Source organism: Hypanus sabinus, chromosome 26, assembly GCF_030144855.1.
Source record: "Hypanus sabinus isolate sHypSab1 chromosome 26, sHypSab1.hap1, whole genome shotgun sequence".
Lineage (NCBI taxonomy): Eukaryota > Metazoa > Chordata > Chondrichthyes > Myliobatiformes > Dasyatidae > Hypanus > Hypanus sabinus.
In genome coordinates, this window is record NC_082731.1 from 17,089,005 (window position 1) to 17,160,931 (window position 71,927).

Consider the following 71,927-nt stretch of genomic DNA (forward strand, 5'->3'; position numbering starts at 1 on the left):
GTCCATCTGAGATGAGCTCAGGCCCATAGAACTCGCCGGCATTTCTGCATAGAGTTGATGTATGGCTTCCTCCTTGCGTAATACAGTTTCAAGTTGCAGTTCTGGACGTGTTAAGTGACAATGGTTTTCTGAAGTACTCCCGAGCCCAGGTGGCTATAATTGTCACAGTAGCATGACGGTTTCTTAGGCAGTGCCACCTGAGGGCTCTATTCTTTGTACTTTTGTCAGTTAAATAAAGGTTCACGTGAATTAACATATCACAGATTTTTGTTTTTATTGCATTTTAGAAAATATCCCAACTTTTCTGGAAATGAGGTTTGTAAATTCCAACGAGTACAGGCCCTGTGCATCAAACACTCCTCATACATTCACCCTTTCATTCCTGGAATCACTCTCGTGAACCTCCTCTGGATGCTGCTAGCAGATCTTTTCTCAAACCAGGGGCTCAGGTCTGCTCACAATACTCCAAATGCAGTCTGAGCAAAGCCTCAGCAATACATCCTTGCCGTTATACTCCAGACCTCTTTAAATGAATGCTAACACGGCATTTGTCTTCCTTCGTACTGGAGGAACCTGCAGGTTAACTTCAGGGATTGATGCAGGACTCTCAAGTCCTTGCATCACTGATTTTTCAATTTTCTCCCTGCTGGAAATTAGTCTACACGTTTATTCCTTCTACCGAGGTGCATGACCATGCACTTCCCTACATTATATTCCATTTACAGGCCAGTCTGAAAAACCTCACTAAGCAACTGCCATCAAAAGATCACTTGCAATACCAAAGGAAACAATACACTGGACCATTGCTACACCACCATCAAGAATGCCTACCGTGCTATTCCACACCCTCACTTCGGGAAGTCTGATCTCCTGGCTGTACTTCTACTCCCTGAGTACAGGCAGCGACTGAAGACTACAGCACAAGCAGTGAGGACCAAGAAGGTACAGACAGGGGAAGCAAAGGAATGTACAGGACTGCTTTGAGTCTGTAGACTGGACTGTATTCAGGGATTCATCTTCAAACCTGGATGAGTCTGCTGCAGTTGTTACCAACTTCATTAAAACCTGTGTGGATGAGTGTGTGCCTACCAAGACTTACTGTACCTTCCCAAACCAAAAGCCGTGGATGGACCAGGAGGTACGTCATCTGCTGAAGTCTAGATCTGCGGCATTCAAGTCCGGCAACCCAGGCCTGTACCAGAAAAGCAGGTATGATTTGCAGAGGGCTACTTCAAGGGTGAGAGACAACTTTGAAAAAGGTTGGAGGTGACATTGGATTCAAGACACTACTTCCTGCAAAGCAAAACCCAATAGCATGAATGTCAGTGATGCTTCACTACCAGATGAACTACACGCTTTGAAAGGGAGAACACAACTACAGCTGTGAAGATCCCTGCTGCACCTGATGACCCTGTGATCTCCGTCTCAGAGGCTGATGTTAGGCTGTCTTTAAAGAGAGTGAACCCTCGCAAGGCGGAAGGTCCCAATAGTGTACCTGGTAAGGCTCTGAAAACTTGTGCCAACCAACTAGCAGGAGTGTTCAAGAACATTTTCAACCTTTCACTGCTATGGGCAGAAGTTCCCACTTGCTTCAAAAAGGCAACAAGTGCCTAAGAAGAATAATGTGAGCTGCATTAATGATGATCACCCGGTAGCACTCACACTGACAGTGAAGAAATGCTTTGAGAGGTTGGTCATGACGAGACTGAACTCCAGCCTCAGCAGGGACCTGGACCCATTGCAATTTGCCTATTGCCACAGTAGGTCAATGGCAGATGCAATCTCAATGGCTCTCTACACGGCTTTAGACCACCTTGACAACATAAACACCAACTTCAGGATGTGGTTCAACTACTATAGCTCAGCATTTAATACCATCATTCCCACAATCCTGATAGAGAAGTTGTACAGCATGGGTCTCTGTACCTCCCTCTGCAATTAGATCCTCGACTTCCTAACGGGAAGACCGCAAACTGTGTGGATTGGTGATAGCATATCCTCCTCACTGATGATCAACACTGGCGCACCTCAGGTGTGTGTGCTTAGTCCACTGCTCCACTCTGTATATATTCACATGACTGTGTGGCTAGCCACAGCTCAAATACCATCTATAAACTTGCTGACGATACAACCATTGTTGGTAGAATCTCAGGTGGTGACGAGAGGGCGTACAGAAGTGAGATATGCCAACTAGTGGAGTGGTGCCACAGCAACAACCTGGCACTCAACGTCAATAAGATAAAAGAGCTGATTGTGGACTTCAGAAAGGGTAAGACAAAGGAGCACATACCAATACTCATAGAGGGATTAGAAGTGGAGAGAGAGAAAAGCTTCAGCTTCCTGACTGCCAAGATCTCTGAGGATCTAACCTGGTCCCAACATATCGATCTAGTTATAAAGAAGGCAAGACAGCAACTATACTTTACTAGGAGTTTGAAGAGATTTGGCATTCAACAAATACACTCAAAGACTTCTGTATTTGTACCATGGAGAGCATTCTGTCAGGCTGCATCACTGTCTGGTACGGAGAGGCTACTGCACAGGACTGAAAGAACCTGCAGAAGGTTGTAAATCTAGACAGCTCCATTTTGGGTACTGGCCTAACCCAGGACATCTTTAGGGAGCGGTTTCTCAGAAAGGCAGCATCGGTTATTAAGGACATCCAGCACCCAGGGCATGCCCTTCGGGTAGGAGGTACAGAAGCCTGAAGGCACACACTCAGTGATTCAGGAACAGATTCTTCCCCTCTGCCATCCGACTTCTAAATGGACATTGAATCTTTGGACACTACCACACTTTATAAAAAAAAATACAGTATTTCTGTTTTTGCATGTTTTAAAAAAATCTATTCAATATACGTAACTGATCTACTTGTTTTCTTTTGTGTTGAACTGCTGCTACTAACAAATGTCATGTCAATTGCCAGTGATAATAAACCTGATTCTGCTCTGCCACTTCTTTGCCCATTCTCCTGTGTCTAAATCCTTCTGAAAACCTACCCAGTCCTGCAACTATCTTCGCATCATCGGAAAACTTGGCCACAAAGCCTTCAATTCCGCTATCCAAGTTACTGACGTTACGTGAATAGACAAGGACCCAACACCAACTCCTGCAGAACACTAGTCTCCGGTAGCAAACCAGAAACGCCCCCTAATTCCCACTCTTTCTGTTTTTCTGCTTGACCAGCTGTGTTACTGTGTGAGTATCACTCTGGATTTCCAGCATCTGCAGAGTACCTTGTGTATGATGTTGAAAAGAGCAACGAATAGGGAGGTTAACAACCAATGCCACTCCTCCTTAGCGCAGAGGTTTGAGGGATGAATAACTGCATTGAGCTTGTCTTCAGTCCGCAGAAAGTCATGCAGGAAATTGAAGGGGAACCTTTTCATCCACAACTGGTGACTATTTGGAACCTATCACCACGGGGAGAGTAAGAGGTGAAAAATAGGGATGGATTTGGAAGGACATTCGTGGAACAAGAAACAATGGCAGTGATCATCTTGACTGCTGGGTCCTAACTGTACACTGGGTGTCTTGTAGATTAACTAAATACCTGACACACTGTTTAAAATAGAATTCATTTATTTGTCACAGATCCAGAAAATTAAACTCCATTCCCATTAAATATGAACATCAGTTTAGGAAACACCTCCCATCCCCGTGACTAGGGTGCAGACTTGGTTTAAAGAGAGCAGCAGTAATTATAGTCTGACACCAACAGTCACTTTTGAACGTGTCTCTGGATTCAGAAGCTGTGAGGGTTAAATATCCAGCAGGCTGCTTATTTAAACACTTTCCCGAGTGTGAACTCGGTAGTGCTTCACTAGGTGGGATGACTGAGTGAATCCCTTCCCACATTCAGAGCAGGTGAATGGTCTCTCCCCGGTATGAATTCGCTGGTGCGCCAGAAGATGAGATGAAAGAGTAAATCCCTTTCCACATTCTGAACAGGTGAACGGCCTCTCCCCAGTGTGAACTCGCTGGTGTATCTGTAAGTGGGATGACCGGGTAAATCCCTTCCCACATTGAGAGCAGGTGAATGGCCTCTCCCCAGTGTGAACTCGCTGGTGTCTCATCAAATGAGTTGACCGAGTGAACCCCTTCCCACATTCAGAGCAGGTGAACGGTCTCTCCCCAGTGTGAATTCGCTGGTGTACTAGAAGCATCGTTGACCGAGTAAATCCCTTCCCACACTCAGTGCAAACGAACGGTCTCTCCCCACTGTGAACATGCTGGTGTGTCAGCAGGTTAGAAGACTGAGTGAATCCCTTCCCACATTCAGAGCAAGTGAACGGTCTCTCCCCAGTGTGAACTCGTTGGTGTACCAGCAAGTTAGACGACTCAGTAAATCCCTTCCCACATTCAGAGCAGGTGAACGGCTTCTCCCTGGTGTGAACACGCTGGTGTGCTAGTAGTTTAGATGGCCGATTAAATCCCTTCCCACATTCAGAGCAGGTGAACGGTTTCTCCCCAGTGTGAACTCGCTGGTGTCTCATCATGTGGGATGAATTAGAGAATCCCTCTCCACACACAAAATGTTAGAACAGTCTCTCTCCCTTGTGAACTCACTGATACATCCGCAAATGGGCTGAGTGAGTGAATTTCCTCCCACAAGGAGCAGGTGAACAGCCTCTCACTGGTGTGGATTTTATTTGGAGATACAGCATGGAACAAGCCTCTTCAGCCCAATGAGCTGCTCCATCTAGCAGTCCACCTGTTAACCCGGCTTTATCCGGGACAATTTACAATGACCAATTAACCTATTAACCGATATGTCCTTGGACTGTGAGAGGAAACTAGAGCCCCTGGAGGAAACTCATGTGGTCACAGCAAAGATGTACAAACTCCTTCCAGACAGTGTCTGAACTGAAATCCAAACTCTGACACCCCAGTCTGTAATCTTCAGTTTGGATGACTGAATTCTGCAGAACAGGCGAACCGCCTCACTATAGTGTGAACTTGCTGACGTATCTTCAGGCTGGATGAGTGAGTATATCCCCTCCCAACAAGCAGATCATTGGCCTCTCCCCAGTGTGACCTGACTGGTTTTTCTGCTGTTTGACTGAGTGGGAGAATTCGTTCCCACCCTGACAGAGCAGGTGAATGATATCTCCCTGCTATCAATTGTCCGCCAATTCACCAAGTCCGATGTTAGTCATAGTGAATCCGTGTCAAATCATTGCAGTTGAAAACCTGATCTCTGGTGAACAAATGCTGGTGTGTTCTCAGCACCCCGGTTCCAGGGGATTTCACCGAGTTAAAACAGAATGTTTCCTTTCAGACACAAAACACAGGTCCAGCTGGGATGAGATACATCTTCATCTCCAAGGATCGACAACTGATCGATCGGTGCTACAAAGGAAATATCTGGTCACTCCTTTGATAATTTGAAGATAATTGAAAGCTTTATCTCCATGTGAGTTCACCCAAATCTCACCCCGACACTGAACACGTGTTCAGATTCTGCTTGCTGTGAGTGCTGTGCTGTCTTCTCAAACATCTCCTCCTCTACAGTCAGAGACTGATTGTTTTCAAGTGCTGGTGAGCTGACAAAGACAGCAGAATTGATGTGTTTTTGTTTTCACGATTCCCAGATATTCTTTTCTGTTTCTAATCTGTAAAAGAGATTTACAAAACTCATCAATGAGTGAAGGACAAATCAGCTCATTTCACTCTCAATGTGAGCTCTAACATTACACTGTTCCAGCGAGCTTCAGCACAAGTTGGAGGAACAACTCCTCAGTCTCTCGCTGGGCTCTGTCCAGGAATCTGGACTGACTAGTTCTCTGTCTTTCAGCCTGTACCAGAATGGACATGTCTGCCCATCATCAACCTGTGTCTTGGCTCAGTTTGTCTCTCCCGGTCAGTATTATTTCAGGTTCTGGGCACGTCCCACAGAGCTACAAAGAGCACATGATATGACACGGCTGCTCTGGAGGCTTTCTAAGAACTTTAACCCTCCTCCCCTACCAGTGTGATTGCTGCTGGTCACTGGTTACCCCAGATAAAGGTGTCTGATATCAGTCTGTTCCCAGAGAGAATGGGACTAAACATGTTCTCGCAGGTAGAAAGATCCAGAAACAGGAGAGGTAGAAAATTGGTGATTTGCTGAACAACAAAGTGAATGTAAGGGTTTTGTTTTCTATTCCATTCAGCACTAACTGACATTTTAATTGAATGGAACGGAGAAACACTACCTTGTTTTTAAGACCCAGTCTCAGTTAAACAGATTATTAACCAAAAAGGCGACTCTTGTAGGAGCTCCAATGAAAGTCATATATTCCCATTTTAGACTGCTACAGCTGAAAACTGCAGCTTCATCGATGGACCATACAGTTAGAAAAATCATTTTAATGTAATTTTTAAAAATCAACTGTCGTCACTGGTGTGGTCACCCTTTAAGACAGTAGTAAAGAGGAGGTGACTCTAGTTTGAAAGCTCGTTTAAGGAAATGTGGCTTTTGCCTACCAATACAGACTATTCTGCTAGTAGATGTACAGTATCAGGTAAATAAAACTAGATAACAGTGCAAGATTGCTATTCTAAAGGTACATTAAAAACTGTTGGTGTTTTTATTTTACATTCCGGACACAGCGATACAGCTCGATGGCTTCACAATTCACTGCCAAGATAGGACTGCTGAGTTTTTCAAAGGCAGAAGAGGTGGAGTATGCTTTATGATCAGCTCTTTGTGACGTGCAGTTGTGGTGGTGCCCTCCCAGTCCCCGAACCTTGAACATCTAGTGATCAAGTGCCCTCCCTTTTAACCAGGCCAGCTTAAAAAAGTCCCTAAATAACTATTACTAACAGATCACTACCAGAGCAACCAACACACTGGACCATTGTTACAGGACCATCAGGAGTGCTTACCACGTCATCACACGCCCACACTTTGGAAAATCTGATCTCCGGGCTGGACTTCTACTCCCTGACTGCAGACAGGGACTGAAGACTGAGGACTACAGCACCAAGTTGAGGACCAAGAATGTACGGCACAGGACCGTTTACAGGTCTGCTCCGAGCCGGTGGACTGGACTGTGTTCAGGGATTCATCTGCGAGTCTGAGTAAGTACGTCACAGCTGTCACTGACTTCTTTAGAACCTGTGTGGATGAGTGTTTGCCTACAAGAACACACTGTGCACTCCAGAATAAAAAGCCACGGATGAACTGGAAGCTCGTCGTCTGCTGAGGGCTAGATCGGTGGCATTGAAATCTGGTGACCCAGGACTGTACAAGACGGCCAGATGGGAATTATGGAGGGGTATCTGAAGAGCAAAGGAACAATTCCAAACGAGGTTGGAGCTGGAAATGTATGTACGTCAGCTCTGACAGTGAGGCTTCTCTCCCAGATAAGCTCAATGCCTTTTGTACACACTTTGAAAGGGAGAATAAACGACAGCAATGAGGACCCCAGCAGGACCCGGTGACCCCGTGATCTCTGTCTTGGAGACCAACGTTAGAGCGTCTTTCAAATGGGCGAACCCTTGTACGGTGAGAGGCCCCTGATGGAGTATCTGGTATGGCTCTGAAAACCTGTGCCAACCAATCAATCTCTCACCTGTTCAGAGACGTTTTCAGTCTCTCACTGCTACAGTTGGAATTTTGTTCAGGGTGCTGACTACAGCTCAGCGTTGATAAAACAATCATTCCCACACCTCTGGGCCTCTGTCTGCAACTGAACCATCGACTTCCTAACTGGAAGAACTCAATCTGTGTGGATTGGAAATAACATCTCCAACTCAATGACAATCAAAACCTCAGGGATGTGTGTTTCACCCACTGCTTTTCTCTCTCTACACCCACGACTATGTGGCTGGGAACAGCTCAAATGCTGTCTATAAATTTCATGAAGACACAACTATCATTGGCAGATTTCAGATGGCACCGAGAGGTCGTACAGCAGTGAAATATACCAGCTGGTTGAGGGGTGTCGCAGCAACAACCCGGCACTCGACGTCAGGAAGACCGAAGAACTGATCGTGGACTTTAAAACGGGTAAGATAAGGGAACACAAACCAATCCTCAGAAAGGGATCAGAAGTGGAGAGGGTGAGCAGCTTCAAGATCCTGAGTGTCGACATCTCTGAGGATCAAACCTGGGCCCAGTATATCAACGCAGCTACAAAGAAGGCAAAACAGTGGCTATAGTTTGAGGAGATTTTGTTTGTCACCAAATACATTTGCAAATTTCTACGAATGTACAGTGGAAAGAATTCTAACTGGCTGCATCACCGTCTAGTATGGGAGGGGAAGAAGTTAATGTACAAGATTGAAAGAAGCTGCAGACATTGTGAACTCAGCTCCATTATGGGCACTAGGCTCTGTAGCATTCAGTATATCTTTGAGGATTGATGCCTGAGAAAGGGAGGCATCTATCACTAAGGATCCCCATCACCCACGACATGCCATCTTCTCATTGCTACCGTTAGGAAGGAGGTACAGGAGCTGAACTCAATGATTCAGGAACAGTTTCTTCCCTTCTACTACCAGGTTTCTGAATGGACATTGAACTCATGTACCCTACCTCACTACTTTTTTTTACACTACATATTTAATTTTCTGTTAAACATTTTAACTGTAATTGGCTATTTTTATGATTATATATTGCACTGTACTTCTGCCGCAAAGACAACACATTTCCCGACATGTGCCGGTGATATTAGACCAGAATCTGAACTGGAAACTCTTGTTCCAGATCCTTGGATTCCGACAGCTGAGGCTCGGCTGTGTCTGGGAGATGAACCGGCTGCCAGTCCCTCAGCCTGCGGACTGAGGGGAAAGCCTTGGCAGCATCAGCTATTGCTGCCTCCGGACGAGACATTTTCACGAACCCCGGACCCGTCACGGGCCCCGCGATACGCATGCGCCGCAAGATGGCGTCGGCAGCACCCATCATCAGTGGAAAATTCCCCGGGGTTCGGGTGTGAAGCGTGGAGCTGAGAGGGGGGGGAAAGACGCGGGACCTTCCCGGGGTCCGCAGTGTGTCCGGCGCCCGGGGTAACTGTCCCTCAGTCCGGCTGCGGACGCCGGGCTGATGAAAACCCGCCGGAACCCCGCTCCTACCTGCTCCCGGTGCCCCAGAGCCGCTTGCCTACTGGGCGCATGCGCGAATTTGGCTCCTCCAGACGAGTGACCTCCAGCGCATGTGCATTTGTTCGACAGTGGACCGGCGCTGATTTCTGAAGCGCTGTGCTTTCTGGGTATGCACGGTGCCATTTCAACGTTCAAGGTTTAAAGTTCATTTTATTATCAAAGTAGAGATATGTCACCATATAGAATCCTGAGATTCATTTTCTTGTGGGCATACTCAGTAACTCTATAAAATAATAATTATGACAGGATTGCTGAAGACAGAAAGCTGTGCAACTCCAAATATAAATAAACAGCCAGAACATGAAATAATGAGATAAAGAGCCCTTTAAAATGAGATAATTAGTTGTGAGAACATTTCATTGATGGGGCAAGTGAAGTTGAGTACAGTGCAGTTATCCCTTTTTTGTATTGGAGCTAATGTCTGAGGGGTAGTAACTGTTCATAGACCTGGTTATGCGAGTCCTGTGGCTCTTGTACCTTCGACCTGGTGTCAGCAGTGAGAAAAGAGCATGTCCTGGGTAGTGGGGATCTGTGATGATTGCTGCTGCTTTCATACAACAATATTTCATGTAGATGTGTTCAAAGGTAGGGAGGGATTTACCTGTGATGAGGGCCAAATCCACTACCTATTGGAAGACTTTCTGTTCAACGGCATTGGTGTTTCCATATCTGGCTGTGATGCAGCCAGTCAATATATTCCTCACTGCACCTCTATAGAAGTTTATCAAAGTTTTAGATGTCATGCCAAATCTCCACAAACTCTAAAGGAAGTACAGGCACTGTGGTGCTTTCTTCATAATTGCCTGGTCTTCAGAGCAAAACCTATGAACTTAAGGCTGCTGACTCTCTCAGTCTCTGATCTTATGTGAACCTGTGGTTTCCTTCTCCTGAAGTCTATAATTGTTGTTTGGTCTTGCTGACATTGAGTGAGAGGTTGTTTTTATTACACCACTCAGCCGTATTTTCAATCTTTGATTCATTAGTACTTCGAATGAGCCCACGATAGCAATGACACCATCAGCAAACTTGAATATGGCATTGGAGCTGTGCTTCAGCACAAGTCATAAGTGTAAAGCAATTAGAGCACACTGCTCTGTGGTGCATCTGTGCTGATGGTGAACAGGGAGGAGATGTTGTTGCAAATTGAACTGACTGGGGTGAGCAATTGCTCAAGGAGGTACTGTGGCAGAGGTCTCAATGCTTACTGATCAGTTTTGAAGGGATGATGGTATTGAATGCTGAGCTGTAATCCATAAAGAACATCCTGATGAATGCACCTGTCAAGGGGTTCCAAAATTAAGAGAAGAGCTAATGAAGTGGCAATTGCTGTGGACCTGTTACTCTGGTAGGCAAATTGGAGCAGATCCAAGTCGCCGCTCAGGCAGGAGTTGATGTTTCATCACCAACTCCTCAAAGCTCTTCATCACTGTGGTTGTCAGTACAACTGGGTAATAGTCATTGAGGGGGGTAACCGTGCTTTTCTAGGGCACCAGTGTAAATGAAGCCTGCTTGAAGCGGGTGGGTACCACACACTGCCAGAGAGAGAGGTTAAAAATCTCAGTGAGTGCTCCAGCCAGCTGATTAGCACAGGTCTCTATTGTGCGTCCAGGTATCCGGTCACCCTCCTGAAGGCAGCCCTCACATCAGTTTCAGAGACTATCAGGGGATGTGGGATTTTGTGATAGTTCCTCTACGTTGAGATGATCAAAGCAAGCAGAGAAAGCATTGAGCTAATCTGAAAGTGAAACCGTCACTTGATTTAACTTTTAAGGTGTCCGCAAGCTCCGGTTCCCTTCTGCCAGAAGCCTCAAATCCAGTCAATGTTTTTATGTGGAGAAATCAACAGCTACTTTAACACAGCAAGCTCCCACAGACCGTATACTCGATATCAACCTGCTTCAAAACCAAAGCCTGCACTCAAATGCAGATAGAAACCAAAAACACAAGAGATTCTGCAGATGCTGAAAATATAGAAGACACACAAAATGAGGAATTAAGCTGGTCAGTTACCATCTATGCTGAGGAATAAACGGCCGAGGCCTCGGGCTGAAAACATTCTCCAGTCCTGAAATACTGGCTGTTAATTCCACTCCACTGATGCTGTTTTACTGCTGAGTTCCTCCTGCGTTTTGCAGGAATAAACAACTTTTTTAACCTCTCTCTCTGGCAGTACATGGTACTCACTGCTTCAATCAGTTTCTAAATGTAGCTGATCTTTCATTTGTAGCCACGTCCTCCTGGTCTGATTCTTTCCTCTCCTCTGTAGACTCTAGCCCCCATCGGTTTCTGGGGCCCCACAGCCCAGCCTGCCTCCTGTTTGGTTTCTGATCAGTTACTTACCATTTCCTTCATGATGCACACTGAGAACCACCTGAACTTAGATTAAACTCAATGGCTCCAGGTAAGATCACAGGAAAGCCCGGTCCCCAGGGCTCAGGGCAGCACCTCCCTCCCCAATGCTGGCACTTGACAGCCCAGGAAGTATTGGGGAACTTGAGACAGTGCAAGTCAGAGAGAGAGAGGGAGATGAGGAGAGAGTTTCTCCCCATTTAGACAATGGTCTGCACTGCTGTTTCTTTTATCAAAATGCATTATCATACATTTCCCAACACAGTCTCCCATCTGCCACTTTTTTGCCCATTCTTCCAATTTGTCTAATCCTGCTGCAATCACATTTCTTCCTCAGTGCTACCTACCCTCTACCTAACTTCATATCATCCACAAACTTAGCCAAAAAGCTATCAATACCACTATCTAAATCACTGACAAACGTGAAAACTAGTGGTCCTAATACTGACCCCTGAGGAACACCACTAGTCACCGGCAGCCCCTTTCATTCCCACTCGCTGCCTCCTGACAGTCAGCCATTCCGCTATCCATGACAGTATCCTTACTTTTTAAAATCTTGTTAAGCAGCCTCATGTGTGGCACCTTATCAAACACCTTCTGAAAGTCCAGGTGACATCCACTATGTCTCCTTTGTCTTGTTACTTCCTCGAAGAACTCTAACAGATTTGTCAGGTAAGATTTCCCTTTACAGAAACCATGCTGACTTTGACTTATTTTATCATTAGTCTCCAAGTACCTCAAAACCTCATCCTTAACAATGGTTGGCAGTGTTTTCCTGTGATATGCTATTTTTTGAAGGATTTTCCATTCAGTGGCATTTCCACACCAATGTACTCTTCACAACACATCTGTACAAGATTGTCAAAGTTTTAGATGCCAAATTTCCACAAACTCCTCAGGAAGTACAGGTCCTCTGAAATAGTAACCCGGGAATTTAAAGCTGCTGACCCTCTCCATCTCTGATCGTCCGATGAGGACCTGGCTCATAGGCCCCGCTTTCCCTCTGCTGAGGTCTATAATCAGTGCTTTGGTCTTGCTGACATTGAGTGAGAGATTGACGTTATGACACCACCAGGCATATTTTCAATCTGCCTCCTGTATGCTGACTCATCACCACCTTTGATTTGGCCCCAGACAGTGCAGACTTTGTAGGTGTTTACAAATAAAATGAAATGCGGCGTTTTATGTTCAATGAAACTCATAACACATTTTATTGAACTTCCAAAAATAGACACAGAAGCAACGAAAACTGTAAAAACATAAGAACACCATCACATCAGGCCAGCCTGTTAAAGCGAAACCCTTGCTCAATGACGGTGGTTGTGAATTATGTACATTTATTCCAAATACATTACCCTACAACATCAGTAAACTTCAATAAGGCATTGGAGCTGTGCTTAGCCATGTCTTCCTGGTCTGATTCCCTCCTCCTCCCCACTAATTCTTCCCACCCTGCCCCACCACTTCCTGGCACCTCAAAGCAATGCCCTGTGGGTTCTGACCTTTCTCCATCAGTTTGTAAAGGAGAATAGTGGATTTCAAGACACTGTACTTTGGAAACACAGAAAATGACTGTGAACTTCGAAAAGAGCAGCGAAGGTGGAGCTTAACAACCCATGACATTCTTTGACCGTGAACCCCAGGAACGGGGAATCTCTGTGATAAAACACCACTGAGTTCGTCCCACTCTCCTTGTAGAAAGTCATGCCAAATGAATGCCTCACCCAGAGTGATGACCATTTGGAACACATCCCAAAGGGGAGCGAGAGCTGAACATCAGTGATGGATTTTAAAAGACTATCGTGGAACAGAAACGGGGCAGGCACCAGCTGGGTTGAGGGGCCTCAGTATTTCACACTGGGTGTGTGGCAGAGACAGCTAAGCACCAGAGACACAGGAGCTGAAACAGAACTGATTTATTTGTCACAGATCTATAATATTAAACACCAGTCTAATTTAACACTAACATCAGCAGAACAAACCCTTCAGACACTATGACGGTTAAACATTTAACATACAGCATATGGGAACTTCCTTCCTGATGTGAAGTTTCAGCAGGCGGGATGATTAAATAAATCTCTGTGCTCACTCTGGACATAAGTGCAGCCTCTCCTTAGTGTGAACACTCAAGATGGTTTGAATGAATGAAGGCCTTCCCCACACAGGTGTACGACCACCAGCCCCTGCCCCCACCTGTAAACTCACTGGTGTTTCAGTAGCTCAGGTGATCGAATGAATCCCCTCCCACACCTGGACCAGTTGAATGGTCTCTCTCCCGTGTGAGCTCTCTGGTGTTTCCATAGCCGCAATGACCTAATCAATCCCCTCCCACACCGAGAGCAATTGAACAGCCTCTTCCCATTGCAAACTCACTGATGTGATTGCAGATGGGATGACTGAGTGAACCCTTCCCCCAGTCTTTCTGCAGATCGGGAAAATTCCTTCCCGGTGTGAACTCACTGGTGTGATGGCCAAGAGAATCTCTTCCAAACTGAGAGCCCGTGAATGAGCAAACACGAGGAAATCTGCAGATGCTGGAACTTCAAACAACACACACAAAATTCTGGCAAAACACAGCAGGCCAGGCAGCATCTATAAGGAGAAGCACTGTTGACGTTTCGGGCCGAGACCCTTCGTCCTGCTGTGTTCCACCAGCATTTTGTGTGTGTTGCCCGTGAATGAGATCTGACTGCTATCATCTCTGTGGCTATTTATCAAGTTAGTGAATATAACCTTAGTAAAGCAGTTTAACATCTGATCTTGAATGAAGAAATGTGTCCTCAGTACCTTGGTCCAAAAATGTTATATATATGAATATGAGGAAATATCTATTAATTTCTTCAATAATCTGAAGCAATTTACAAGAGCTATCTTCATATTGATTAATCCAAATCTCATCGCTACACTGAAAACAGCTCTTGCTGTGACTGGTGTCTGAGGTTCTCAAGCACCTTGGAGATAATATTCATAGATCAATGGTACTGAAGAGCTGGTGAACTGTCACTCACAGCACAACTGATGCGTTTGAGATTGGCATACACAAATCCTTCACCTTTTCTGCCCTGTAAAAATTTACAAAAGACATCGATGTGTGGAGAACAGCATTTCAAATGAGACTCCACACAAGTTAAGGGAACAATTCCTCATCATCTGCCTGGACATGGTTCAGGAATCTGGTCTCTGCATCAAATTCCCCAACGGCCTACCTGCCTGTAACATAATCGGTCAATCCTGCCAAGGAGTTGGGTCCTGACTGTACACTGGGTGGGTTGTAGACTAACTAAGCACCAGAGTGTGTTTAAAATAGAACTTACTTATTTATCACAGATCCAGAATATTAAACTCCAATCCCACTACATCGGCATAAGAAACACTTCCCATCCCGATCACTAGGGTGGAGAACTGGGTGTGATGAGAGCAACAATGATGACCGTCTGACACCACTTTTGAATTTGTTTCTGGATTCAGCAACCATGATGGTTAAATACCCAGCAGGCAACTTCTTTATACACTTTCCCGAGTGTGAACTCGGTAGTGAGTCACAAGGTGGGATGACTGAGTGAATCCCTTCCCACATTCAGAGCAGGTGAACGGTCTCTCCCCAGTGTGAACTCGCTGGTGTGCTTGTAGGTTAGATGAATCAGTAAATCTCTTTCCAGGTGCAGAACTGGTAAACGGTCTCTCCCCAGTGTGTACTGACTGGTGCATCAGAAAGTGAGATGACTGAGAAAATCCCTTACCACATTCAGAGCAGGAAAATGGCCTCTCGCTAGTGAGAACTGACTGCTGTGTCATGAGCTGAGATGACTGAGAGTATCCCCTCTCCCACACGGAACAGCTGAATGCTCTCTCTCTGGAGTGAACTCGCTGGTGTGTGAGTAATTTAGATGACTGAGTAAATCCCTTCCCACATTCAGAGCAGGTGAACGGTCTCTCTCCAGTGTGAACTCGCTGGTGTACCAGTAGGTGGGATGACCGAGAAAATCCCTTACCACATTCAGAGCAGGAAAATGGCCTCTCGCTAGTGAGAACTGACTGCTGTGTCATGAGCTGAGATGACTGAGAGAATCCCTTCTCCCACACGGAACAGCTGAATGCTCTCTCTCTGGTGTGAACTCGCTGGTGTACCAGTAGGTGGGATGACCGAGTAAATCCCTTCCCACATTCAGAGCAAATGAACGGCCTCTCCCCAGTCTGAACTCGCTGGTGACTCATCAGCTGATTTGACCAAGAGACTTACTTCCTCCACACGGAAGAGGAGAACGGCCTCTCCCTGGAGTGAATGCGCTGGTGTGCAAATAGTTTAGATGATTGAGTAAATCTGTTCCCACATTCACAGCAGGTGAACGATGGAAAGGATCGACAACTGGTATATTGGTGCTACAAGGGAAATATCTGTTCACTCCTTCGATAACTTGAAGACAATTTACAAGCTTTATCTCCAGGTGGGTCCATCCAGCAGAGAGAGCGCGGAATTGATGTGGTTTTGCTTTCAAAATTCCGGTACAGAAATTCTTTGTTGTTTCTAACCTGCAAGAAAATTTAGTAAAGACATGAATGGGTGAAGGACATCATTTTAAATCAACTACTGTTACTCTGTATGGGGGGGGGGGGGGTCTAACGTCACACTGTTACAGCAAGGTTCACTCCAAGCTGAAGGAACAACCCCTGATTGAAATGGGCAGGGCTCAGGAATCTGGATTGACAACTAAATTCTCTGTCTTTCTGCTTGTATCAGAATTTCTGCCGTTATCAATCTGTGATGGCACAATTCTTTGGATACTGCTGGGGAGATGGGGGAATGACCCCTCGGGGCACAGCAGCAGCCAGGCTAGTGGCTCTGAGGCTCAGCAGGAAAGGATAGGGTCAGGCAGTGTGGTAGCGATAAGGGATGGAATAGTTTGGGAGACAGACAGGAGATTCTGTGGCCGCAAAAGAGACACCAGGATGGTGTGTTGCCTCTCGGGTGCCAGGGTTCAGGATGTATCGATGTAACTACAGGGTATTCTCAAGGAGGAGGCTGTGGAGTATATTGACACCAATGATAAAGGAAAGAGGTCCTTCACAGTGAGTAGAGAGAGTTAGGGAAGAGGTTGCAGAGAAGGATCTCCAAGAAATACTCCCAATGTCACGGGATAGTGTAGGTAGGAATGGGGTCATAGCACAGATGAGTGAGTGGCTGAGGAGATGGGAACAAAAGGTCTGTGTTGGAGGAACTGTATTGGCATCTGTACTGATGATGCCCCATCAATGGCTGGTTCCATGAAAGGTTTAGTTTATATTTTAAAAAAATGAAAATCCTGACATAGTCACAACACACGGCCTTCTTCACAGAGAAGTGCAGATGTCAAAACCTCTTGGAGATGAAATGAAAGAAGATCTGGATGATGATGCAAAATAGTTAACTTTATTACACAAAGACCAGTTCACTCAAGAATGTTTTAAAAAAACTGTGTGAAAACCTGGACAAAGAGCACACCATTCTCCTACTTCATACAGAAATCTGGTGATTTAGCAGGGGAACAGTTCTCAGTATATTTAAGGTGAAAGATGAATTGCAGGAGTACTTTCAAGCAAATAGTAGGCCAGATTTTGCTGAAGGCTTTGAAGGTGAAAATTGGCTGCAGGAACTAGCCTGCTTAGCAGAAATTTGTCATCATATGAACCAGTTGAACAAGTCTATGCAAGACCCTGGAGAAAATGTTTTGACTTCAAGTGCCAAGATTCTTGGATTTAAAAGGAAACTGAATCTTTGGAAAAATCGTGTTACAAAAGAAAACTTTGAAATGTTTCCACTGTTGCTTGGGCTTGAGGGTTGGTCATGAACAGACTGAACTCCAGCCTCAGCAAGGACCTGGACCATTGTAATTTGCCTATCGCACAATAGGTCAACGGCAGATGGAATCTCAATGGCTCTCCACATGGCCTTAGACCACCTGGACAACACAAACACCTATGTCAGGATGCTGTTCATCGACGAGAGATCAGCACTTAATACTATCATTCCCACAACCCTGATTGAGAAGTTGCAGAAACTGGGCCTCTGTACCTCCGTCTGCAATTGGATCCTCAACTTCCTAACCAGAAGACCACAAACTGCACAGATTGGTGACAACATCCTCCTCACTGACGATCAACACTGGTGCACCTCAGGGGTGTGTGCTTCGCCTACTGCTCGTCTCTCTACATACACATAACTGTGTGGCTAGGCATAGCTGAAATACCATCTATAAATGTGCTGACAATACAATTTTTGGTAGAATCTCAGGTGGTGACGAGAGGGCATACAGGAGTGAGATATGCCAACTAATGGGGTGGTGCCGCGGCAACAACCTGGCACACAAAGTCAGTAAGAAGAACGAAATGATTGTGGACTTCAGGAAGGGTAAGGTGAAGGAACACATACCAATCCTCATTGAGGGATCAAAAGTGGGGAGAGAGAGAGAGCGCAGCTTTAAGTTCCTGGGTATCAAGATCTCTGAGGATCTAACCTGGTCCCAACATAGCAATGTAGTTATAAAGAAGGGAAGACAGCGGCTATACTTTATTAGTAGTTTGAAGAGATTTGGCATGTCAACAAATACACTCAGATAATTCTATAGTTGTACTGTGGAGAGCATTCTGACAGGCTGCATCACTGTCTGGTACGGAGGGGCTACTGCACAGGACCAAAAGAACCTGCAGAAGGTTGTAAATCTAGTCAGCTCCATTTTGGGTTCTGGCCTAACCCAGGACATCTTCAGGGAACGGTTTCTCAGAAAGGCAGCATCCATTATTAAGAACCTCCAGCACCCAGGGCATGCCCTTTTCTCACTGTTACCATCAGGTAGGAGATACAGAAGCCTGAAGGTACACACACTCAGTGATTCAGGAACAGCTTCTTCCCCTCTGCCAACCTATTCCTAAATGGACTTTGAATCTTTGGAGACTACCACACTTTTTAAAAAAATATACATTATTTCTGTTTTTGCATGTTTTTAAAAAATCTATTCAATATACGTAACTGAGCTACTTGTTTATATTTTTTGTGTTGAACTGCTGCTACTAACAAATGTCATGTCAATTGCCAGTGATAATAAACCTGATTCTGCTCTGCCACTTCTTTGCCCATTCTCCTGTGTCTAAATCCTTCTGAAAACCTACCCAGTCCTGCAAATATCTTCGCATCATCGGAAAACTTGGCCACAAAGCCTTCAATTCTGCTATCCAAGTTACTGACGTTACGTGAATAGACAAGGACCCAACACCAACTCCTGCAGAACACTAGTCTCTGGTAGCAAACCAGAAACGCCCCCTAATTCCCACTCTTTCTGTTTTTCTGCTTGACCAGCTGTGTTACTGTGTGAGTATCACTCTGGATTTCCAGCATCTGCAGAGTCCCTCATGTATGATGTTGAAAAGAGCAACGAATAGGGAGGTTAACAACCAATGCCACTCCTCCTTAGCGCAGAGGTTTGAGGGATGAAGAACATGTCAGACATTTGGCAGTGAGCTTGTCTTCAGTCCACAGAAAGTCATTCAGGAAATTCAAGGGGAACCTTTTCACCCACAGAGTGGTGACTACTTCGCACCCATCACCACGGGGAGAGTGAGAGATGAAACGCAGGGATGGATTTGGAAGGACATTCGTGGAACAAGAAACAATGGCAGTGATCATCTTGACTGCTGGATCCTAATTTACACTGGGAGTCTTGTAGAGCAAGTGTTGAGACAGTGTTTAAAATAGAGTACATTTACAGGTTTCCCCTGTTATCTGAAGGTGGAGCATTCCTATGAAATGGTTCATTAGCTGGAATGTCGTAAGGTGAATAAGCAATTACCGTTTATTAATGTGCGAAAAATTTGAGTCTTGCCAGACCCAATAAAACCTACAAAATCATGCCAAATAACACATAAAACCTAAAATAACAGTAACATATAGTAAAAGCAGGAATGATCTGATAGATACACAGCCTATATAAAGCAGAAATACTTTTCTGCAATCATTGCAGCACTGTCTAGCGTAGCAAAAATCTTACTAGGTAGCATATTATCTTACTATGTAGCACTACCAACATGGCGGAAGCACTCTCTCTGGTAACCTTTAAGCTATGAAGCTGCCAAATCATACCAAATAACATGTAAAAATACACAGCGTATATCAAACAGAAATAAAGTATGTACAGTGTAGTTTCACTTACCAGAATTGGGAAGACAGTGAGCACACTGATGATGGTGTGTTAGGCTGAGTCGTCGGAGGTTGGGGAGCTCAGCAATTTTTTCCAAAAAATTGCAGTTTCGTCACAGTTAAACACTTGCTTATACGAAGAACCAACTTCTGGAATTATTTTCTTCAGTTCTGCAGTTCTTCAGTATCAGCTGAAGCTCTCTCTTCAGTAAACGTTAAACTATGAAGCTGCTGCAAAGTTCCCAGCAGACTAAGAGAGACCACTTTGCTACGACCAGAACCAATAGTAACATCAGCAGCATTCAAGATTCCTTCTCTGTGTGTGTAAATAGTTTGAATGGCAGAGCAGGCAAGTTCAATGCACGGACAGTGTCCTTACTTCTTTGACCATGATCGAAACGCTTAATTGCATCCAGTTTTACGCTAAGCCTAACACCCTTATTAGTTCCCTTAAGCCAGGGATCGGCAACCCGCGGCTCCGGAGCCGCATGCGCCTCTTTCATCTCTGTGCTGCGGCTCCCTGTGGCTTTGGAAAATAAATGATGAGTATTTAATTAAAATGTATTATATGTTAGTTTGTTACTTTTTGAAATGTAATTCTAAATTTGAAGATTATGGTGATCTAGTACAATCTAAATAAAACGTGTTTTTTTTGTCGCTATTAATATACTTCACCACTGCCAATGCCTGACTCCCACCAGTGCGCGACTTCTTTAATTTTTCGATCCAAGGTAGGCTAAATATGGAGAATTCTAAAAAAAGAAAAGTGTCTGAAGAAAACAGAACGTTTAATGATACGTGGGCAGATTCATTTGCTTTCACTGCTGACGAGACTGGTTTACCGGTTTGCTTAATATGCAATGAGAAACTAGCAAACAACAAAAAGTCAAAAGTCGCAAGACATTTCCAGAATAAACACGCAGCCTTTGCTCAAAAATATCCGGATGGAGATGAGAGAAAAAAATTCGTTTCGGAACTGATGCGGAAGGTTGATCTGAGCAAAAATCATTTCAAGAAGTGGATGAAGTCTGGAAAATCAACTACATATGCTAGTTTTGTTGCCGCTCAGGAAATAGTCAGGCACGGGAAGCAGTTTACAGATGGTGAATATATAAAAGAATCTTTCATTAAGATTTCAGAACATCTATTCACGGACTTTAAAAACAAGAGTGAAATTGTGCAGAAAATCACGGATATTCCCCTCTCTGCAAAGACTGTCAAAGACAGAACCATAAAAATGGCAGAAGACATCACAAGAGAGCAAATTAAAGACATCAATTCAGCTGTGGCCCACTCGATTGCCTGTGACGAGTCTAAAGACAAAGGTGATATTGAACAAATAGCGCTGTTCTGCCGGTATGTAAACTCTGCCGGGCCACAGGAAGAAATGGTTGAGTTGATACCTCTAAAAAGCCAAACACTGGGGGAGGACATCTGTGAGGCTGTCTTGAATTGTTTAAGAGCCAAAGGAATAAAGACCATCCACCTGGTGTCAGTAGCTACTGATGGGGCACCAAATATGACGGGAACACACAAGGGAATTGTGGCTTTACTACAGAAGTCGCTGGACAGAAAGCTGCTGACATTTCACTGCATCTTGCACTGTGCGCTCAAACATTTCCTCCGGAATGCACAGAAGTAATGGATGTTGTCATTCAGATTGTCAATAAAATAATGGCAAAAAGTTTAAATCACCGTCAATTCCGTTTGTTACTGGATGAGCTGGAAAGCACATATTCTGATCTCCTGCTGCACAACAAAGTCCGGTGGCTGTCCAGAGGGGAGGTGCTGAAACGCTTTGTCGCGTGTCTGGAAGAAGTGAAAACTTTCCTGGGCAGCAAAGGGCTCACCTTTCCTGAGCTGGAACAGCCAGAGTGGCTGGAAAAGCTACACTTCATGGTAGACCTGACAGCGCACCTGAACACGCTGAACACAGCTCTTCAGGGGAAAGGACGCACAGCCCCGCACATGTTGGAGGATGTATTGGCATTCGAGCGCAAGTTGAGAGTGCTTGCCAGAGATTTACAGAAAGGCACATTGTCTCACTTCCCCAATTTGAGAGAGTTCAAACAAGCTCACGACATGATAAATTCGGAGTATTTACATTCTGCAATCATCGCAATGCAGACATCGTTTGGGAAACGCTTCTGTGAGTTCAGAGAGGAAAAAAACACATTATCCTTCCCAGTCACTCCCCTAAGCATCGATCCATCCCTACTGAATACGACTCCATTGGCAGGTGTGAGTCAACCTGATTTTGAGATGGAACTGGCTGACATAGCCGACAAAGACATATGGGTGTCCAAATTTAGACGCTTGACAGCAGACCTTGAAGATGTTGCCCGTCAGAAGGCCGTTCTTGCTCAGAATCACAAATGGAGTGATATTGAAAACCTAACCAAACCGGACAAACTTGTGTTCGAAACATGGAATGCTATCCCCGACATTTATGTAACCATTAAAAAGTATGCGCTTGGAATCCTGTCGATCGTTGGATCCACATATGTATGTAAGCAGGTGTTCTCCAACATGAACTTTATTAAAAACAAACATCGCGCACGCCTCACAGATGACAGCTTGCGATCCTGTGTAAAGATGAAGGTGACGTCATACAGCCCTGATGTGCAGACGCTGTGTGCTGAGGTCCAGGAGCAGAAATCCCATTAACCAAGTATGATTAATATTTTAATTGCCTATTATTTTACGTATATTCATACTTCTTCATTGTTCAGTGAAATAGTCCTTTTATTTTTCAGGTTGACAGCTGGCTGACGTTATTTTTGGTTTGCTGCTGGCGGACAATTTAAGTTTGGCGTTTTTCATAAATACAAGAAGGACTGAAATAGACATTGAGTATTTTACTTCAAAGCAACCTTCAACCCAACGTCTTTATTTCGGAGTTCAAAATGTTTTTGTTGCATGCAGAAATGTAATTTCGTTTTCTCTGCAGGAGTTCATCGATTTCATAAATGCAACACATTATAGTTTGTTTATACATAGCATAAAGGCAAAAAAAACGTTGTATGCAGTGTCATTTCATTTTAAATGTCAAACGGGTTTTGTGGCTCCCAGTGTTTTCTTTTCTGTGGGAAACGGGTCCAAATGGCTCTTTCAGTGTTAAAGGTTGCCGACCCCTGCCTTAGGCTTTTCCGATACCTCAGGACACATCTTGGTCATGGATGCACAAAATAAATCGAGATAAAGCACAGATGCTCACAGACACGTGTTTAAGCTGTGGCAGCTTGATGCTGAATGCAGTTCCGGGGGAGGAGCTTGCCTGCTTGGGGCACGCGCTGCTTATTCTCATAAAAGCGTGCAACTCTTCGGTTAGCGGAAACTGGTAACTAATGTAGGTCTTTCGTAATAGCGAGGTGCCGGGAAGCGAACGTTTGGAAAACGGGGGCCACTTGTATTTGTCACAGATTCAGAAAATTAAACTCCATTCCCGTCAAATATGAACATCAGCATAGGGAACACCTCCCATCCCAATCACACCGTGCAGACTTGGTTTAAAGAGAGCAGCAGTAATTACAGTCACTTTTGTACCTGTCTCTGGACTCAGAAACTGTGACGGTTAAATATCCAGCAGGCTGCTTTTTAAACACTTTTCCGAGTGTGAACTCGGTAGTGTTTCGCAAGGTGGGATGACTGAATGAATCCCTTCCCACATTCAGAGCAGGTGAACGGTCTCTCCCCAGTGTGAATTCGCTGGTGTATCTGTAAGTCTGATGACCGGGTAAATCCCTTCCCACATTCAGAACAGGTGAATGGCCTCTCCCCAGTGTGAACTTGCTGGTGTACCAACAGATGAGTTGACCGAGTGAACCCCTTCCCACATTCAGAGCAGGTGAACGGTCTCTCCCCAGTGTGAATTCGCTGGTGTACCTGAAGCATTGTCGACCCAGTAAATCCCTTCCCACACTCAGTGCAAACGAATGGTCTCTCCTCACTGTGAACATGCTGGTGTGTCAGCAGGTTGGAAGACTGAGTGAATCCCTTCCCACATTCAGAGCAAGTGAACGGTCTCTCCCCAGTGTGAACTCGTTGGTGTACCAGCAAGTGAGATGACTTGGTAAATCCCTTCCCACATTCAGAGCAGGTGAACGGCTTCTCCCTGGTGTGAACACGCTGGTGTGCTAGTAGGTGAGATGACCGAGAAAATCCCTTCCCACATTCAGAGCAGGTGAACGGTCTCTCCCCAGTGTGAATTCGCTGGTGTACCAGAAGCCTCGTTGACCGAGTAAATCCCTTCCCACACTCAGTGCAAACGAATGGTCTTTTTCCACTGTGAACATGCTGGTGTGTCAGCAGGTTAGAAGACTGAGTAAATCCCTTCCCACATTCAGAGCAAGTGAATGGTCTCTCCCCAGTGTGAACTCGTTGGTGTCTTAGTAGTTTAGATGGCTGATTAAATCCCTTCCCACATTCAGAGCAGGTGAACGGTCTCTCCCCAGTGTGAACTCGTTGGTGTACCAGCAAGTGAGATGACTTGGTAAATCCCTTCCCACATTCAGAGCAGGTTAATGGCCCCTCCCCAGTGTGAACTCGCTGGTGTCTCATGATGTCCGATGAATTAGTGAATCCCTCTCCACACAGTAATTGTCTCCTTTCCTTGTGAACTCACTGATATCTCTGCAAATGGGCTGAGTGAGTGAATCTCTTCCCACAAGGAGCAGGTGAACAGCCTCACACTGGTGTGGATTTTATTTGGAGATACAGCAATTAACCTATTATTCGATAAATCCTTGGACTGTGAGAGGAAACTAGAGCACCCGGAGGAAACCCATGTGGTCACAGCAAAGATGTACAAACTCCTTCCAGACAGTGTCTGAACTGAAATCCAAACTCCGACACCCCAGTCTGTAATCTTCAGTTTGGATGACTGAATTCTGCAGAACAGGCGAACCGCCTCACTATAGTGTGAACTTGCTGACGTATCTTCAGGCTGGATGACTGAGTATATCCCCTCCCAACAAGCAGATCATTGGCCTCTCCCTAGTGTGAACCCACTGGTTTTTCTGCTGTTTGACTGAGTGAGAGAATTCGTTCCCACCCTGACAGAGCAGGTGAATGATATCTCCCTGCTATCAATTGTCTGCCAATTCACCAAGTCCGATGTTAGTCAGAGTGAATCCGTGTCAAATCAATGCAGTTGAAGAACTGATCTCTGGGGAACAAATGCTGGTGTGTTCTCAGCACCCCAGTCCCAGCAAATTACTCTGAGTTAAAATAGAATGGTTCCTTTCAGACACAAAACACAGGTCCAGCAGGGATGAGATACACCTTCATCTCCAAGGATCGACAACTGATCGATCAGTGCTACAAAGGAAATATCTGGTCACTCCTTTGATAGTCTGAAGACAATTAGATGCTTTATCTCCTGGTGGGTTCACCCAGATTTCACCCCAACACCAAACACTTGTTCGGATTCTCCTTGCTGTGAGTGCTGTGCTGTCTTCTCAAACATCTCCTCCTCTACAGTCAGAGACTGATTGTTTTCAAGTGCTGGTGAGCTGACAAAGACAGCAGAATTGATGTGTTTTTGTTTTCACGATTCCCAGATATTCTTTTCTGTTTCTAATCTGTAAAAGAGATTTACAAAACTCATCAATGAGTGAAGGACAAATCAGCTCATTTCACTCTCAATGTGAGCTCTAACATTACACTGTTCCAGCGAGCTTCAGCACAAGTTGGAGGAACAACTCCTCAGTCTCTCGCTGGGCTCTGTCCAGGAATCTGGACTGACTAGTTCTCTGTCTATCAGCCTGTACCAGAATGGACATGTCTGCCCATCATCAACCTGTGTCTTGGCTCAGTTTGTCTCTCCCGGTCAGTATTATTTCAGGTTCTGGGCACGTCCCACAGAGCTACAAAGAGCACATGATATAACACGGCTGCTCTGGAGGCTTTCTAAGAACTTTAACCCTCCTCCCCTACCAGTGTGATTGCTGCTGGTCACTGGTTACCCCAGACAAAGGTGTCTGATATCAGTCTGTTCCCAGAGAGAATGGGACTAAACATGTTCTCGCAGGTAGAAAGATCCAGAAGCAGGAGAGGTAGAAAATTGGTGATTTGCTGAACAACAAAGTGAATGTAAGGGTTTTGTTTTCTATTCCATTCAGCACTGACTGACATTTTAATTGAATGGAACGGAGAAACACTACCTTGTTTTTAAGACCCAGTCTCAGTTAAACAGATTATTAACCAAGAAGGCGACTCTTGTAGGAGCTCCAATGAAAGTCATATATTCCCATTTTAGACTGCTGCAGCTGAAAACTGCAGCTTCATCGATGGACCATACAGTTAGAAAAATCATTTTAATGTAATTTTTAAAAATCAACTGTCGTCACTGGTGTGGTCACCCTTTAAGACAGTAGTAAAGAGGAGGTGACTCTAGTTTGAAAGCTCGTTTAAGGAAATGTGGCTTTTGCCTACCAATACAGACTATTCTGCTAGTAGATGTACAGTATCAGGTAAATAAAACTAGATAACAGCGCAAGATTGCTATTCTAAAGGTACATTAAAAACTGCTGGTGTTTTTATTTTACATTCCGCACACAGCGATACAGCTCGATGGCTTCACAATTCACTGCCAAGATAGGACTGCTGAGTCTTTCCAAGGCAGAAGAGGTGGAGTATGCAGTTGTGGTGGTGCCCTCCCAATCCTCGAACCTTGAACATCTAGTGATCAAGTGCCCTCCCTTCTATCTGCCGTGAGAGTTTTCAGCCATCACTGTCGTAGCAGTGTACAGGCCACATCAGGCCAGTGTCATACAAGCTCCAAACATGAAACAGCACATCCTGATACCTTCCCTATCATTCTGGGCAATTTTAACCAAGTCAGCTTAAAAAGTCTCACAAATTTCCACACACATGTACAGTGGAAATTATTGTAACTGGCTGCATCACCGTCTAGTATGGGAGGGGGAGGAGTTAACGTACAAGATTGAAAGAAGCTGCAGACATTGTGAACTCAGCTCCATTATGGGCACTCGCCTCTGAAGCATTCAGTATATCTTTGAGGATCGATGCCTGAACAAGGCAGCGTCCATCATTCAGGCTCCCCATCACCCAGGCCATGACCTTTTCTCATTGCTACCATCAGGAAAGAGGCACAGGAGCCAAACTCAAGGATTCAGGAACAGTTTCTTCCCTTCTACTACCAGGTTTCTGAATGGACATGGAACTCATGAACCCTACCTCACTACTTTTTTTTACACTACATATTTAATTTTCTGTTAAACATTTTAACTGTAATTGGCTATTTTTATGATTATATATTGCACTGTACTTCTGCCGCAAAGACAACACATTTCCCGACACGTGCCGGTGATATTAGACCAGAATCTGAACTGGAAACTCTTGTTCCAGATCCTTGGATTCCGACAGATGAGGCTCGGCTGTGTCTGGGAGATGAACCGGCTGCCAGTCCCTCAGCCTGCGGACTGAGGGGAAAGCCTTGGCAGCATCAGCCATTGCTGCCTCCGGACGAGACATTTTCACGAACCCCGGACCCGTCACGGGCCCCGCGATACGCATGCGCCGCAAGATGGCGTCGGCAGCACCCATCATCAGTGGAAAATTCCCCGGGGTTCGGGTGTGAAGCGTGGAGCTGAGAGAGAGGGGGAAAGACGCGGGACCATCCCGGGGTCCGGAGTGTGTCCGGCGCCCGGGGTAACTGTCCCTCAGTCCGGCTGCGGACGCCGGGCTGATGAAAACCCGCCGGAACCCCGCTCCTACCTGCTCCCGGTGCCCCAGAGCCGCTTCTCCACTGGGCGCATGCGCGGATTTGGCCGCTTGCTGTGATCTATGCGCATGCGTCCAGGTTGACAGCGGACGGACGGTGATTTCTGAAGCGCTGTGCTTTCTGGGTATGTGCGGTGCCATTTCAAGGTTCAAAGTACATTTTATTATCAAAGTAGAGATGTCACCACATAGAATCCTGAGATTCATTTTCTTGTGGGCATACTCAGTAAATCTATAAAATAATAACTATGACAGGATTGCTGAAGACAGCAAGCTGTGCAAATCCAAATAGAAATAAACAGCCAGAACATGAAATAATGAGATAAAGAGCCCTTTAAAGTGAGATAATTAGTTGTGAGAACATTTCATTGATGGGGCAAGTGAAGTTGAGTACAGTGGTTATCCCTTTTTTTGTATTGGAGCTAATGTCTGAGGGGTAGTAACTGCTCATAGACCTGGTTATGCGAGTCCTGTGGCTCTTGTACCTTCTACCTGGTGTCAGCAGTGAGAAAAGAGCATGTCCTGGGTAGTGGGGATCCGTGACGATTGGTGATGCTTTCATACAACAATAGTTCATGTAGATGTGCTCAAAGGTAGGGAGGGATTTACCTGTGATGAGGGCCAAATCCACTACCTATTGGAAAACATTCTCCAGTTCTGAAATACTGGCTGTTAATTCCACTCCACTGATGCTGTTTTACTGCTGAGTTCCTCCTGCGTTTTGCAGTAATAAACAACTTTTTTAACCTCTCTCTCTGGCAGTACGTGGTACCCACTGCTTCAATCAGTTTCTAAATGTAGCTGATCTTTCATTTGTAGCCACGTCCTCCTGGTCTGATTCTTTCCTCTCCTCTGTAGACTCTAGCCCCCATCGGTTTCTGGGGCCCCACAGCCCAGCCTGTTTGGTGTCTGATCAGTTACTTACCATTTCCTTCATGATGCACACTGAGAACCACCTGAACCCAGATTAAACCAGAACTCAATGGCTCCAGGTAAGATCACAGGAAAGCCCGGTCCCCAGGGCTCAGGGCAGCACCTCCCTCCCTAATGCTGGCACTTGACAGCCCAGGGAGTATTGGGGAACTTGAGACAGTGCGAGTCAGAGAAAGAGAGGGAGACGAGGAGGAGAGAGTGGGAGAGCAGGAGAGATGGAGAGGGAAAGGGTGAGAGAGAAAGAGAGAGGGAATGGAGAGAGTGAGGAAGGGGAGAGGGGAGGGGGCAGAGAGGTGGAGGGGAGAGAGAGGGAGGGAAGGGAATGGAGAGAGATAGAGAAATGGGAGAGGGGTAGGGAGAGAAAGGTGTAGAGGGGTACAGAATGAGTGGGAGGGAGAGGGAGACGGGGAGAGAGGGTGGAAGATGGAGAGAGTGAGGAAGGGAGGGGGAAGCAAGAGAGGGAGGGGATGGGGAAAAGGGTGGGGGAGGAGAGATAGAGAAGGATAGGAAGAGGGGACAGAGAGAATGAGGGAGAGAGGGAGGGGAGAGGGGAGGAGAGAATGGGAGATGTGCAGGGACAGAGGGAGAGGGGCTAGAGAGAGGGAGAGTGAGAGAGGATGGAGTGAGAATGACAGTGGGTGGAGGGAGAGAGGAAGGGGAGAGTGGGAGAGGGCAGGAGACAGGGAGGGAGAGAGTGAGATTGGTGCAGAGGGTGAGAAGGGGAGAGAGAGAGTAGGAGAAGGAGAGAGAGGGAGAGAAAGAGGTGGAGAGAGATGGGTGGGGGGCGTGAATGTTTATCGGCATTCGGCCGATCAGCTCATTTTGTGGATGATCAGTAATTGTTTCTGCTCCATTAATTATTTGATGTAAATCTAACAAAGTGATTTCTTGTGGTTTAACACAGGTACTGTCGTTTTTGTTTGTAAATATTTACAGAACTGCCTATGGCTGAATCTGGAAGGAACATGAAACAAATTATAAAATAAAGTTTGTTACAGGCTCCTGATGTTATGTCCATCTTTTTAACCAACACTAAGAGCAACCTAACCCCTCCCTCCTACCTATTCCTCCAGTTTTCTATCTTGCATATATGTATCTAATATTTGTTAAATGTGTTGGTGCGTGGCCAAGTGGTTAAGGTGTCGGTCTAGTGATCTGAAGGTCACTGGTTCGAGCCTCAGCTAAGGCAGCGTGTTATGTCCTTGAGCAAGGCACTTAACCACACGTTGCTCTGCGATGACACCGGTGCCGAGCTGTATCGGCCCTTGCCCCTCCCTTGGACAACATCGGTGGCGTGGAGACGGGATACTTGCAGCATGGGCAACTGCCGGTCTCCCATACAACCCTGCCCAGGCCTGAGACCTGGAAACTTTCCAAGGCACAAATCCATGGTCTCTTTAAACTAACGAATGCCTAATAATAAATAATAACTTTACAAGGTGAGATGACTGAGTGAATCCCTTCCCACATTCAGAGCAGGTGAACGGTCTCTCCCCAGTGTGAACTCGCTTGTGTCTCATCAGATACGCTAACCCAGTGAATCTACAGAGCAAACACGAGGAAATCTGCAGATGCTGGAAATTCCCCTCTCTCTACCTGATGCCTGCAGCGAGGAGAGAGCATGAACTGGGTGGTGGGGATTTCAGATGACGGACGCTGCTTTCCTATGACAGGGTTTCATGTAGAAGTGAGTAAGAACGTAACACGGTGGGACATTCGGAGCTGAATTAGACCATTCAGCCCATCGAGTCTTCTCCGCCATTCCATCATGGCTGGTCCTGGTTCGCACTCAACCCCATACACCTGCCTTCTCACTACATCCTTTGATTCGCTGACCAATCAGGAAATGATCAACTTCAGCCCTAAATTTGCACATGGACCTGGCCTCCACCACAGACTATGACAGAGTATTCCACAGATTTACCGCTTCCTCGCCAAAAAATTCCTACTTACCTCTGTTCTAAAGGGGCATCCCTCAGTTTTGAGGCTGTGCCCTCTAGTTCTGGATGCCCCCCACCATAGGAAACATCATCCCCACATCCAGCATATCTAGTCCTTCAAGCATTCGATAAGTTTCAAAGAGGTCTCCCCATATTCTTCTACATTCCAGTGAGTAACACTCCTCGTGTTAACCTCTTCATTCCCAAAATCATCCTCGTGAACTCTCTCCAATGACATCCATCTTGAGATGTGGGGTCAAAACTATTGACAATACTCATGTCTGACCTGACTAGTGTCTCATAAAGGCTCAGCATTATCTCCTTGCTTTTATATGCTATTCCCCTTGGAATAAATTCCAACATTGCATTTGCCTTCTTTACCACCACTCAACCTGTAAATTACCCTTCTGGGAGTCTAGCACAAGGACTCCTAAGTTGATCAGCACCTCCGATGTTTGAAGTTTCTCCCCATTTAGACAATGGTCTGCACTGCTGTTTCTTTTACCAAAATGCATTATCATACATTTCCCAACACTGTCTCCCATCTGCCACTTTCTTGCCCATTCTTCCAATTTGTCTAATCCTGCTGCAATCACATTTCTTCCTCAGTGCTACCTACCCTCTACCTAACTTCATATCATCCACAAACTTAGCCAAAAAGCTATCAATACCACTATCTAAATCACTGACAAACAACGTGAAAACTAGTGGTCCTAATACTGACCCCTGAGGAACACCACTAGTCACCGGCAGCCCCTTTCATTCCCACTCGCTGCCTCCTGACAGTCAGCTATCCATGACAGTATCCTTCCTTTTTAAAATCTTGTTAAGCAGCCTCATGTGTGGCACCTTATCAAACACCTTCTGAAAGTCCAGGTGACATCCACTATGTCTCCTTTGTCTTGTTACTTCCTCGAAGAACTCTAACAGATTTGTCAGGTAAGATTTCCCTTTACAGAAACCATGCTGACTTTGACTTATTTTATCATTAGTCTCCAAGTACCTCAAAACCTCATCCTTAACAATGGTTGGCAGTGTTTTCCTGTGATATGCTATTTTTTGAAGGATTTTCCATTCAGTGGCATTTCCACACCAGTCAATGTACTCTTCACTACACATCTGTACAAGATTGTCAAAGTTTTAGATGCCAAATTTCCACAAACTCCTCAGGAAGTACAGGTCCTCTGAAATAGTAACCCGGGAATTTAAAGCTGCTGACCCTCTCCATCTCTGATCGTCCAATGAGGACCTGGCTCATAGGCCCCGCTTTCCCTCTGCTGAGGTCTATAATCAGTGCTTTGGTCTTGCTGACATTGAGTGAGAGATTGACGTTATGACACCACCAGGCATATTTTCAATCTGCCTCCTGTATGCTGACTCATCACCACCTTTGATTTGGCCCCAGACAGTGCAGACTTTGTAGGTGTTTACAAATAAAATGAAATGCGGTGTTTTATGTATAACGAAACACATAACACATTTTATTGAACTTCCAAAAATAGACACAGAAGCAACGAAAACTGTAAAAACATAAGAACACCATCACATCAGGCCAGCCTGTTAAAGCGAAACCCTTGCTCAATGACGGTGGTTGTGAATTATGTACATTTATTCCAAATACATTACCCTACAACATCAGTAAACTTCAATAAGGCATTGGAGCTGTGCTCAGCCATGTCTTCCTGGTCTGATTCCCTCCTCCTCCCCACTAATTCTTCCCACCCTGCCCCACCACTTCCTGGCACCTCAAAGCAATGCCCTGTGGGTTCTGACCTTTCTCCATCAGTTTGTAAAGGAGAATAGTGGATTTCAAGACACTGTACTTTGGAAACACAGAAAATGACTGTGAACTTCGAAAAGAGCAGCGAAGGTGGAGCTTAACAACCCATGACATTCTCTTTGACCGTGAACCCCAGGAACGGGGAATCTCTGTGATAAAACACCACTGAGTTCGTCCCACTCTCCTTGTAGAAAGTCATGCCAAATGAATGCTTCACCCAGAGTGGTGACCATTTGGAACACATCCCAAAGGGGAGCGAGAGCTGAACATCAGTGATGGATTTTAAAAGACTATCGTGGAACAGAAACGGGGCAGGCACCAGCTGGGTTGAGGGGCCTCAGTATTTCACACTGGGTGTGTGGCAGAGACTGGGTGTGTGGCTAAGCACCAGAGACACAGGAGCTGACACAGAACTGATTTATTTGTCACAGATCTATAATATTAAACACCAGTCTAATTTAACACTAACATCAGCAGAACAAACCCTTCAGTCACTATGACGGTTAAACATTTAACATACAGCATATGGGAACTTCCTTCCTGATGTGAAGTTTCAGCAGGCGGGATGATTAAATAAATCTCTGTGCTCACTCTGGACATAAGTGCAGCCTCTCCTTAGTGTGAACACTCAAGATGATTTGAATGAATGAAGGCCTTCCCCACACAGAACAGGTGTACGACCACCTGCCCCCGCCCCCACCTGCAAACTCACTGGTGTTTCAGTAGCTCAGGTGATCGAATGAATCCCCTCCCACACCTGGACCAGTGGAATGGCCTCTCTCCCGTGTGAGCTCTCTGGTGTTTCCATAGCCGCAATGACCTAATCAATCCCCTCCCACACCGAGAGCAATTGAACAGCCTCTTCCCATTGCAAACTCACTGATGTAATTGCAGATGGGATGACTGAGTGAATCCGTCCCAGAGTCTTTCTGCAGATCGGGAAAATTCCTTCCCTGAAACAGGCCTCTTCCTGGTGTGAACTCACTGATGTGATTGCAGATGGGATGACTGAGTGAATCCATCCCACAGTCTTTCTGCAGATCGGGAAAATTCCTTCCCGGTGTGAACTCACTGGTGTGATGGCCAAGAGAATCTCTTCCAAACTGAGAGCCCGTGAATGAGCAAACACGAGGAAATCTGCAGATGCTGGAACTTCAAACAACACACACAAAATTCTGGCAGTACACAGCAGGCCAGGCAGCATCTATAAGGAGAAGCACTGTTGACGTTTCGGGCCGAGACCCTTCGTCCTGCTGTGTTCCACCAGCATTTTGTGTGTGTTGCCCGTGAATGAGATCTGACTGCTATCATCTCTGTGGCTATTTATCAAGTTAGTGAATATAACCTTAGTAAAGCAGTTTAACATCTGATCTTGAATGAAGAAATGTGTCCTCAGGACCTTGGTTCAAAAATGTTATATATATGAATATGAGGAAATATCTATTAATTTCTTCAATAATCTGAAGCAATTTACAAGATCTATCTTCATATTGGTTAATCCAAATCTCATCGCTACACTGAAAACAGCTCTTGCTGTGACTGGTGTCTGAGGTTCTCAAGCACCTTGGAGATAATATTCATAGATCAATGGTACTGAAGAGATGGTGAACTGTCACTCACAGCACAACTGATGCGTTTGAGATTGGCATATATAAATCCTTCACCTTTTCTGCCCTGTAAAAATTTACAAAAGACATTGATGCGTGGAGGACAGCATTTCAAATGAGACTCCACACAAGTTAAGGGAACAATTCCTCATCATCTGCCTGGACATGGTTCAGGAATCCGGTCTCTGCATCAAATTCCCCAATGGCCTACCTGGCTGTAACATAATCAGTCAATCCTGCCAAGGAGTCGGGTCCTGACTGTACACTGGGTGGGTTGTAGACTAACTAAGCACCAGAGTGTGTTTAAAATAGAACTTACTTATTTATCACAGATCCAGAATATTAAACTCCAATCCCACTACATCGGCATAAGAAACACTTCCCATCCCGATCACTAGGGTGGAGAACTGGGTGTGATGAGAGCAACAATGATGACCGTCTGACACCACTTTTGAATTTGTTTCTGGATTCAGCAACCATGATGGTTAAATACCCAGCAGGCAACTTCTTTATACACTTTCCCGAGTGTGAACTCGGTAGTGAGTCACAAGGTGGGATGACTGAGTGAATCCCTTCCCACATTCAGAGCAGGTGAACGGTCTCTCCCCAGTGTGAACTCGCTGGTGTGCTTGTAGGTTAGATGAATCAGTAAATCTCTTTCCAGGTGCAGAACTGGTAAACGGTCTCTCCCCAGTGTGTACTGACTGGTGCATCAGAAAGTGAGATGACCGAGAAAATCCCTTACCACATTCAGAGCAGGAAAATGGCCTCTCGCTCGTGAGAACTGACTGCTGTGTCATGAGCTGAGATGACTGAGAGAATCCCCTCTCCCACACGGAACAGCTGAATGCTCTCTCTCTGGTGTGAACTCGCTGGTGTACCAGTAGGTGGGATGACCGAGTAAATCCCTTCCCACATTCAGAGCAAATGAACGGCCTCTCCCCAGTCTGAACTCGCTGGTGACTCATCAGCTGATTTGACCAAGAGAATTACTTCCTCCACACGGAAGAGGAGAACGGCCTCTCCCTGGAGTGAATGCGCTGGTGTGCAAATAGTTTAGATGATTGAGTAAATCTGTTCCCACATTCACAGCAGGTGAACGATGGAAAGGATCGTCAACTGGTATATTGGTGCTACAAGGGAAATATCTGTTCACTCCTTCGATAACTTGAAGACAATTTACAAGCTTTATCTCCAGGTGGGTCCATCCAGCAGAGAGAGCGCGGAATTGATGTGGTTTTGCTTTCAAAATTCCGGTACAGAAATTCTTTGTTGTTTCTAACCTGCAAGAAAATTTAGTAAAGACATGAATGGGTGAAGGACATCATTTTAAATCAACTACTGTTACTCTGTATGGGGGGGGGGGTCTAACGTCACACTGTTACAGCAAGGTTCACTCCAAGCTGAAGGAACAACCCCTGATTGAAATGGGCAGGGCTCAGGAATCTGGATTGACAACTAAATTCTCTGTCTTTCTGTTTGTATCAGAATTTCTGCCGTTATCAATCTGTGATGGCCCAATTCTTTGGATACTGCTGGGGAGATGGTGGAATGACCCCTCAGGGCACAGCAGCAGCCAGGCTAGTGGCTCTGAGGCTCAGCAGCAAAGGATAGGGTCAGGCAGTGTGGTAGCGATAAGGGATGGAATAGTTTGGGGACAGACAGGAGATTCTGTGGCCGCAAAAGAGACACCAGGATGGTGTGTTGCCTCTCGGGTGCCAGGGTTCAGGATGTATCGATGTAACTACAGGGTATCCTCAAGGAGGAGGGTGAACAGCCAGAGGTGGTGGTGCATATTGACACCAATGATAAAGGGAAGAGGTCCTTCACAGTGAGTAGAGAGAGTTAGGGAAGAGGCTGCAGAGAAGGATCTCCAAGAAATACTCCCAATGTCACGGGATAGTGTAGGTAGGAATGGGGTCATAGCACAGATGAGTGAGTGGCTGAGGAGATGGGAACAAAAGGTCTGTGTTGGAGGAACTGTATTGGCATCTGTACTGATGATGCCCCATCAATGGCTGGTTCCATGAAAGGTTTAGTTTATATTTAAAAAAAATGAAAATCCTGATGGCATTCTTCACAGAGAAGTGCAGATGTCAAAACCTCTTGAAGATGAAATGAAAGAAGATCTGATGATGCTACAAAATAGTTAACTTTATTACACAAAGACCCTTAAAAAAACTGTGTGAAAACCTGGACAAAGAGCACACCATTCATACAGAAATCTGGTGATTTAGCAGGGGAACAGTTCTCAGTATATTTAAGGTGAAAGATGAATTGCAGGAGTACTTAAGCAAATAGTAGGCCAGATTTTGCTGAAGGCTTTGAAGGTGAAAATTGGCTGCAGGAACTAGCCTGCTTAGCAGAAATTTGTCATCATATGAACCAGTTGAACAAGTCTATGCAAGACCCTGGAGAAAATGTTTTGACTTCAAGTGCCAAGATTCTTGGATTTAAAAGGAAACTGAATCTTTGGAAAAATCGTGTTACAAAAGAAAACTTTGAAATGTTTCCACTGTTGCTTGGGCTTGAGGGTTGGTCATGAACAGACTGAACTCCAGCCTCAGCAAGGACCTGGACCATTGTAATTTGCCTATCGCACAATAGGTCAACGGCAGATGGAATCTCAATAGCTCTCCACATGGCTTTAGACCACCTGGACAACACAAACACCTACGTCATGATGCTGTTCATCGACTATAGATCAGCACTTAATACAATCAATCCCACAACCCTGATTGAGAAGTTGCAGAAACTGGGCCTCTGTACCTCCCTCTGCAATTGGATCCTCAACTTCCTAACCAGAAGACCACAATCTGCACAGATTGGTGACAACATCCTCCTCACTGACGATCAACACTGGTGCACCTCAGGGGTGTGTGCTTAGCCTACTGCTCGTCTCTCTACATACACATAACTGTGTGGCTAGGCATAGCTCAAATACCATCTATAAATGAGCTGACGATACAATTTTTGGTAGAATCTCAGGTGGTGACGAGAGGGCGTACAGGAGTGAGATATGCCAGCAAATGGGGTGGTGCCACAGCAACAACCTGGCACTCAACGTCAGTAAGAAGAACGAAATGATTGTGGACTTCAGGAAGGGTAAGGTGAAGGAACACATACCAATCCTCATTGAGGGATCAAAAGTGGGGGGAGAGAGAGAGAGAGAGCAGCTTTAAGTTCCTGGGTATCAAGATCTCTGAGGATCTAACCTGGTCCCAAGATAGCAATGTAGTTATAAAGAAGGGAAGACAGCGGCTATGCTTTATTAGTAGTTTGAAGAGATTTGGCATGTCAACAAATACACTCAGATAATTCTATAGTTGTACTGTGGAGAGCATTCTGACAGGCTGCATCACTGACTGGTATGGAGGGGCTACTGCACAGGACCGAAAGAACCTGCAGAAGGTTGTAAATCTAGTCAGCTCCATTTTGGGTTCTGGCCTAACCCAGAACATCTTCAGGGAGTGGTGTCTCACAAAGGCAGCGTCCATTATTAAGAACCTCCAGCACCCAGGGCATGCCTTTTTCTCACTGTTACCATCAGGTAGGAGGTACAGAAGCCTGAAGGCACACACACTCAGTGATTCAGGAACAGCTTCTTCCCCTCTGCCAACCGATTCCTAAATGGACATTGAATCTTTGGACACTACCACACTTAAAAAGCACACTTAAAAAGTTACTGTGTGAGTATCACTCTGGATTTCCAGCATCTGCAGAGTCCCTCGTGTATGATGTTGAAAAGAGCTACGAATAGGGAGGTTAAAAACCAATGCCACTCCTCCTTAGCGCAGAGGTTTGAGGGATGAAGAACATGTCAGACATTTGGCAGTGAGCTTGTCTTCAGTCCACAGAAAGTCATTCAGGAAATTCAAGGGGAACCTTTTCACCCAGAGTGGTGACTACTTGGCACCCATCACCACGGGGACAGTGAGAGGTGAAAAACAGGGATGGATTTGGAAGGACATTCGTGGAACAAGAAACAATGGCAGTGATCATCTTGACTGCTGGATCCTAACTGTACACTGGGAGTCTTGTAGAGCAAGTGTTGAGACAGTGTTTAAAATAGAGTACTTTTACAGGTTTCCCCTGCTATCTGAAGGTAGAGCATTCCTATGAAATGGTTCAGAAGCTGGAATGTCGTAAGGTGAATAAGCAATTACCGTTTATTAATGTGCGAAAAATTTGAGTCTTGCCAGACCCAATAAAACCTACAAAATCATGCCAAATAACACATAAAACCTAAAATAACAGTAACATATAGTAAAAGTAGGAATGATCTGATAAATACACAGCCTATATAAAGTAGAAATAATGTATGTACAGTGTAGTTTCACTTACCGGAATCGGGAAGACAGCAAGCAGACTGATGATGGTGTGTTAGGCTGAGTCGTCGGAGGTTGGGGAGCTCAGCAAATTTTTCCAAAAAATTGCAGTTTCGTCACAGTTAAACACTTGCTTCTACGAAGAACCACCTTCTGGAATTATTTTCTTCAGTTTTGCAGTCCTTCAGTATCAGCTGAAGCTCTGTCTTCAGTAAACGTTAAACTATGAAGCTGCTGCAAAGTTCCCAGCAGACTAAGAGAGACCACTTTGCTACGACCAGAACCAATAGTAACATCAGCAGCTTTCAAGATTCCTTCTCTGTGTGTGTAAATAGTTTGAATGGCAGAGCAGGCAAGTTCAATGCACGGACAGTGTCCTTACTTCTCTGACCATGATCGAAACGCTTAATTACGTCCAGTTTTACGCTAAGCCTAACACCCTTATTAGTTCCCTTAGGCTTTTCCGATACCTCAGGACACATCTTGGTCATGGATGCACAAAATAAATCGAGATAAAGCACAGATGCTCACAGACATGTGTTTAAGATATGGCAGCTTGATGCTGAATGCAGTTCCGGGGGAGGAGCTTGCCTGCTTGGGGCGCGCGCTGCTTTTTCTCGTAAAAGCGTGCAACTCTTCGGTTAGCGAAAACTGGTAACTAATGTAGGTCTTTCGTAATAGCGAGGTGCCGGGAAGCAAACGTTTGGAAAACGGGGGCCACTTGTATTTGTCACAGATCCAGAAAATTAAACTCCATTCCCGTCAAATATGAACATCAGCATAGGAAACACCTCCCATCCCAATCACACCGTGCAGACTTGGTTTAAAGAGAGCAGCAGTAATTACAGTCACTTTTGTACCTGTCTCCGGACTCAGAAACTGTGACGGTTAAATATCCAGCAGGCTGCTTTTTAAGCACTTTCCCGAGTGTGAACTCGGTAGTGCCTTACAAGGTGGGATGACTGCGTGAATCCCTTCCCACATTCAGAGCAGGTGAATGGTCTCTCCCCAGTGTGAACTCGTTGGTGTATCTGTAAGTCTGATGACCGGGTAAATCCCTTCCCACATTCAGAACAGGTGAATGGCCTCTCCCCAGTGTGAACTTGCTGGTGTACCAACAGATGAGTTGACCGAGTGAACCCTTTCCCACATTCAGAGCAGGTGAACGGTCTCTCCCCAGTGTGAATTCGCTGGTGTACCTGAAGCATTGTCGACCGAGTAAATCCCTTCCCACACTCAGTGCAAACGAACGGTCTCTCCTCACTGTGAACATGCTGATGTGTCAGCAAGTTAGAAGACTGAGTGAATCCCTTCCCACATTCAGAGCAAGTGAACGGTCTCTCCCCAGTGTGAACTCGTTGGTGCACCAGCAAGTGAGTTGACTTGGTAAATCCCTTCCCACATTCAGAGCAGGTGAACGGCTTCTCCCTGGTGTGAACACGCTGGTGTGCAAGTAGTTTAGCTGGCCGATTAAAGCCCTTCCCACATTCAGAGCAGGTGAACAGACTCTTCCCAGTGTGAATTCGCTGGTGTACCAGAAGCCTCGTTGACCGAGTAAATCCCTTCCCACACTCAGTGCAAACGAATGGTCTTTTTCCACTGTGAACATGCTGGTGTGTCAGCAGGTTAGAAGACTGAGTAAATCCCTTCCCACATTCAGAGCAAGTGAACGGTCTCTCCCCAGTGTGAACTCGTTGGTGTGTTAGTAGTTTAGATGGCTGATTAAATCCCTTCCCACATTCAGAGCAGGTGAACGGCTTCTCCCTGGTGTGAACACGCTGGTGTGCTAGTAGTTTAGATGGCTGAGTGAATTCCTTCCCACATTCAGAGCAGGTTAATGGCCTCTCCCCAGTGTGAACTCGCTGGTGTCTTATGAGATGAGTTGACCGAGTGAATCCCTTCCCACATTCAGAGCAGGTGAATGGTCTCTCCCCAGTGTGAACTCGCTGATGAGCCAGAAGCATAGATGACCCAATAAATCCCTTCCCACATTCAGAGCAGGTGAACGGTCTCTTCCCAGTGTGCATTTGCTGGTGAGTCCGCAAATGAGATGACTGAGTAAATCTCTTCCCACACTCAGAGCAAACAAACGGTCTTTCCCCACTGTGAACATGCTGGTGTGTCAGCAGGTGACATGACTGAGTAAATCCCTTCCCACATTCAGAGCAAGTGAACGGTCTCTCCCCAGTGTGAACTCGTTGGTGTACCAGCAAGTTATACGACTCAGTAAATCCCTTCCCACATTCAGAGCAGGTGAATGGCATCTCCCTGGTGTGAACTCCCTGATGTGCCAACAGTTTAGATGGCCGATTAAATCCTTTCCCACATTCAGAGCAGGTGAATGGTCTGTTCCCAGTGTGAACTCGCTGGTGTCTCATGATGTCCGATGAATTAGTGAATCCCTCTCCACACAGTAATTGTCTCCTTTCCTTGTGAACTCACTGATATCTCTGCAAATGGGCTGAGTGAGTGAATCTCTTCCCACAAGGAGCAGGTGAACAGCCTCACACTGGTGTGGATTTTATTTGGAGATACAGCAATTAACCGATATGTCCTTGGACTGTGACAGGAAACTAGAACACCCGGAGGAAACCCATGTGGTCACGGCAAAGATGTACAAACTCCTTCCAGACAGTGTCTGAACTGAAATCCAAACTCCGACACCCCAGTCTGTAATCTTCAGTTTGGATGACTGAATTCTGCAGAACAGGCGAACCGCCTCACTATAGTGTGAACTTGCTGACGTATCTTCAGGCTGGATGACTGAGTATATCCTCTCCCTAAGTGCTGGTCATTGGCCTCTCCCCAGTGTGAACCCACTGGTTTTTCTGCTGTTTGACTGAGTGAGAGAATTCGTTCCCACCCTGACAGAGCAGGTGAATGATATCTCCCTGCTATCAATTGTCTGCCAATTCACCAAGTCCGATGTTAGTCAGAGTGAATCCGTGTCAAATCAATGCAGTTGAAGAACTGATCTCTGGGGAACAAATGGTGGTGTGTTCTCAGCACCTCGGTTCCAGGGGATTTCACTGAGTTAAAACAGAATGTTTCCTTTCAGACACAAAACACAGGTCCAGCGGGGATGAGATACATCTTCATCTCCAAGGATCGACAACTGATCGATCAGTGCTACAAAGGAAATATCTGGTCACTCCTTTGATAGTCTGAAGACAATTAGATGCTTTATCTCCTGGTGGGTTCACCCAGATTTCACCCCAACACCAAACACGTGTTCGGATTCTCCTTGCTGTGAGTGCTGTGCTGTCTTCTCAAACATCTCCTCCTCTACAGTCAGAGATTGATTGTTTTCAAGTGCTGGTGAGCTGACAAAGACAGCAGAATTGATGTGTTTTTGTTTTCACGATTCCCAGATGTTCTTTTCCATTTCTAATCTGTAAAAGAGATTTACAAAACTCATCAAAGAGTGAAGGACAAATCAGCTCATTTCACTCTCAATGTGAGCTCTAACATTACACTGTTCCAGCGAGCTTCAGCACAAGTTGGAGGAACAACTCCTCATTCTCTCGCTGGGCTCTGTCCAGGAATCTGGACTGACTAGTTCTCTGTCTTTCAGCCTGTACCAGAATGGACATGTCTGCCCGTCATCAATCTGTGACTTGGCTCAGTTTGTCTCTCCCGGTCAGTATTATTTCAGGTTCTGGGCACGTCCCACAGAGCTACAAAGAGCACATGATATGACACGGCTGCTCTGGAGGCTTTCTAAGTACTCAAACCTCCCTCCCCCACCAGTGTGAGTGCTACAGGTCACTGGTTACCCCAGATAAAGGTGTCTGATATCAGTCTGTTCCCAGAGAGAATGGGACTAAACATGTTCTCACAGGTAGAAAGATCCAGAAGCAGGAGAGGTAGAAAATTGGTGATTTGCTGAACAACAAAGTGAATGTAAGGGTTTTGTTTTCTATTCCATTCAGCACTGACATTTTAATTGAATGGAACGGAGAAAGACTACCTTGTTTTTAAGACCCAGTCTCAGTTAAACAGATCATTAACCAAAAAGGCTTAATCTCTAAGGATCTAACTTATCAACAATACATAGAAGTACTGACTAGAGATGGGGCAGTGTTGGATCTCCTGTTAGGGAATGCAATAGTCAGCTGACAGATGTATGTGTTGGGGAGCACTTCGGGTCCAGTGATCACAATAGCATCAGCTTCAATATAATTATGAAGAAGGACAGGACTGGACCTAGACAGATTTTTGATTGGAGAAAGGCTAACTTTGAGGAGATGCGAAGGGATTTAGAGAGAGTGGATTGGGTCAAGTTGTTTTATGGGAAGGATGTAATAGAGAAATGGAAGTCATTTAAGGGTGAAATTATGAGGGTACAGAATCTTTATGTTCCTGTTAGGTTGAAAGGAAAGGTTAAAGGTTTGAAAGCACCACGGTTTTTAAGGGATATTAGAAACTTGGTTTGGAAAAAGAGGGATGTCTACAATAGATATAGGCAGCATGGAGGAAAGGAATTGCTCGAGGAGTATAAAGAATGTAAAAGGAATCTTAAGAAGGAGATTAGAAAAGCTAAAAGAAGATATGAGGTTGGTTTGGCAAATAAGGTGAAAGTAAATCCTAAAGGTTTCTACAGTTATATTAAAAGCAAGAGGATAGTAAGGGATAAAATTGGTCCCTTAGAGAATCAGGGTGGTCAGCTATGTGTGGAGCCGAGAGAGATGGGAGAGATTTTGAATGATTTCTTCTCTTCAGTATTCACTAAGGAGAAGGATTTTAAATTGTGTAAGGTGTGGGAAACAAGTAAGGAAGTTATGGAACCTATGACAATTAAAGAGGTGGAAGTACTGGCGCTTTTAAGAAATTTAAAAGTGGATAAATCTCCGGGTCCTGACAGGATATTCCCCAGGACCTTGAGGGAAGTTTGTGTAGAGATAGCAGGAGCTCTGACGGAGATCTTTCAGATGTCATTAGAAACGGGGATTGTGCCGGAGGATTGGCGTATTGCTCATGTGGTTCCATTGTTTAAAAAGGGTTCTAGAAGTAAGCCTAGCAATTATAGACCTGTCAGTTTGACATCAGTGGTGGGTAAATTAATGGAAAGTATTCTTAGAGATAGTATTTATAATTATCTGGATAGACAGGATCTGATTAGGAGTAGCCAGCATGGATTTGTGCGTGGAAGGTCATGTTTGACAAACCTTATTGAATTTTTTGAAGAAGTTATGAGGAATGTTGACGGGGGTAAGGCAGTGGATGTACTCTATATGGACTTCAGCAAGGCCTTTGACAAAGTTCCACATGGAAGGTTAGTTAAGAAGGTTCAGTCGTTAGGTATTAATGCTGGAGTAATAAAATGGATTCAACAGTGGCTAGATGGGAGATGCCAGAGAGTAGTGGTGGATATTTGTTTATCGGGATGGAGGACGGTGAGTAGCGGGGTGCCTCAGGGATCTGTTTTGGGCCCAATGTTGTTTGTAATATACATAAATGATCTGGATGATGGGGTGGTAAATTGGATTAGTAATTATGCCGATGATACTAAGGTAGGAGGTGTTGTGGATAATTAAGTGGGTTTTCAAAGCTTGCAGGGAGATTTATGCCAGTTAGAAGAATGGGCTGAACATTGGCAGATGGAGTTTAATGCTGAGAAGTGTGAGGTTCTACATTTTGGCAGGAATAATCCAAATAGAACATACAGGGTAAATGGTAGGGCATTGAGGAATGCAGTGGAACAGAGAGATCTAGGAATAACAGTGCATAGTTCTCTGAAGGTGGAGTCTCATGTAGATAGGGTGGTGAAGAAGGCTTTTGGAATGCTGGCCTTTATAAATCAGAGCATTGAGTACAGAAGTTGGGATGTAATGTTAAAATTGTACAAGGCATTGGTAAGGCCAAATTTGGAATATTGTGTACCGTTCTGGTCACCAAATTATAGGAAAGATATCAATAAATTAGAGAGAGTGCAGAGACAATTTACTAGGATGTTACCTGGGTTTCAGCACTTAAGTTACAGAGAAAGGTTGAGCAAGTTAGGTCTCTATTCATTGGAGCATAGAAGGTTGAGGGGGGATTTGATCGAGGTATTTAAAATTTTGAGAGGGATAGATAGAGTTGACGTGAATAGGCTGTTTCCATTGAGAGTAGGGGAGATTCAAACGAGAGGACATGATTTGAGAGTTAGGGGGCAGAAGTTTAAGGGAAACACGAGGGGGCATTTCTTTACTCGGAGAGTGATAGCTGTGTGGAATGAGCTTCCTGTAGAAGTAGTAGAGGCCAGTTCAGTTGTATCATTTAAGGTAAAATTGGATAGGTATATGGACAGGAAAGGAGTGGAGGGTTATGGGCTGAGTGCGGGTAGGTGGGACTAGGTGAGAGTAAGAGTTCGGCACGGATTAGGAGGGCCAAGATGGCCTGTTTCCGTGCTGTGATTGTTATATGGTTATGGTTATATGTCCAACAGCTAGAAAGGAGAAAGGGGTTACGTCTAACTTACAGCTAGAAAGGAGAAAGGGGGGGGGGGGAGGAGGGAAAGGATGCTATTGTACAAGATTGAAAGAAGCTGCAGACATTGTGAACTCAGTCAGCTCCATTGTGGGCACCAGACTCCGTAGCATTCAGTATATCTTCCAGGATCGATGCCTGACCAAAGCAGCGTCCAGTATTAAGGATCCTGATCACCCAGGCCATGACCTCTCCTCATTACTACCGTTAGGAAGGAGGCATAGGAGCCAAACTCAAGGATTCAGGAACAGTTTCTTCCCTTCTACTACCAGGTGTCTGAATGGACATTGAACTCATGTACCCTACCTCACTACTTTTTTTTACACTACATATTTAATTTTCTGTTAAATATTTTAACTGTAATTGGCTATTTTTATGATTATATATTGCACTGTACTTCTGCCGCAAAGACAACACATTTCCCGACACGTGCCGGTGATATTAGACCAGAATCTGAACTGGAAACTCTTGTTCCAGATCCTTGGATTCCGACAGCTGAGGCTCGGCTGTGTCTGGGAGATGAACCGGCTGCCAGTCCCTCAGCCTGCGGACTGAGGGGAAAGCCTTGGCAGCATCAGCCATTGCTGCCTCCGGACGAGACATTTTCACGAACCCCGGACCCGTCACGGGCCCCGCGATACGCATGCGCCGCAAGATGGCGTCGGCAGCCCCCATCATCAGTGGAAAATTCCCCGGGGTTCGGGTGTGAAGCGTGGAGCTGAGAGAGAGGGGGAAAGACGCGGGACCATCCCGGGGTCCGCAGTGTGTCCGGCGCCCGGGGTAACTGTCCCTCAGTCCGGCTGCGGACGCCGGGCTGATGAAAACCCGCCGGAACCCCGCTCCTACCTGCTCCCGATGCCCCAGAGCCGCTTCTCCACTGGGCGCATGCGCGGATTTGGCAGCTGGCTGTGATCTATGCGCATGCGTCCAGGTTGACAGCGGACGGACGGTGATTTCTGAAGCGCTGTGCTTTCTGGGTATGCGCGGTGCCATTTCAACGTTCAAGGTTCAAAGTGTGTTTGATTGTCAAAGTAGAGATATGTCACCATATATAATCCTGAGATTCATTTTCTTGTGGACATACTCAGTAAATCTATAAAATAATAACTATGACCATCTCCTCTTCCAACCTCACTCCCTCTGAACGCACTGCCCTCCACTCTCTCCGCAATAATCCTAACCTCACCATAGTAGTCTGGTGGACGGACCTCTATCTCACTGAAGCCAAAAGATCATACCAAAAAACATCAAACCATTGTCTCCCGTACCACTACCATCCTTATCAACTCCAGTGACCTTCCATCCCCAGCCGAAACACTCATAATTCCCACAGCCCGCACTGCTCAGATTTACCTCCTCCCTAAAGCTTGGCTGTCCCACAGTTTCAGCCTGCTCCTGCCCCACTGAGTTTGTATCTGCCTACTTGGACTCCATTTTGTCATCCATAGTTCAGTCCCTCCCTACCTACAGCTGAGATACATCCTATTCCCTCCACCTCTTCAATAACTTCCAGTTCCCCAGGCCTGGCTGCTTCATCTTCACTATGGAATTCCAATCCTTATACACTTCCATTCCCCATCAAGAAGGCCTCAAAGCCCTCCGGTACTTTCTGGAAAATAGACCTCACCAGTTCCCCACCACCACCACCACCACCCTCCTCCAGTTGGCAGAACTGACTCTTGCCACTTTCTTCAGACCAAGGGTGTAGCTATGGACACCAGCTATGCCTCTAACTTTCACCCAGCCCTCAAATTCACTTGGTCCATCTCGGACACTTCTCTCCCCTTTCTCAATCTCTTAGTGTCCATCTCTGGAGACAGACTATCCATTGACATCTTCTATAAACCCTCTGTCTCTCATAACTACCTCGACTATACCGCTACCCACCCTGCCACATGCAAAAATGCTATTCCCTATTCCCACTTCCCCCGTCTCCACCGCATCTGCTCCCAGGATGAGGCTTTCCATTTCAGGACTTCTCAAATGTCCTCTTTCTTTAAGGATTGTGGTTTCCCTTCTGCCATCATCAATGATGCCCTCAACTGCATCTCCTCCATATCCCACACTTCGACAATCACCCCATCCTCCCATCACCACAACAGGGACCGTGTTCCCCTTGTCCTCACCTACCACCCCACCAGCCTCCAGATCCAGCATATTATCCTCCACAACTTCCACCACCTTCAACAGGACCCCACCACTAAGCACATCTTTGCCTCTCTACCCCTCTCCGCTTTCCGCAGGGATTGTTCCCTCCGCGACTCCCTGGTCCACACGTCCCTCCCCACGGATCTCCAACCTGGCATTTATCCCCGCAAACGTAAGTGCTATACCTGTCCTTACACCTCATCTCTTACCACCATTCAGGGCCCCAAACAGTCCTTCCAGGTGAGGCAACACTTCACTTGTGAGTCTGTTGGGGTTATATATTGCATTCGGTGCTCCCGGTGCAACTTCCTTCTACTACCCATAGTGTTGGCGTGTGGCCATCTAGTTATCTGAAGGTTGCTAGTTTGAGCCTTGGCTGAGGCTGTGTGTGTGTCCTTGAGCAAGGCACTTAACCACACATTGCTCTGTGACAACACCAGTGCCAAGCTGTATGGGTCCTAATGCCCTTCCCTTAGACAACATTGGTGGTGTGGAGAGGGCAGGCTTACAGCTTGGGCAACTGCCACTCCTCCATAAAAAAACCTTGCCCAGGCTTGTGCCCTGGAAACTCTCCAAGGTGCAAATCCATGGTCTGTCAAGACTAACGGAGGCCTACACTACCCATAGTGCTTTCCCCTTACATCCCTTCTTCACCTTTCCTGCCTAGCCCCTCGCCCACCCCTTGATCTTTCCTCTGATTGGTTTTTCACCTGGCACCTACTAGCCTTCTCCTTCCCACCCTCCCTCCACCTTCTTTATAGGACCCACTCCCCCTCCCTCTTCACTCTTGACGAAGGGTCTCGGCCGGAAACATTGACTGTTCGTTTCCACGGATGCCTCCCGACCTGCTGAGTTCCTCCAGCGTGTTGTGCGTATAACTATGACAGGATTGCGGAAGACAGCATACTGTGCAAATCCAAGTATAAATAAACAGCCAGAACATGAAATAATGAGATAAAGAGCCCTTTAAAGTGAGATAATTGGTTGTGAGAACATTTCATTGATGGGGCAAGTGAAGTCGAGTGTAGTGCAGTTATCCCTTTTTGTATTAGAGCCTATTGTCTGAGCGGTAGTAACTGCTCATAGACCAGGTTGTGTGAATCCTGTGGCTCTTGTACCTTCTACCTGGTGTCAGCAGCGAGAAAAGAGCATGTCCTGGGTAGTGGGGATCTGTGATGATTGCTGCTGCTTTCATACAACAATAGTTCATGTAGATGTGTTCAAAGGTAGGGAGAGATGAGGGCCAAATCCTCTACCTATTGGAGGACTTTCTGTTCAACGGCATTGGTGTTTCCATATCTGGCTGTGATGCAGCCAGTCAATATATTCCTCACTACATCTCTATAGAAGTTTATCAAAGTTTTAGATGTCATGCCAAATCTCCACAAACTCTAAAGGAAGTACAGGCACTGTGGTGCTTTCTTCACAACTGCCCGGTCTTCATAGCAAAACCTATGAACTCAAGGCTGCTGACTCTCTCAATCTCTGATCTTCTGCTGAGGACCTCTGAATTCCATCTCCTGAAGTCTATAATCAGTCGTTTGGTCTTGCTGACATTGAGTGAGAGGTTGTTTTTATTACACCACTCAGCCGTATTTAATCTTTGACTCATTAGTACTTCGAATGAGCCCACGATAGCAATGACACCATCAGCAAACTTGAATATGGCATAGGAGCTGTGCTTCAGCACACAGTCATAAGTGTAAAGCAATTAGAGCACACTGCCCTGTGGTGCATCTGTGCTGATGGTGAACAGGGAGGAGATATTGCTGCGAATTGAACTGACTGGGGTGAGCAATTGCACCAGGAGGTATTGTGGGAAAGGTCTCGATGCTTACTGATCAGTTTTGAGGGGATGATGGTAGTGAATGCTGAGCTGTAAACCATAAAGAACATCCAGATGTATGCACCTGTCAACCACCCTTCATAATCCAAATTCCCGTTTCCTCATCTCCCTACCTGCCCATCACCTCCCTTTGGTGCTCCTCCCAGTTCCCTTTCCACCACGGTGTTCTACCCTCTCCTATCGATTTCCCCTTCTCCAACACTTTATCTCTTTCATCTATCAGCTTCCCAGCTCATTACGTCATCCCTCCTCCCCCCCCCCAGCTTCTCCAAACACCTACCACCGATCCCCCCCTCCCCCACCGTCTCGCTCCAATTTTTCATCCTCTTTTCCAGTACTCATGAAGGGTCTCGGCCTGAAACTCTCTCCCGGCTGGCTGAGTTCCTCCAGCATTTTGTGTGTGTTGCTCGGATTTCCAGCATCTGCAGATTTTCTGGTCTAGGACGAGAATTAGTCCATTCGCACCATCGTCTCTAATCCCCCATTCTATCATGGCTGGTTTATTATCCCTCTGAACCCCATTCTTTTTTCTGCTCCCCCTAACCTCTAACACCCTAACTAGAGAAGAATAAACCAACCTCCATTTTAAATATACCGAAAGACAACACCTTCACAACCATCCATGTCAATGAATTCCACAGATTTACCTTTGTCTGGCTCAATGAATCTCTCCTGAACTCAAAAGGGACATCCTTCTTTTCTGATGCTGTGACGAGTGCTGCTAAACACCCTGCTTCTGGAAACACCCTCTGCACATCGACTCTAGGCTTCTCAATATTCAAAAGATTGCAATGAGATCCCCTCTCATTCTATCAAATACCGATGACTAGAGTTTATCAACCCTTTCATTCCCGGGATCATACTCATGAACTCTATAAAACTCTGGTTAGGCCACACTTGGAGTACTGTGTCCAGTCGCCTCACTATAGGAAGGATGTGGAAGCATTGGAAAGGGTACAGAGGAGATTTTCCTCGATGCTGCCTGGTTTAGAGAGTATGGATTATGATCAGAGATTAAGGGAGCTAGGGCTTTACTCTTTGGAGAGGAGGAGGATGAGAGGAGACATGATAGAGGTGTGCAAGATATTAAGAGGAATAGATAGAGTGGACAGCCAGCGCCTCTTCCCAGGGCACCACTGCTCAGTACAAGAGGACATGGCTAGGTAAGGGGAGGGAATTTCAAGGTGGATATTAGAGGAAGGATTTTTACTCAGAGAATGGTTGGTGTGTGGAATGCACTGCCTGAGTCAGTGGTGGAGACTGATACACTAGTGAAGTTTAAGAGACTACTAGACAGGTATATGGGGGAATTTAAGGTGGAGGGTTATATGGGAGGCAGGGTTTAAGGGTCAGCACAACACTGTGGGCCGAAGGGCCTGTACTGTGCTGTATTGTTCTGTGTCCTATGTAACCACCTCTGGACCCTCTCCAGTGCCAACACGTCCTTTCCGAACTGCTCACAATACTTTAAGTGCGGCTTGCCCATGGAGCGGAATGCGCTGTCCAAGCCAAATCAAATCAGCAAGGGCTCCAGTGGGGAGCAGCCACAGATTTCACACCATGCCAACCCCAACCATAACGGCGGGCCCCTGGAACACTGGTAGCAGACGCGGACAGTCACGGCAGAAAACACGGTCTCCCCACAAGTGGCGGCGGGGAGAGAACTCCAAAATTTTAATCGCTGTCTGGCACTGCAAACCGCCTCGCCACCTAAATGGCAGAGAGCTGTCCCATGGTTCAGCCGGGCCAGAATCGGGCCATTGCCCTGAAATACTGAAGCGGGAGGTTGATGACGCCAGTGGGCTGGATGCATTCCAACAATAATGATCCTACAGCTCAACCAAGCATGGTGACTGGCTCAATGCATCCCTGATTTGGTAAACAGCCATGTGGCAAGATGGACTAAATAAGGAATGGTGGAACTATGCCCTGGGTTCACTAGTTTTCAATTAGCTGCTGTAGTTTGCTACATTCTGGTTGACACTCCACAATATTTCCCTCCAATGTGCTTTGTGATTCCAGAGCATTCCACAGATCCACCACTCTCTGGGTGAAAAAGTTTTTCCTCGACTCCGTTCTAAATGGCCTACCCCTTATTCTTAAACTGTGGCCTCTGGTTCCAGATTGCAGAGGAACATGTATATTTCAAAAACAAAGGATAAGAACAAATGTAAAAAAATCATTGTATTTCAATCAGAGGGGTGAATCTATGGTACAGTTGTAGTAAGAATTTAAAAACATGCACTACACTTAACAGGTTTAAAACGTTATTTTAAAATTATTTAATGAACAAATATAAAATACATGATTTAATATGAATGGGAGTAATGTAAATAAATTATACTTGGAATTGGAGTTAGTGTTAAAAGATTATTATTTAATTTTGTCTTATAAAATCATCGTTATGAAATCATCATTGAAAATGACGCTTTTTCTGAAGTTTGTACTGACCAAAATAAATAAAATTTCATTCATTCATTCATATTCAGGGTTGGTAACCATCATTTCAGTGCCAAAGCAGGCAACAGTAACCTGCCTAAATGACTGTCTAAATGCCTAAATGGTGGCGATACCATCTACCATTATGAATTGCTTTGAGCACCTGGTCCCGGAACACACTAAAACCTTATTCATGGCTACACTGGACCCTTTTCAATTGGCTTATCGCTCAGATTGATCCACCAATGATACAGTAGCCTCTGTCTCCACTCTGTCCCATCCCACCTGGAAAATGGGGACCCATATGCCAGACTGCTGCTTATAGACTTCAACATGGTGCTCAACACCACCGTATCCCTGAAACTGGAGGGGCAACTGTCCTCACTGGGCTGCAACGCCTCTCGTCTCAATACACTGAGCACTGGTGCTCCCCAAGGCTGTGTGCTCAGCCTGCTGCTGTTCACACTGCTGACACGTGACTGTGTCGCAGGAGCCAGCTCAAATCGTGTCATCAAGTTTGCAGATGACACAAGCGTGGTCGGCCTCAGCAAGAATGATGATGAGACGGGGTATAGAGAGGAGGTGGAGCGGCTGGTAGATTGGTGTGAGAAGAACAACCTACGGCCGAACGTGGGAAGACAAAGGAAATCATTGTGGATTTCAGGAAGATGCAGACAAACCTCAGTGAATACATGGCCTCTCCGTAGATTACCTGTACAAAGGGACCTCACCTGGTCCCTTCATAGCACCTCCCTGAACGAGAAGCTTTCAGCAGTGCCTCCATTTCCTCAGGAGATTGAGGGAAGCAAGGCTCCCCTCACTACCCCCATCTTAACTGTTTTACAGGAGCACCTTTGAGAATGTCCTCACGAGGAAATCTACAGATGCTGGAAATTCAAGCAACACACACAAAATGCTGGTGGAACGCAGCAGGCCAGGCAGCATCTACAGGGAGAAGCACTGTCAACATTAACAACAACACACACAAAATGCTAGTGGAACACAGCAGGCCAGGCAGCATCTATAGGGAGAAGCACTGTCAACATTAACAACAACACACACAAAATGCTGGTGGAACACAGCAGGCCAGGCAGCATCTACAGGGAGAAGCACTGTCGACATTAACAACAACACACACAAAATGCTGGTGGAACGCAGCAGGCCAGGCAGCGTCTACAGGGAGAAGCACTGTCGACATTAACAACAACGCACACAAAATGCTGGTGGAACGCAGCAGGCCAGGCAGCATCTATAGGAAGAAGCACTGTCGACATTAACAACAACACACACAAAATGCTGGTGGAACGCAGCAGGCCAGGCAGCATCTATAGGAAGAAGCACTGTCAACATTAACAACAACACACACAAAATGCTGGTGGAACACAGCAGGCCAGGCAGCATCTATAGGGAGAAGCACTGTCGACATTAACAACAACACACACAAAATGCTGGTGGAACGCAGCAGGCCAGGCAGCGTCTATAGAGAGGAGCACTGTCAACATTAACAACAACACACACAAAATGCTAGTGGAACACAGCAGGCCAGGCAGCATCTATAGCGAGAAGCACTGTCGACATTAACAACAACACACACAAAATGCTGGTGGAACGCAGCAGGCCAGGCAGCGTCTATAGAGAGGAGCACTGTCAATATTAACAACAACACACACAAAATGCTAGTGGAACACAGCAGGCCAGGCAGCATCTATAGCGAGAAGCACTGTCGACATTAACAACAACACACACAAAATGCTGGTGGAACACAGCAGGCCAGGCAGCATCTATAGGGAGAAGCACTGTCGACGTTTTGGGCTGAGACCCTTCGTCAGGACTAACTGAAATAAAAGATAGTAAGAGATTTGAAAGTAGTGGGGGGAGGGGGAAATGCGAATTGATAGGAGAAGACCGGAGGGGGTGGGATGAAGCTAAGAGCTGGAAAGGTGATTGGCGAAAGCGATACAGAGCTGGAGAAGGGAAAGGATCATGGGACCGGAGGCCTAGGGAGAAAGAACAGGGGAGGGGAGCACCAGAGGGAGTTGGAGAACAGACAAAGAGTGATGGGCAGAGAGAGAGAGAAAAAAAGGAGGAGAATAAATAAATCAGGGATGGGGTAAGAAGGGGAGGAGGGGCACTAATGGAAGTTAGAGAAGTCAATGTTCATGCCATCAGGTTGGAGGCTACCCAGCCGGTATAAAAGGTGTTGTTCCTCCAACCTGAGTGTGGCTTCATCTTGACAGTAGAGGAGACCATGGACAAGTTGCATCGCCATCTGGTATGGGGGCAGGTCAAGCATTGGAGCAGAAGCACCCCCAGGGGGCAGACATTCCACCTGGCTGAAGTTGAGGTGAGGAAGAGCCATGCAAAGCTATGGGGCCTGGTTCTGAAAGACCGTACAACCCAGCTGAGGGAGACGCTGATGGATATATTCAACATCTCTCCAGAACAATCCATTGTCCCCTTGGTTCTCAAGGCAGAAACCATCACTCCAGAGCCAAAGAGGTGACAGTAACCTGCCTACATGACTATTGTCCCGTGGCATTAATTATGAAATGGTTTGAGCAGTGGCTCATGAAGTTCATCAAAGCCGTTCTCCTGGCTACATCGGTTCCTTCCCAGTTCATCGCTCAAATAGATCCACTGACGATGCAGTAGTCTCTGCCCTCCACTCTGTCCAGTCCCGCCTGGAAAAGGGGGTCTCATATGCCAGGCTGCTGTTTTTTATATCTCAGCTCGGTGTTCAGTACCCTCATACCCCAGAAACTGGAGGGGAAACTGTCCTCGCTGAGTCTCAACACCTCCCTCTGCAATTGGATACTGGACTTCCTAACAGTAAGGCCACAGTCAGTCCGCATGGGCAGCAATGTCTCTCATCCCGCTGGTGTTCATATTTCTGACGTTTATCTGTGTCGTCAGATTTGCGGATGACGCAACAGTGGCTGGTCTTACCAAGAATGACGATGAGATGGAGTCTAAAGAGGAAGCAGAGCTGCCAGTGGATTGCTCTGAGGGGAACAAGCTCATCCTGAACGTGGAGGCTTAGTGAAGTCTTAGCAGGGCTCTCAGTATTATGAAGGCCCTCACCCACCACCCAGCATCCTCTTTGAATTTCTACCATCAGACAGGAGACTACAATGCAAAACTCATGAATGACAATGACAAACTCATTCGTAAGGCCAGTGATGTTGTGGGGGTGGAACTGGACTCTCTGACAGTGGTGTCTGAAAAGAGGATGCTGTCCAAGTTGCATGCCATCTTGGACAATGACTCCCATCCACTCCATAATGTACTGGTTAGGCACAGGAGTACATTCAGCCAGAGACTCATTCCACCGAGATGTAACACCGAGCGTCATAGGAAGTCACTCCTCCCTCGGAGAGTCAGACACCCTGAGCCAATAGGCTGGTCCTGGACTTATTTCCACTGGGCATGATTAACATTATTATTTAATTACTTATGGTTTTATATTGCTATATTTCTACAGGATTCTTGGTTGGTGCGGCTGTAACGAAACCCAATTTCCCTCGGGATCAATAAAGTCTGCCTGTCTGTCAAAAAACAAGAACAGTCAGGCTGAGAAACAGCTGCTTACCCCAAGCCATTGGGTTTCTGAATTCTTGGCCATATTGTATTCGAGGTGCCATTGGTTAATCAGTTCCATACCTTACAATATTTAATATTAATGCACTTTAATTTGTTATTTATGTGTGATTCGTCTGTAGATTTTTATCCTTACCTTCCTAAGTTAAGGCTAACTACGTCATACTAATTTAAGGATAACAAACATCTCCAATGCTCAGTGACCAGGTTTCAGTCCTGTGTGTGATGAGCAGCCGCAGAAACTTCAGAATCTGATATCAGCAGTCTGCCGGGTGCTTGGAGCGGGATTCAGCCACCAGATTGCTCCTTGCTGTGAAGTTGCCTGTGTTTCTGCAGGATGGGCCATTGAGCAAGGCTCTTTTGCTTGCTCAGGACTGAAGTGTGGTCTCCCCGACTGAGAGCTCGCTGCAGCCTGACAACGCGTTTTAACTGAATGAATCCCTCCCCACACTGAGAACAGCTTCAAGGGTATTTCGCGAGCTTAACTCGTTGGTGCTTCAGTGGCTCAGATGACTGAACAAACTCCTTTCTACACCTGCAAAAAGTGAATCGCCTCTGTCCATTTAGTATTATTATTTATTATTGTTTTTGCACAGTTTGTTGTCTTCTGCCCTCCGGATGAATGCCCAAGTTGGATGCTCCTTCACTGATTCTGCTTCACACAAGAAAACAAATCTCAGGGTAGTATAAGCTGATACATACAGTACATACTTTGATAGTAAATGTTCACAACGTCCCTCTGGTTTCCCTCTCTCTCACTGCCAACTCTCCTCTCCCATCAGTTTCCTTCTTCTGCAGCCCTTTACCTTTCCCACTTATCAGCCCCCATCTTCTCACTTCATCCTCCTATCACCCGTACTCCTCCTCCTCCCACCGCCTTCTTGTTCCAGCTTCTTCCCGCTCCCTTTCCAGCCCCGATGAAGGGCCTCGGCCCAAAATGTTGCCTCTTTGTTACTTTTGTTACGTACCCCATAACCGGGTCACTTACCAGCAAAGACAGAGAGGTCCGTTGAAGTCTGATGGTACTATTTTTAACAGTATTTATTGATAAAGGGGCACAAAAATAAGATTAATGCAAACATACAGATAATATACGTCGTCAATACTAAATCTAAAAGCACGGGTATAATAATAATAATCAATAAGAAATAGCTCTATCGTTGTCTAGGGGATAATGTATTGTCTGATGGAAATATAAAAGTCACTTAGTTCATTCAGGCTGCAGCCTTTGGTTGGAGTCAAGAGAGAGAGATTTTGGAACTTGCCAGAGTTTCCTTTTTTATGATGTCGATCCTTCGAAATGTCGTTGGTGTCCTTTTCCTTTTAGCTAAGCTGTTCTTCCATGGTCAGTCCCGCCAATCCCAGGCAACGGGAAAGGACGCACGCGGACCCCACCAGCTGTCACCATTAAACACTGTCACGGGATTTCTAGTGTCTCTCCTGGTGCGTCTAAAGGGGTTGTTCCCCAGACCCTCTTTTATCCTTCCTCACGGGGTCTCAGATGTCAATCAGGTTGGGATGATGCAATCCCTCCCTCAACCAGCCCACTCTGGTCATTCCCTGAGGGCTTCAATGAATAGTACAGTACTCGATACACAATTCCGTCTCCAAGAGACAATGGCCGTTTTCCGTGGCTTTGTATCGCTGAGGGGCCAGGACATTCCAAACCCCTTGTGGATTCTCTCTCATTTCCTGGGTCCCAGACCTGAATTAATAGCGATCTTGCGATTCTCAAAAAGGAGGGGGCTACTTTGTACCCTTCGGCCCCTCAGAGTTGGAGCACGTTCGTAACGCTTTAAATAAGACAGTAAGATACGGCAGCCGAATTAGGCCATTTGGCCCAGGGAGTCTGCTCCACCATTCTGTCGTGGCTAATTTATTATCACTCTCAACCCCATTTCCCTGCCTTATCCCTGTAACCCTTGTCAGCCATACTAATCAAGCTCCACTTTAATGGCTGGGACTGCACAGTTGTCCGTGGCAATGAATTCAGATATCTTGCTGGCACATCTCTTTTAGGTCAGGGAGTAAGGACTGCTCCAAATGCAGTCAGACCAAAGACGCAGCAGTATATCCTTGCCGTCATGTTCTAGATGTCTCGAAATGAATGCTAATGTGGCTAAGTATATTCCATCTGTCACTTCTTTCTCCAAACATGTCAAAGTTCCTGTGCAGATATCCTGCTTCTGCAAACCTACATAGCCTTGCAACTATATTTCTATCATCTGCATATGCGGCCACAAAAACGACAATTCTGTCAACCAAGTTGTTACGACAGGGTCCCAACACAAACCCCGGCAGAACACCAGTCTGGCAGCAAACCAGAAAAGTCCTCCTTAAATACGCGTTCAGTTTTTCCCCTTGACCTGCTGTGTTCCTCCTGCATTGTGTGAGTATTACTCCGGATTTCCATCTGCAGAGTCCCTTGTGTATATTACACTGGAAAGAGCAGCCAATAGGGAGGTTAGCAGACAACACCACTCCTCCTTAGCGCAGAGGTTTGAGGGATGAAGAACATGTCAGACATTTGGCAGTGAGCTTGTCTTCAGTCCGCAGAAAGTCACTCAGGAAATTCAAAGGGAACCTTTTCACCCACAGAGTGGTGACTATTTGGAACCCATCACCACGGGGAGAGTGAGAGGTGAAAAGCAGGGATGGGTTTGAAAGGACATTCGTGCAATAGAAACATGGGCAGGGACCAGCTGGACTGTGTTGGGTCCTAACTGTACACTGGGTGTGTTGTAGATTAACTAAGTACCTGAGAGTGTGTTTAAAATAGAATTCATTTATTTGTCACTAATCCAGAATATTGAACTCTATTCCCATTATATTAGCATAAGAAACACTTCCCATCCCAGTCACTAGGGTGCAGACTTGGTCTAATGAGAGTAACAATAATTACAGTCTGACACCAACAGTCACTTTTGAAGTTGTGAGGGTTAAATATCCAGCAGGCTGCTTATTTAAACACTTTCCCCAGTGTGAACTCGGTAGTGCTTCACGAGGTGGGATGACTGAGTGAATCCCTTCCCACATTCAGAGCAGGTGAACGGTCTCTCTCCAGTGTGAACTTGCTGGTGTCTCTGTAAGTGGGATGGCCGGATAAATCCCTTGCCAGAGCAGGTGAATAGCCTTTCCTCACTGTGACCTTGCTGGTGTATCATCAGATGAGTTGACTGCGTGAATCCCTTCCCACATTCAGAGCAGGTGAACGGCCTCTCCCCGGTGTGAATTCGCTGGTGGCTCATCAGAGCAGTTGAGTATGTGAATCCCTTCCCACATTCAGAGCATGTGAATGGTTTCTCCCCAGTGTGAAGTCGCTGGTGTTTCAGAAGGCTAGATGGCCGAGTAAACCCTTTCCCACATTCAGAGCAAGTGAACGGTCTCTCCTGAGTGTGAATTCGCTGGTGTGCCAGTAGGTTAGACGACTCAATAAATCCCTTCCCACATTCAGCACAAGTGAATGGTCTCTCCCCGGTGTGAATTCGTTTGTGTATCATTAATTTAGAAGACTCAGTAAATCCCTTCCCACATTCAGAGCAGGTGAACGGTCTCTCTCCAGTTTGAACCTTCTGGTGTCTCATCATGTGGGATGAATTAGTGAATCCCTGTCCACACACAAAACCGTAGAACAGTCTCTCTCCCTCGTGAACTCACTGATACATCTGCAAATGGGCTGAGTGAGTGAATTTCCTCCCACAAGGAGCAGGTGAACAGCCTCTCACTGGTGTGGATTTTATTTGGAGATACAGCATGGAACAGGCCTCTTCAGCCCAATGAGCTGCTCCATCTAGCAGTCCACCTGTTAACCCGGCTTTATCCGGGACAATTTACAATGACCAATTAACCTATTAACCGATATGTCCTTGGACTGTGAAAGGAAACTAGAGCACCCGGAGGAAACCCATGTGGTCACGGCAAAGATGTACAAACTCCTTCCAGACAGTGTCTGAACTGAAATCCAAACTCTGACACCCCAGTCTGTAATCTTCAGTTTGGATGACTGAATCCTGCAGAACAGGCGAACCGCCTCACTATAGTGTGAACTTGCTGACGTATCTTCAGGCTGGATGACTGAGTATATCCCCTCCCAACAAGCAGATCATTGGCCTCTCCCCAGTGTGACCTCACTGGTTTATCTGCTGTTTGACTGAGTGAGAGAATTCGTTCCCACACTGACAGAGCAGGTGAATGATATCTCCCTGCTATCAATTGTCTGACAATTCACCAAGTCCGATGTTAGTCAGAGTGAATCCGTGTCAAATCAATGCAGATGAAGAACTGATCTCTGGTGAACAAATGCTGGTGTGTTCTCAGCACCCCGGTTCCAGGGGATTTCACTGAGTTAAAACAGAATGTTTCCTTTCAGACACAAAACACATCTCCAGCTGGGATGAGATACATCCTCATCTCCAAGGATCCACAAATGATCTATCGGTGCTACAAAGGAAATATCTGGTTACTCCTTTGATAATCTGAAGACAATTAGTTGCTTTATTTCAAAGTGGGTTCACCCAGATCTCACCCTGACACCAAACACGTGTACAGATTCTCCTTGCTGTGAGTGATGTGCTGTCTTCTCAGGCATCTCCTCTACAGTCAGAGATTGATAGTTTTCAAGTGCTGGTGAGCTGACAAAGACAGCAGAACTGACGTTTTTATTTTCAAGATTCCCATTCAGAAATTCTTTGCTGTTTCCAACCTTTAAGAAGATTTACAAAAGACAACAATGGGTGAAGGATAGAATTGTCAATCAAATAATTGAGCTCTAATATTATTCTGCTACAGCAAAGTTCAACCCAAGTTGGAGGAACAAATCAGAACTGTCTAACCGGGCATGGTTCAGGAACCTGGACTGACAACTAAATTCTCTATCTTTCTCTGTCTGTATCAGAATGGACACGTATGCCCGTCATCAATCTGTGACTTGGTTCAGTTTGTCTCTCCCAGTCAGTATTATTTCAGGTTCTGGGCACGTCCCACAGAGCTACAAAGAGCACATGATATTACACGGCTGCTCTGGAGGCTTTCTAAGTACTCAAACCCCCCTCCCCACCAGTGTGAGTGCTGCAGGTCACTGGTTACCCCAAAGGTATCTGATATCAGTCTGCTCCCAGAGAGAATGGGACTAAACATGTTCTCGTGGGTAGAAAGATCCAGAACCAGGAGAGGTAGAACAGAGGTGATTTTTGAAAAGAACCAAAGTGAATGTAAGGGTTTTGTTTTCTGTTCAGCACTAATTGACACTTTAATTGACTGAAAGGAGATTCACTACCTTGTTTTAAGATCCAGTCTCAACTAAGCCCATTATCTATCAAGAAGGTGCTTTGGAAGTGTTTCATCCAAGATTCTGAGGCACCATCAAGAAGGTGACTGATAGGAGCTCCAATGAAAATCATCAAATACTCCCATTTTGGACCGCTGCAGCTGGAAACCACAGCCACATGTATGAACTGTACAGTTAGTAACATCGTTTTAAGGCGATGAAAAAATCCATCGCTGCTCAAAGTTAATAAAAATCAGATGGTCTCTGGTCGCTAGTGCAGTTCCTCTTCAAGACAGTGGAAGAGCGAATGTCATTCTGATTTAAATGTTCGCTTTAGAGATGGTGGCCTGGACCTGGACCCACTGCAATTTGCCTCTCTCCATAGTAGGTCCTCAGGGGACGCGATCTCATTGGCTCTTCACATGGCCTTGGGTCACCTGCTCAATACTCATATTTATGTCAGGATACTGTCTGTTGACTATAGCTCTGCGTCTAACACAATCACTTCTACACTCCTGATCGGGAACCTCCAAAGCCTCAGCCTTTGTACCTCTCTCTGCAACTGGGTCCCAGGCTTCCAGACCACGATCTGAGAGGATTGGAGATAACATCTCCACCTCGCTGACAATCAACACTGGTGCACTTCAAGGATGTGTGCTTAGCCCACTGCTCTACTCTCTCTACACTCATGACAGTGTGGCTAGACACAGCAAAGAGGCCATCTATAAATTTGCCGATGACAGAACTATTGCTGGTAGAACTTCAGATGGTGACGAGAAATAGTTGATCTAGTTGAATGGAGTCGCAGATCGAAGAACTGATTATGGACCTCAGAAAGGGTCAGATGAGGGAACATATACCAGTCCTCACAGAGGGATGAGAAGTGGAATGAGTGAACAATTTTAAGTTCCTGAGTGCCAACGTCCCTAAGGATCTGTCCTGGGCCCAGCATATCAATACAGCTGCAAATGCAGTGCAGTGTCTATATTTCATTAGGAGTTTGAGGAGATTTGGCGTGTCACCGAAAATACCTGCAAATTTCTACAGACGTACCATGGAGAGCATTCTAACTGGCTGCATCACCGTCTAGTACGGCGGAGGAGGGAGAGAGGGAGACTGCACTGGATCAAAATAAACTGCATAAAGTTGTGAACTCACTCAGCTCCATCATGGAAACTAGCCTCTGTAGCATCCTGGACATCTTTGAGGATCGATGCCTGAACAAGGCAGCGTCCATCATTCAGGCTCCCCATCACCCAGGCCATGACCTTTTCTCATTGCTACCATCAGGAAAGAGACATAGGAGCCAAACTCAAGGATTCAGGAACAGTTTCTTCCCTTCTACTACCAGGTTTCTGAATGGACATTGAACTCATGTACCCTACCTCACTACTTTTTTTTTACACTACATATTTAATTTTCTGTTAAACATTTTAACTGTAATTGGCTATTTTTATGATTATATATTGCACTGTACTTCTGCCGCAAAGACAACACATTTCCCGACACGTGCCGGTGATATTAAACCAGAATCTGAACTGGAAACTCTTGTTCCAGATCCTTGGATTCAGACAGCTGAGGCTCGGCTGTGTCTGGGAGATGACCATCCCGGGGTCCGGAGTGTGTCCGGCGCCCGGGGTAACTGTCCCTCAGTCCGGCTGCGGACGCCGGGCTGATGAAAACCCGCCGGAACCCCGCTCCTACCTGCTCCCGATGCCCCAGAGCCGCTTCTCCACTGGGCGCATGCGCGAATTTGGCAGCTTGCTGTGATCTATGCGCATGCGTCCAGGTTGACAGCGGACCGACGGTGATTTCTGAAGCGCTAGGCTTTCTGGGTATGCGCGGTGCCATTTCAACGTTCAAGGTCCAGTGTACATATATGTCATTGTATATAACCCTGAGATTCATTTTCTTGTGGGCATAATCACCGTCTCTATAGCATAGTAACTATGACAGGATCGCTGAAAGACCAAACAGCGGGCAGAAGACAGCAAACTGTGCAAATGCAAATATAAATAAATTCCAATAAATAATGAGAATACGAGACAAATAGTCTATTAAAGTGAATTTATTGGTTGTGGGAACATTTCAATGATGCGGCAAGTGAAATTGAATGTAATTATCCCCTTTGTTCAAGAGCCTAATGGTGGTGCGAGTCCAGAGGCTCTTGTACCTTCTACCTGACGGCAGCAGCAAGAAGAGAGCATGACCTGGTTAGTGGGGATCCCTGATGATGGATGCTGCTCTCCTATGACAGTGTTTCATGTAGATGTGCTCTATGGTAGGAGGATTTTAACGTGATGTTCTGGGTCAAATTCACTACATTTTGGAGGACTTTCTGTTCAAATGCATCGCTGTTTCTATACCAGACTGTGATGCAGCCAGTCATTATCATCTCCTCCACACATCAGCAAAAGATTGTCAAAGTTTTAGATGTCATGCCGAGTTTCCACAACTCCTAAGGAAGTACAGGTCCTCTGAGATGGTAACACCCAGGAGTTTAAAGCTGCTGCCCCTCTCCACCTCTGATCCTCCGATGAGGACTGGCTCATGGACCTGTAGATTCCCTCTTCTGCAGTCTACAATTAACTCCTTGGTCTTGCTGACATTGAGTGAGAAGTTGTTATGACACCACTCAGCCAGACTTTCAGTATCCCTCCTGTATGGTGATCCATCACCACCTTTGATACAGCCACATCAGCGGTGTTATCAGCAAAATTGTATATGGCATTGGAGCTTGGCCACACAGACGTAAGTGTAAAGCATATAGAGCAGGGACTAAGCATGCAGCTCTGTGGTGTACCTGTACTGATGGAGATCATGGAGATAATGTTGTTACCAATCTGACGGAGGTCTGCAAGTGAGGATATCCAGGATCCAACCACACAACCAAGGCCAAGGTCTTGGTGTGTATTGATTGGTTTTGAGGGGATGATGAGGGAATGCTGAGCCCTAGTCAATAAAGACCCTCCTGTTGTATGCACGTTTACTATCAAGGTGTTCCAGGATTAAGTGAAAAGCCAATGAAATAGCATCTGCTGTGGACCTGTTGCTCCAGTAGGCAAACTGGAGCAGATTCCAGTACCTCTCAGGCAGGAGCCTATGTTTCAACACCAATCTATCAAAGCTCTTCATCACTGTGGATCTACGTACAACTGGGTAATAGTCATTGAGGCAGGTCACCGTGTTCTTCTCAGGCACCAGTGTAAATGAAGGCTGCTTGAAGCAGGTGGGTACCACACTCTGCCGGAGAGAGAGGTTAAAAATCTCAGTGAACACACTCGCCTGTTGATCAGCACAAATCTCTGGTGTGTGGCCAGGTACCCTGTCCAGTCCAGGTGCTTTCCGTGGATTCACCCTCCTGAAGGCAGCCCACACGTCAGCTTCAAAGAAGGCACCATGGGAGCTCATATTGGTGTCTCTTTGTTCTAATGGTCAAAGTGAGCATAGAAGGCTTTGATCTCACCCAGAAGCAAAGCCCTCCTGTCCTCCATGTCACTTGATTTAACTTCTAAGGTGTGTGCAACCATTGGTTCCCCTCTGCCAGAAGCCTCAAATCCTGTCAATATCTCAATGTGAACTCAGCAATTACTTTAATGCAGAAAGCTCCCGCAGACAACATACTCAATAGCAACAGGCATTCAAAGCTGCAAAATCAACGTATGCACACAAATAAGAAATTAAGAACCTGGGGGCATGGTGCGAAGACAATAACCTATCCCTCAACGTCAGCAAGACAAAGGAATTGGTTGTTGACTTCAGAAGGAGTAGCGGACCGCACAACCTTGGCGGTGCATTGGTGTACATTCAATGTGTACATCGGTGGTGCGCAGGTGGAACAGGTCAAAAGCTTTAAGTTCCTCAGGGTGAATATCACAAACGACCTGACTTGGTCTAACCAAGCAGAGTCCACTGCCAAGAAGGCCCACCAGCGCCTTTACTTCCTGAGAAAGCTGAAGAGATTTGGCCTGTCCCCTAAAACCCTCACTAATTTTTATAGGTGCACCGTAGAAAGCATTCTTCTAGGGTGCATCACAACCTGGTATGGAAGTTGTCCTGTCCAAGACCAGAAGAAGCTGCAGAAGATTGTGAACATAGCCCAGCACATCACACAAACCAATCTTCCATCCTTGGACTCACTTTACACCGCACACTGTCGGAGCAGTGCTGCCAGGGTAATCAAGGACACGACCCACCCAGCCAACACACATTTTGTCCCTCTTCCCTCAGGGAGAAGGTTCAGGAGCTTGAAGACTCGTACGGCCATATTTGGAAACAGCTTCTTTCCAACTGTGATAAGACTGCTGAACGGATCCTGACCCGGATCTGGGCCGTACCTTCCAAATATCCGGACCTGACTTGCACTACCTTACTTTCCCTTTTCTATTTTCTAATTATGATTTATAATTTAAATTTTTATTATATTTACTTCAATTTGTACTTCAGGGAGCGCGAAGCGTAGAATCAAATATCGCTGTGACGATTGTACGCTCTAGTATCAATTGTTTGGTGACAATAAAAGTAAAGTAATTGTAAGTACGAAACCACAAGAGATTCTGCAGATGGGGGAAGTCCAGAGCAATACACACAAAATGCTGGGAGGGACACAGCTGGTGAGGCAGGATCATTTGAGAGAAATAAACAACTGAATTTCTGGCCCAACACACATGCTCCATACATACCACATTTCTCCAGCATTTTGTATTTTTTCAACATATTTTCAGTGAACCAGCTTCCAAAATTTGCTGATCTGTCATTAATTGCCACATCTTCCTGGTCTGATTGCTTCCTGCTCTCCAATAATCTATCCCACCCTGCTCCACCACTGTCTGGCACCCCAAAGCAATGCCCTTGGCTGGACCCTTTGTGCTTTCTGATCATTCTCCATCAGGTTATAGAGGAGAATAGTGGATTTCAACAACCCAGTGTGCGAGTCACAGTCCTTTGAAAACACAGAAAATGGCTGTGAACTTTGAAAAGAGCAGTGAAGGTGGAGCTTAACAACCCATGACATTCTCTTTGGGCCCAAACCCCAGGAACAGGGAATCTCTGTGATAAAACACCACTGAGTTCGTCCCACTCTCCTTGTAGAAAGTCATGCCAAATGAATGCTTCACCCAGAGTGGTGACCATTTGGAACACATCCCAAAGGGGAGCGAGAGCTGAACAGCGGGGATGGATTCACAAAGACTATCGTGGAACGGAAACTGGGGCAGGGACCAGCTGGGCTGAGTGGCCTCAGTATTTCACACTGGGTGCATGGCAGAGACAGGAAGCACCAGGGACACAGGAGCTGAAATAGAACAGATTTATTTGTCACCAATCTATAATATTAAACACCAGTCTAATTTAACACTAACATCAGCAGAACAAACCCCTCCCATGCTCAGCAACCAGGGTTCAGGCCTGGGTGTGGTGAACAGCCACAATAACAGCAGAATCTGACATCAACAGCCCCTAATGAACTTACAGCTGGCTCCAGCCAGAATGATATAAGAACATACAAACATAAGAAATAGGAGCAGGAGTAGGCCATTGGGCCCATTGACCCTGCTCCGCCATTCAATAAGGTCGTGGCTGATAGCAACATAGAAGCATAGAAAGCACACAGTACAAAACAGGCCCTTCAGCCCACAAAGCTGTGCCGAACATGTACTTAATTTAGAAATTAACCAGGGTTACCCATGGCCCTTTATTTTTCTAAGCTCCATGTCGTCATCCAGGAATCTCTAAAAAGACCCTATCGTTTCCGCCTCCACCACCATCACCGGCAGCCCATTCCACACACTCACCACTCTCTTGAGTAAATCTCCTCAGTACCTACTTCCAAGCACCTTAAAACTGTGCCCTGTCATGTTAGCCATTTCAGTCCTGGGAAAAAGCCTTTGACTATCCACACAATCTATGACTCTCATCATCTTGTACACCTCTATCGGGTCACCTCTCATCTTCCATCACTCCAAGGAGAAAAGGCCGAGTTCACTCAACCTATTCTCATAAGTCATGCTCCCCAATCCAGGCAACATCCTTGTAAATCTCCTCTGCGCCCTTTCTTTGGTTTCCACATCCTTCCTGTAGTGAGGCGACCAGAACTGAGCACAGTACTCCAAGTGGGGTCTGACCAGGGTCCTATATAGCTGCAACATTACCTCTCAGCTCCTAAACTCAATCCCACGATTGATGAAGGCCATTGCATCATATGCCTTCTTAACCACAGAGTCAAACTGTGCAGAAGCTTTGAGTGTCCTATGAACTCGGACCCCAAGAGGATCCCTCTGATCCTCCACACTGCCAGGAGTCTTACCATTAATTACAATCCAAGATGGCGGCACGATGCAGCTTGCAGTGACCACTCCAGAGCTGATTACCTGTTATTTGTGAAGCAGGGTGCCGTGCGCAATCATAATCAGTTGAAAACTGATGTGGGAGCACGGAGGGACATCTGGAAATCTCCAGGAAGACCTTCTTCATTGCTGCTGCTGCTGTGAGGTCCGAGATTCTGCTGGGAGGAACAGGCCCCCAGTCCTCGGGGTCGCGTTGGCGGGGGCGTCTTAATACGCTCGGCAGAGGATGGTGCTCGGAGAAGCTGTGCCGGAGGGGATGGTCGGAGGTTCGACGGACTCAGAATCCACTGCGATCAGGTCACTTTCGTTGTGTGCTGCGTCTGTGAGGCTGAGTTGGGCGGCACAGTGGAAGTCCATAGCGGGGGTACTCCCTTCTCCCGCTGGCGTGAGATGACGAGTCAAATCGGGACCCTGGGGATTTGTGGAATCTGTGTGTTGGTTTCTTTCGAACTTATAGTTTTTTAACATCTTTGGACTATTTTTACTGTGCCCATGGTCTGTTTTTTTTAATCAATTATGCTATTGTTTGCTCTGTTGTAACTATGTGGTTTTGTGCAGGTCTTGTAGCTTTAGTTTTTGGTCTTGTTTTGTCTGGTGGGATTGGAGCTTCTTTCTGGGGAACGCGCTAAGACGGTAGCACGATATTAACACGCACTTCCTCATCCAGGTCATTTATAAAAATCACGAAGAGAAGGAATCCCAGAACAGATCCCTGAGGCACCCCACTGGTGACCAACCTCCATGCAGAATATGACCTGTCTACAACCACTCTTTGCCTTCTGTGGGCAAGCCTGTTCTGGATCCACAAAGCAAGGTCCCCTTGGATCCCATGCCTCCTTACTTTCTCAATAAGCCTTGCATGGGTTACCTTATCAAATGCCTTGCTGAAATCATATTCAGTACATCTACTGCTCTTCCTTCATCAATGTGTTTAGTCACATCCTCAGAAAATTCAATCAGACTCATAAGGCATGATCTGCCTTTGACAAAGCCACGCTGACTATTTCTAATCATATGCCTCTCCAAATGTTCATAAATCTTGTCTCTCATGATCTTTTCCATCAACTTACCAACCACTGAAGTACGACTCTCTGGTCTATAATTTCCTGGGCTATCACTACTCCCTTTCTTGAATAAGGAAACAACATCTTCATGCCTCCAATCCTCTGGAACTTCTCCCATCCCCTTTGCTGACACAAAGATCATCGCCAGAGGCTCAGCAATCTCCTCCATCGCCTCCCATAGTTGCCTGGGGTATATCTTGTTCGGTTCCGGTGACTTATCCAACTTGATACTTTCCATAAGCTCCATCACATCCTCTTCCTTAATACCTACATGCTCAAGCTTTTCAGTCCACTGTAATTGATCCCTACATCCCCAAGATCATTTTCTGTAGTGAATACTGAAGCAAGGTACTCATTAAGTACCTCCACTATCTCTTCCGGTTCCATACACACTTCCCACTGTCACACTTGATTGGTCCTATTTGTTCATGTCTTATCCTCTTGCTTTTCACATACTTGTAGACTGCCTTGGGGTTTTCCTTAATCCTGCTTGCCAAAGCCTTCTCATGGCCCCTTCTGGCTCTTCTCATTTCATTCTTAAGCTCTTTCCTGCTAGCCTATAATCTTCTAGATCTCTATCATTACCCAGTTTTTTGAACCTTTCTTAAGCTTTTCTTCTTGACTAGATTTTTAACAGCCTTTGGACACCACAGTTCCTGTACCCTGCCATCTTTACCCTGTCTCATTGGAACGTACCTATGCAGAACACCGCAAAAATTTCTCCTGAACATTTGCCACAGTTCTGTCATACATTTCCCTGAGAACATCTGTTCCCAATTTATGTTTCCAAGTTCCTGCCTGATAGCCTCATATTTCCCCTTACTCCAATTAAGCACTTTCCTAACATGTCTGTTCCTATCCCTCTCCAATGTGATGGTAAATGAGATAGAATTGTGATCACTATCTCCAAGATGCTCTCCCACTGAGAGACCTGACACCTGACCAGGTTCATTTCCCAATACCTGATTAAATGCAGTCTCTACTCTTGTAGGTTTATCTACATATTGTGTCAGGAAACCTTCCTGAACACACCTAACAAACCCCACCCCAATCTAAAACCATTGCTCTTGGGAGATGCCAATCAATATTTGGGAAATTAAAATATCCACCACAACAACCCTGTTATTATTACTCCTTTCCAGAATCTGTCTCCCTATCTGCTCCTTGATGTCCCTGTTATAAAAAAAACATTCAGTAGAGTTATTGACCCCTTCCTGTTTCTAACTTCCACCCACACTCAGTAGACAATCCCTCCAACACTTCCTCCTTTTTTGCAGCCGTGACACTATTTCTGATCAGCACTGCCACACCCCCATCTCTTTTGCCTCCCTCCCAGTCCTTTCTGAAACATCTAAAGCCTGGCACTCGAAATAACCATTTCTGCCCCTGAGCCATCCAAGTCTCTGTAATGACCACAACATCATAGCTCCAAGTACCAACCCATGCTTTAATCTCATCCGCTTTGTTCATGATACTCCTTGCATTAAAATAGACACATCTCAAATCATCTGTCTGAGCACATGTCTTCTCTGTCACCTGCCTATCCTCCCTCTTGCATGGTTTACAAGCTTTCTCTATTTGTGAGCCAACTGCCCCTTCCTCCGTCTCTTCAGTTTGGTTCCCACCCTCCAGCAATTCTAGTTTAAACTCTCCCCAATAGCCTTACCAAAATTCCCTGCCAGGATATTGGTCACCCTTGGATTCAAGTACAACCCATGCTTTTTGTACAGGTCACTCCTGCCCCAAAAGAGGCCCAAATGATCCAGAAATCTATATCGCTGCCCCCTGCTCCAATCCCTCAGCCACGCATTTATCCTCCACCTCACTCTATTCCTATACTCACTGTCACACGGCACAGGCAGTAATCCGAGATTACTACTTTTGAGGTCCTGTTTCTCAGTTTAATTCCTAACTCCCTGCAGCCTGTTTTCAGGACCTCCTCCCTTTTCCTACCTATGTCATTGGTACCAATATGTATCATGACTTCTGGCTGTTCACCTTCCCACTTCAGGATATCATGGATGTGATCAGAAACATCCCGGACCCTGGCACCTGGGAGGCAAACTACCATCCGGGTTTCTTTCCTGTGTCCACAGAATCGCCTGTCTGATCCTCTAGCTATAGAGTCCCCTATCACTACTGCCATCCGCTTTATTTCCCTACCCTTCTGAGCCACAGGGCCAGACTCTGTGCCAGAGGCACGGCCACTGTTGCTTCCCCCAGGCAGGCCGTTCCCCCCCTCCAACAGTACTCAAACAGGAGTACTTATTGTTAAGGGGGACAGCCACAGGGGTACTGTCTAGTATCTGAATCTTGCCCTTCCCTTTTCTGACTGATACCCACTTATCTATCTCCCGAGGCCCCAGTGTGACTACCTACCTATAACTCCTCTCTGTCACCTCCTCACTCTCCCTGACCAGACGAAGGTCACCGAGCTGCAGCTCCAGTTCCCTAATGCTGCAGCTCGATGCACCTGGTGCAGCTGTGGCCATCCGGGAGGCTGGGAGTCTCCCAGACTTCCCACATCCGACACCCAGTACAGAACACCGGCCCCACAGACAAACTTCCTATTCCTCAGAAGTAACTTACCTCACCTCAACCCAATATCGCCTAAGTTACTTCGAGCCAAAGCCCTCCTAATCTGTCTCCCTCTACTCCAGTGTCCATTCTATAAAGCTGTCTTCCTTTTAAATCCTTCCCGCTGGCCTAACTCGCTGACATCCCCACCTACCTGCCTTTTCCCCATAATGTTTAATTCCCCTACTATGTAAATTCTCCTTTATTGAACCAAGGCATGACATTCACCTTTTTCCAATCCACTGGTATCCACCCAGGTCCAGAGAATTTTGGTAAATTATCATCAAATCCTCAACTATAACCTCTGCCATTCCTTTCAGTATCCTGGGATGCATTCCATCAGGACCAGGGGACCTGTCTACTTTCAAAGAGATTTTTCACAGTGCTCAACAAAAGAATATTCCAGTTAAAAGTAAGGACAGTAAGTGTGGGGAGAGCCAGCCTTGGATAACTAAGGAGATAAAAGATAGTATCAAGTTAAAAGCTCATGTGTACAAAGCCGCAAGGAGTAGTGGGAGACTGGAGGATTGGGAAAACTTTAAAAAGCAACAAAGAACAACAAAACAAGAAATAAGGCAATTGACAATAGATGCAGGAGTAGCACCACCATTCACTGTGATCACGGCTGATCATCCACAATCAGTACCCTGTTCCTGCCTTCTCCCTATATCCCTTGACTCCGCTTTCTTTAAGAGCTCTATCTAACCCTTTCTTGAAAGCATCCAGGGAATTGGCCTCCATTGCCTTCTGAGGCAGAGCATTCCACAGATCCACAGCTCTCTGGGTGAAAAATTTTTCCTGAACTCCGTTCTAAGTGGCCTACCCCTTATTCTTAAACTGTGGCCTCTGGTTCTGAACTCCCCCAACATTGGGAACATGTTTCCTGCCTCTAGAGTGTCCAATCCCTTAATATTCTTGTATGTTTCAATCAGATCCCCTCTCATCCTTCTAAATTCCATTGTGTACAAGTCCAGTTGCTCCAATTTTTCAACATATGACAGTCCTGCCATCCCAGGAATTAAATAAGGAAAGGGAAGATAGAGTATGAAAGTAGATTAGCACAAAATATAAAAACAGATAGCAAAAGTTTTTATAAATATATATAAAAGGGTGAGGGAAGAGGGTGGCTAAAGTCAATGTAGGTCCCTTGGAAGATGAGAAGGGGAAGTTGATATTGGGTGATAAGGAAATGGCTGAGGCATTGAACGACTATTTTGTTTCGGTCTTCATGGTGGAGGACACATCTAATATGCCAAAGAATGCTGTTATGGACAAAAAGGGAGGTGAGGACCTCGATTAAATCACTGTCACTAAAGAGATAGTGATGAGCAAACTCGAGGGCCTGAAGGAAGATAAGTCCCCTGGTCCTGATGGGACGCATCCCAGGGTGCTGAAGGAATTGGTAGACGCATTGGTAATCATTTATCAAAACTCTCTAGACTCTGGGCAGGTCCCGGCGGACTGGAAGACATCAAATGTCACGCCACTTTTCTTAAAAGGATTTAGGTAAAAGATGGGCAACTATAGGCCAATTAGCTTAATATCTGTCATCGGGAAAATGCTTGAAGCTGTCATTAAGGAAGAAATAGCGAAACATTTAGAAAGGAATGGTTCCATTAGATGGACGCAGCATGGATTCAGAAAGGGCAGGTCCTGTTTGACAAACTTACTGGATTTCTTTGAGGACATAATGAGTGCAGTGGATAGAGGGGAACAGGTGGATGTCATATACTTGGATTTCCAGAATGTGTTCGATAAGGTGCCGCACAAGAGACTTATAAATAAGATACGGATGCATGGAGTTGGAGGAAGTGTATTGGCATGGATAGTGGATTGGTTAACCAATAGAAGGCAGAGAGTTGGTATAAATGGGTGTTTCTCCTGTTGGCAGTCCGTGGTGAGTGGGGTGCCGCAGGGGTCGGTGCTGGGCCCGCAGCTGTTTACCATTTACATTGATGATTTGGACGAGGGGACTGAGGATAGCGTAGTTTAGTGTCATCAGTAAATTTTGCTGAGTGGAAAAGCAAATTGTACAGAGGATGTGGAGAGTCTGCAGAGGGATATAGATAGGTTAAGTGAGTGGGCCAAGGTCTGGCAGATGGAATACAACGTTGGTAAATGTGAGATCATCCACTTTGGAAGGAATCATAGGAGAGCAGATTATTATTTAAATGGTGAAAGATTGCAGCATGCTGTTGTGCAGAGGGATATGGGAGTGCTTGTGCATGAATC

General features: G+C 45.9%; 3 protein-coding genes across 7 annotated transcripts; all 3 read right to left on the reverse strand.

The window, feature by feature from the left end:
* Positions 1 to 3,564: 3,564 nt before the first annotated feature.
* On the reverse strand, positions 3,565 to 9,101 carry LOC132381648 (zinc finger protein 239-like). 4 transcript variants are annotated; one of them, XM_059951240.1, is made up of 3 exons: positions 9,064 to 9,100; positions 7,915 to 8,119; positions 3,565 to 5,615 (listed from the first exon to the last, which is right to left on the reverse strand). In XM_059951240.1, exon 3 carries the CDS (start codon positions 4,497 to 4,499, stop codon positions 3,786 to 3,788), a length of 714 nt encoding a protein of 237 aa, XP_059807223.1. In that variant the 5' UTR covers positions 4,500 to 5,615; positions 7,915 to 8,119; positions 9,064 to 9,100; the 3' UTR covers positions 3,565 to 3,785. The 4 variants fall into 4 exon arrangements, with proteins under 4 accessions (XP_059807223.1, XP_059807224.1, XP_059807226.1 ...); XM_059951241.1 differs by lacking the exon at positions 7,915 to 8,119 and having other exon boundaries at positions 9,064 to 9,101; XM_059951243.1 differs by lacking the exon at positions 9,064 to 9,100 and having other exon boundaries at positions 8,018 to 8,038.
* Positions 9,102 to 23,205: 14,104 nt separating this feature from the next.
* On the reverse strand, positions 23,206 to 27,403 carry LOC132381629 (zinc finger protein 239-like). Its single transcript, XM_059951178.1, has 2 exons — positions 27,350 to 27,403; positions 23,206 to 25,191 (listed from the first exon to the last, which is right to left on the reverse strand). Exon 2 carries the CDS (start codon positions 24,167 to 24,169, stop codon positions 23,207 to 23,209), a length of 963 nt encoding a protein of 320 aa, XP_059807161.1. The 5' UTR covers positions 24,170 to 25,191; positions 27,350 to 27,403; the 3' UTR covers position 23,206.
* A 4,282-nt stretch (positions 27,404 to 31,685) lies between these two features.
* Positions 31,686 to 59,142, reverse strand: LOC132381601 (zinc finger protein 229-like). Of its 2 annotated transcripts, none has more exons than XM_059951105.1 (3): positions 57,442 to 59,142; positions 37,960 to 40,316; positions 31,686 to 34,898 (listed from the first exon to the last, which is right to left on the reverse strand). In XM_059951105.1, exons 1-2 carry the CDS (start codon positions 58,029 to 58,031, stop codon positions 38,855 to 38,857), a joined length of 2,052 nt encoding a protein of 683 aa, XP_059807088.1. In that variant the 5' UTR covers positions 58,032 to 59,142; the 3' UTR covers positions 31,686 to 34,898; positions 37,960 to 38,854. The 2 variants fall into 2 exon arrangements, with proteins under 2 accessions (XP_059807088.1, XP_059807087.1); XM_059951104.1 differs by lacking the exon at positions 57,442 to 59,142 and adding an exon at positions 45,261 to 45,293 and having other exon boundaries at positions 37,960 to 41,335.
* Positions 59,143 to 71,927: the final 12,785 nt, after the last annotated feature.

Bases quoted from the DNA above. Each gene is read 5' to 3' on its own strand.
- LOC132381648 (XM_059951241.1), bottom strand. From the start codon at position 4,499: ATGATGAGACACCAGCGAGTTCACACTGGGGAGAAACCGTTCACCTGC.
- LOC132381629 (XM_059951178.1), bottom strand. From the start codon at position 24,169: ATGAGACACCAGCGAGTTCACACTGGGGAGGGGCCATTAACCTGCTCT.
- LOC132381601 (XM_059951105.1), bottom strand. From the start codon at position 58,031: ATGATGAGACACCAGAAGGTTCAAACTGGAGAGAGACCGTTCACCTGC. The intron at 40,317-57,441 runs GCACTACCGAGT...GGACATCATGAG, and splicing joins CAGTCATCCCACCTCGTGAA to ACACCAGCGAGTTCACACTG.